The sequence below is a fragment of the Rattus norvegicus genome, chromosome 1 (genome assembly GCF_036323735.1).
Source record: "Rattus norvegicus strain BN/NHsdMcwi chromosome 1, GRCr8, whole genome shotgun sequence".
Classification (NCBI taxonomy): domain Eukaryota; kingdom Metazoa; phylum Chordata; class Mammalia; order Rodentia; family Muridae; genus Rattus; species Rattus norvegicus.
The window spans coordinates 2,040,970-2,113,058 of record NC_086019.1 but is presented as its reverse complement, the minus strand read 5'-3'; the positions used below and the strand labels follow the sequence as shown (position 1 = coordinate 2,113,058).

The window sequence follows — 72,089 nt, the reverse complement described above, 5'->3', positions numbered from 1 at the left end:
GCTTCACCAGTTGTCCTAACTGATTGGTACTGTTGTCTCAGAACCATCAACTGAACAGCACTCAACTGAAGTTTAACAAAACAATTAGCCTATTTGCCACGCATGGGTCAAAAACTTAAACCAAGCAAATTATCAGTAACAGCCCAGCTAGAGCAGAGAGTAATGAGTGGCAGCTGTCCTAGGACTAATTACTGTTTGGTTACACAAATGCTTATGGGAGGCTGGTGGTGTTTTCAAACAGAGTTCTGATAGATGTCCTTCTACCTGTCAATCTGGACACTATCTGGACCTACACACCAAAGTCATGACTGTCTTTTAGAACCTTTAAACGTATACAGATTGTGATCCCTGAGGCACAGTCCCAAGAAGTGTTAGGAGTACCAACATATGTCCTACCCCCACACCTATGATTGGGGGACCTATTTTGATGGAATCCAGGGCAAACATGAGTTTCTTGTTTCTAAAGCACACTCTTTAATTGTGCATTATAGCAACCTCTCAGTCACGTCTCTGATGTATCTACTTATCTGATGTGCAAGTCTAGGTAGCTTTTTGAAGATCTGAGTGTCCCTCTAGGTCCCAGCTCTCAGCCCCAACAGCTAGTACTCGGCTGGTGAGGGCTGAGAATTGACGGCTGTCAGGGTGGTCAGCAGCACCAAGTACGGTCCTTGCCAGCGATGCTCAAGTGTCTGGGCTCGGTGTCATCATATGTAGCTGAGTTTCTGACCTGGAACTGATGAGATGTCTCAGGGGTCTCTGGGGCATAGGCTGCTGCCAGCTGTGACCAGATTTTTTCTCTATCACCTGTAGGTTTTTTAGCCTGGCATACAAATCATTATTACTATGACATGTTGGTTCAGTAACATCATCTAATACAGTCAGAGGAGCCGAGGCCCCATATAAGATCACAAAAGGGAGTAAGGCTGAATCTGCAAGGAATGTTTCTTGCTCTGAAGAGTGCAAGAGGGAAGGAGTGCCACACAGTCTGCGCCAGTCTCCATGGTCAGTTTGGTCAGGGTCTCTTTAGAGCTTTATTTGTTTTCTCTACCTGTCTTGAACTTTGAGGTCTGTGGATACAATGTAATTTCCAATCGACCTCTAAATACTTGGCCACGCCCTGGCTTACCTTGGCAACAAAAGTAGGGTCATTGTCTGACCAGATTACCTTGGGCACTCCAGATCGGGGGAAGATTTCTTCCAGTGTCTCCTTGATGACTACCGAGGCCCTCTCTTGCTTGGTGTGGAAAGCTTCTATCTATTCCTAAAAAGGTATCTGCAATCACTAGGAGATACTTGTAACCATATTTTTCTGGTTTTATCTCAGTGACGTTCACTTTGACTTTTCACTAAACTCTCTAGGTCTCTTTGCCCTGTTTGCTTGTTAAGCATTTACTTACTGGCATACCTTATACTTTTTTACTGCCTCTCTGGCTAAAATCTTAAAGGCTATTACATATGCCTTAACTACTTGGACAAGCTACTTATCTCACAAATGAGTCCATTTGTGTATTTGGCAAAGAGAGTCTTTGTTTGTTCTCTGGGGAGTATAGCTTTCCCCTCAAGTGTGCCATTGTCCTTTTTCTTTTAAGCAATTTGGGACTTTTCTTCTGTTGTACATTCTAAGTGAGGCCATCCTTTAGTCCGATCCCAGTTCCCAGTCTCTTGCAGGTCTGTAACCAGGATAGGTTTCTGCATAGCCATTTTTCGAGCCACTCAATCTACTTTGTTATTGCCCCATGCCACTGAATCTCTTCCCTCCTGATGTCCTGGGCAATGAATAATACTCACAGTTGCTGGCTTCATCAGGGCATCCAAGAGATTGCAAAGGCATCTGCGGCGCTGATTTGCTGGGGGGTAGAGGTTTGTCCATCCCAGATGACATTTGTTTGTCCATCATGGCAGTACCCACTCATCTCTGACCTTCATGAAGAGAACTGTTCCTGTCTGTAGAGAAGGTAGCCTCGACTTTCAGCAGGGGTCGATCAGTCAGTCACAGAGGTCTTTCCTCCACCCATGGGCTTCTGCCAGTGCTTGACACTCGTCCAGTGGTGGCTGCAGGTCAGGATTGGGCAGCAAGGTGACCAGATTGCCCCCAACCAGTGGAGAATCTAGTCCATGTCAGCTGACCAGTGGTCCCATCCTCTGGTATATTCCATTCAAAGGTAAAAACATCAGCCACTCTACCACAGTTTTAAGTCCTGGATTGGGTGATAATTGTTAGTGCCCGGCTGGCAGGAATGGTATGTTCCAGGCAGAACGGCACTAAGCCACACATCTCCCAGCATCAGGTACTGGTGCACTGAGAGAGGTCTTAAGCTCCACACACAGAGTCTATAGATATATACACATGCCCTCACTCAGCCATTTCAGCCCATGCAAGCCATTTTGGAGAGCAAATTTTTCATGAGCAAGGAATAGGGGCACTCAGGGATGACCATGAACTGGTGGGTTACCTGGCCTACGCAAAGATCCACTGTTCTTCAGGCAGTCCATAAGTGTTGTTTGTTGCCAGTAGCCCCCTGTACTCAAGGTCTTCTGCTGATCACTAGCCCATTTGGGCGTAGGAGCACAGAGTGTTGCCTCCCCCTGTATTCACAAAACAACTGGGTGGGCTTCCCCCCTATCCTGGGGCAGTCCCTGACCCACTGTCATTTTTCTTACAATAGGCATTCTGACCTTTAGCCAGGAATTCTCTTCTGTTGCCAGATACTGTATTCCTAGGTTCCCTAACTACTGTGGCCAGTATATGTTTCTCTCTTTTCTTTTATTTCGTTTTAGCTCTCTAGCTTCCTCTTCTTTTTGTCTCTTTTCTTCCCTAGCTTCTTGCTCTTTTTATCTTCTTTTTCCTTTCTCTTCCTCAGGCTCTTTGTTATATAACCTTACTTTTTCTGCAACTTACACTAACACTCTCAGCAACTTATCTTAACACCTCAAGTTTCTGTAACTTTTTCTTACCTAAGCCAAATTGGTGTGGCCTTTTCCAGCCCCTCAGAGACACACCATTGGAGTCTGGAGGTAGACCTGGCACTCCCTACCTTCAGGCATATTGAAGTCAACAGGCAGAAGTGAGGGCCTTCCATCCATGTGTGGAACATGTTTTCTGGCCTCTAGTAGGATTCTGTATTTCCTTGGTAGTAAAGAGGACTGGTAACAGCTACTAACAAGCATCTCAAGTGGGATGGTGAGAAAACAAGAAGAGAGTCCAGAAAATAGAGGTCCACTGAAGAGGACAAATAGCATTTAGTCACACAGCTAAACCAGGAGGCCTTTTTGGGACAAAGAGGCCATTGTAAAAATAAGCCCAAACTTTGTGCCTGTGAAACAGAAACGTGAGCAGAGAGTCAGCTGATCTATTAACAACTGTCTCTCTGGACTTAGATTTTTTTTCTTAATGAGTATCTCTCTTTAGTGTAAGTTTGGTGGCTTTACCTCTTAAGAGAACCAACCTCTAAATGACACTAGGCTTCTAGTAAGAACTAATAACAAAAGGATGAAGAGATGGTTAGGACCTGGGTGCTAGAAACCAAGTGGCTCAGGTAAGAATTGTAACCGGTTCACCTGGGACTTTCAGAATCTCATTAGCAGCCCTTCACCAAGCTGTCTCAATGGGTTAAAGGCCCATGGAAAGGAAAACATTAATCCTGACCTTGGCCACAGCCAAACCTGAATTCTAAATTTTGAGTGGCAAAACAAAGTTCTTCACAGTTTGTTGTTGATTCTTTTTGAACTATTTTAGGGACTTCCCTGCCCCCCAACCAGGGGCATTTAGACCACAGGGGCAGGAACTGGCTGCTGAGGGGAGCTTGCCACTCTGGGGGTTCCTCAATCTTGGGATAGTACTGAGGAGCAGAGGGCAGTTTCCAGGAAGGCGCTTCGGGCTGCACCTTCCCCAGCTTTTGCTCTGTTGTTCATTGAGAAAAGTGACGCTCTCAGAAGACAATGGAGGAGTGTCATGCCAGCATCCGAGGAGCCGACAGAAGAGCCTGAGTGCCAGCTGCTTGTGGTCCAGAGAAGAGGGTGTTATCAACATGAGAGATGAGTAGAAGAGTTAGTTGGCACCGAATGCACAGGAAGTGAGGGCTGCAGAAGCTCAGAGAGGAGGGACCAAGGTGGAGGTGGAAGGCAACATGAGCAGTGCAGGTGTCCCCTGAAGTTCTGTGCCATGACTAGCTTACGAACAGAAAAGCCCTCAGCACAGTTTTGTGCTGTCTTCCTCAGTTTCACACCTAAGATGTAAACCATTTCTTTGTCTGTATACACTCTGTATATATCACCCACTCATGTGTTGCTCCATCACCATCTCTGTCTCAAATCTACTGTCACTGCAGCTCTGTGTACAGATAACCCTTCTATAGAAGCCCATTGCTACCACAGTGCTTGTGTTTCCTCTCCAACTTTATCTTACTATGGAGTGGCATTGCCATCGCACATCATCACAGGAAGAACAGTTCACATAATATTTTAAGGGCAAAACAGCCGGTTTGTGTTACTTTTACTGTAGCATACAGTTAAACATGGCTGTTAACCTGTTATTGTGTTTAATTTATAGGCTAAAGTTTATCAACAACATTCATGTACAGAAAAACAGCATGTGTAAGGCTTGATGATATTCCACGGAAAGAACATGAATGCTAAATAAAGACTGTGGATTTGAACATTTAAAAAAAAGTGATTTACTCTCTCTTCTGCTCTTCCACTCTTCTACTCTCTCTCTCTCTCTCTCTCTCTCTCTCTCTCTCTCTCTCTCTCTCCCTTTCTCTCTCTCTCTCTTTCTTTCTCTCTTCCTCTCTTCCTCTCCTGGCCTGACACGAAAAAAAAAAGTGATTTGGCTCCTCTTTGACATCATGAACATCTTGTAACAAGCTGGCTCTGTTGTATTTTATAAGTACCACTAACTAGTGCTTGTAAAATACAGAATATGCTTTGGAAAACAAAATGCTTCTCTTTAATGCTTCCGACTCATAACATAATTCTAGGGAACACATAATTTGATTGTTCTATTAGTTCCTTATTGGGGAAGGTGTTCTTTGTAATGAAAAGGTATTTGTCTCATGCTAGTTTCTTAAATTTATTTTTCTTTTAAGTTCAGAATATATGGTTGAAGATAGAATGCTTTTTTAATTTAAATGAAAAATAGCTGACAGAAAATAGCAGTAAGAAAAATATAATTACAGAGAAATAGCATCTTCCACTTTATCAGGAAAGCTACTAGAAAGAATAGAGCTAGAAATAAGAAATTGGAGACAAGGGGTATTGCCTCACTTCTACAAGACCATGTGGGCATTGGTCTTTGCTCTCATAAAGCTGCCATCTACACATCATTATAGACTGCTGTGCAGATGGTGCATGGCACATGCATGTTTCCACCTCAGGAGCCCAACATAGATTGTCCGTCATTATAAAAAAAAAGTCACATAAATTTCCAGCACAGAAACACTGGTAATACTAAGTCAGGGTGCCAGGTTAGGTGTTTGCTGAGGTCCACAGATGTCCATTCCCAGACTACAATCTTCTTGCCGTGTTCCCAAGGCAGAAGGAACAGCAGAGCTCTCCGGTCTCTTTTCTGAGGACAGAACCACACTCATGAGTACTCCATGAGGGAAACATACCTGTGACTTGGTTATCTGCCAAAGGCTCATAATCACATCACATGTGGTCCCCGTTACCACACACATATTTCAGGATGACATAAACATTCACTCTAGAGCACAGATTATCTAGTATTCCTGTGGCTCAATCATTGAGAAAGAAATCTGAGTGTCTAGGTCTTTGGAGAAGGTTGGTTTAGGGGCTAATGATGACAATGTAGAAGCAGCAGATGGGTCCCTGGTCAAGCCTTAGGCTGGGCAGATTGTTCCATGTTTATTCCTAACAATATACTTCTAGAAAGCTATGTGAGGGCTTGCAACATGGCTCAGACACACACACACACACACACACACACACACACACACACACACACACACACAAAAGCACTTAGCACATAAACCTAAACCTGAGTCCAAGTCCCTGAGCTCATGCAAAGGTAAAAAGATCCAATTCCACAAAATTTTCCTGATCTTCACACATAGGCCATAATATGTATGTGCCCACCCATTCATCATACACTATACACACAATACAAATCAATAATTTTATCAAAAACATTAAAAATAAATGTGATATGAATACCATATTTTAGTACATTGGATCTTATACAAATTGCACTACAGATAACAAATATTAGTGTGGCAATCGCTTTGCATGTTATTTAGAGTAATGTACATATTGGCCAAAATGATGTGCGCAATATAATCCCTGTTGTTCATTGAGAAAAGTGACGATCTCAGAAGACAATGGAGGAGTGACATGACAGCATCCGAGGAGCCGACAGAAGAGCCTCAGTTCCAGCTGCTTGTGGTCCAGAGAAGAGGGGGTTATCAACATGAGACATGAGTAGAAGAGTTAGTTGGCACCCAATGCACAGGAAGTGAGGGCTGCAGAAGCTCAGAGAGGAGGGACCAAGGTGGAGGTGGAAGGCAACATGAGCAGTGCAGGTGTCCCCTGAAGTTCTGTGCCATGACTAGCTTAGGAACAGAAAAGCCCTCAGCACAGTTTTGTGCTGTCTTCCTCGGTTTCACACCTAAGATGTAAACCATTACTTTGTCTGTATACGGTCTGTGTATGTCACCAACCCATGTGCTGCTCCATCACTGTCTCTCCCAAATCTACTGTCACTTCAGATAACCGTTCCACAGAAGCCCATTGCTCCCACAGTGCTTGTGTTTTCTGTCCACCTTTATCTTACTATGGAGTGGCATTGCCATCGCACATCATCACAGGAAGAACAGTGCACATAATATTTTAAGGGCAAAACAGCCAGTTTGTGTTACTTTTACTGTAGCATACAGTTAAACATGGCTGTTAACCTGTTATTGTGTTTAATTTATAGGCTAAAGTTTATCAACAACATTCTTGTACAGAAAAACAGCATGTGTAAGGCTTGATGATATTCCACTGGAGTCTTGGCATGCATTTGCCATGGTTAAGGGACTACTACTACTACTACTGAAGGACAGAGAACAGTACATAAATACACACTGAATGGACTTGACAGGATTAATGCAAACACACAGTCCAAAAGGAGACTATGGAAGCCATCATTTAACCAAAGCCTTCTTAGTAAAAGTGTTTTCCACATATGTACAATTTTCAGCCAACTAAAGTTTAAGTACCAATATTTTTGGTTAAAGTTGTTTTATATGGGAATATTTCTACAATGAGATAATCCCTATAAAGCATGGAACATGAGTCCTGGCACACAGAGTTCAGTAAGTGTTAGTAATTTTTAATGTTAATTAAGTGTATTATGTAAGTGCTTGCCTTAGGATTCAGAATGAACAGAGTATACTTACTCTTCTTGATGGCCCAAGGGTATCTTAATAGATATTAAATACTTAATGAGGCTACGAGCACAAGGACATCTTGGAAGTTACCAGGAATTCTGGGGTTGTTGGTTCCTGCACAGCTCCAATGTGAGGTCTGGCTAATGGTGGGACTGGAGTCAGCTAGCTACCACTAACTCTATCAAGCTGTCAGTTCTCATGACTCTCAGAGAACCCACACTGGCTATTTCTCAAAGTTTCCTACCACTAAACATCTTTGAGCTGAGACATTGTGATGAGACATTAAATATTGTAAAACAATACAAACAAGGACTGGTCTATCTAACCTACCTGAACCCATTTCCTGATTGTTCAGAAACACTGAAGTTTCCAGAGTGGAGTCTGTGAGTCTATTCTGGTTCGATGCTGCATACTTACAATAACAGCAATCAAGAGAATGGGCAGGAGGACTGCAAGCTTGAGGCCAGCCTGAGGTACATAGTGATACTCTGTCTTAAAAAATTAAATAAGGAACAGGTAAGAGGCCCACTTGCCCTGAGAATTTTCCTAAGCCCTCAGTTGGGATCCCAGGAAAACCTAACTAAGAAGGTCCCCCAAATCAAATGGGTAGTGTCTTATTAGGGGTTTCTTCTGTTGTGAAGAGACACCATGGCCATAGGAACTCTTATAAAAGAAAACAATTTGTTAGGGCTGGCTTACAGTTCACAGGTTTAGTCCATTTTTATCATGGTGGGAAGCACATGGCATGCAGGCAGTCATGGTGTTGGAGAGGTAGCTGAGATTTCTACATCTGGATTAGCAAACATCAAGAAGAGAAAGGGAGCAACTAGTCCTGGCTTGAGCATCTAAAAATTCAAAGCCCACCCAACAGTGACAAACTTCCTCCAAAAAGGCCATATCTCCTAATATTGCCATTCCTTAAAAGCCTATGAGGGCCATTTTCACTCGGACTGTCACAGGTAGAAAGAAACCGCACAGCTTTAAAATGTGTATGTGATCATTAGCCACTGTCTAGGTAGGGGAGGTGGAGGGAGGCACGGTGAGGAGAATATACAGAATGAATGTTTCTGGGAAGCATGACTTTAAGACTAGAAATACTTTCTTACGTAAATAGTTTTCTCAAATGCCCACATGTCTCTTCCTTTTTCCCTAACCTTTATTATGCAGAGTTGACATTTTATAAAGATTCTAGGGAAATTAAAGCCCCCATACTGCTGTGCTGGACTTGTGGTAGATGCTTTTCTAGCCTATTCTTTTTCTCTTATTCTTTCAACAACAACCTTTAATCCCATCTTCTGAGAAAAGACTGAGGTGTTTGATTCTTCTGATACCACACAGGAGCACACACGAAGGTGGAAGGGCCATGGTGGCTGCCAGTGGAGAACAGGCATGTTATTAACTACAGGAGTTGTGGGACTTGGTAATTTCTGTTGCTTCTGAGGATGATATTTTAAGGAAAACTCTTCCTCATGACTGAAGGAGATTTTCACACATAAGACATAGACCAGCAGCCGGTGTATCAGTGACATGTCATGGCGTCACTCTGCACATAGGTATAAGGGAGTTACAGATTGTGGATGTGGAGAAGGGACTGTTAGTAGGTAGTAGTCATGAGAATCACAGTCTCTTGTTTCCACCAGGATCTCTATTTCTATTTTTCTTCCACAGCACTGAACGTCTACTCACCCGCACTGTCATTTCCTTTGCTGAAGTTCATGTTTTTCCCTGTTGAACTAGTCTAATAGGGTGCAGCATTCCTAGAGACATCAATTTTCTAGTGTCACCTTGTGTCCAGGACACCTTAAGTATTACACAACTGGAGGGTGCCCCCTGGTGGCTTCTACTGAACCAATCTCATATAACGAGTTGATAAAAGTTGAGAAAGTTGCTATACTGTGTACAGTGAATTTCCTTTAAATAAATGTTCATGTGTGATGCTTATTTTATTAGAAAAAATTTATAATAGTTTTCATAAACAATTAGTTACATTACCTATATGAATACATTTAAAAATAAAAGATTTAAAGTAAAAATTAAATTTAAAAAAATTTTCAGGTTTTTTTAGTTTTAAAAGAAAAATTGTTTCTGGGTGAGTGAATCTTTGAAGCACACTTCGGGAGCCTATTTCCAATGTGATCAGAACTCTACTGGAGGACAGGATGTGCAAAATTGCTCAACTACATGCATTTTACATGACTGTCCCACACAAAAGGGAATATTCTGATCTGTATTTTAGGTCCTAATTAAAGCATCTAGTTAACACACCCTCTTCTTCAAATAGGCCATAGAGCCCTTTGCCATCTCAAATAAATTTCACCCACCTCCTTAAGGAGGGGAGACAAAAATTCTTCTCCCTTTTTTGGCAAGGGTTTTGTATTTTTATTCTTAATATAATTTCCCTGTATCACTATATCCATAATTTAGTTAAGTAGTTAAATTTAATTTTCCGATAATGAACAAATTTATAGTAGGTCAAGAGGACTAGATAGAAGAAATCTGCATCACACTTCACAACAGTTTTCAAAAGCAGACTCTATTAATTGTAAATGTGTGCATCTGAAAGCTGCTCTCCTACTTTGGTTATACAAAATTAATTGCTGAGCATACTCCAGAGAAATGACAGTTTTTATAAAAAAAGATTTATTTCATGTATCCAAGTACACAATAGCTATCTTCAGCCACACCAGAACAGGGCATCAGATCTCACTACAGATGTTTGTGAGCCACCATGTGGTTGCTGGGATTTCAACTCAGAACCTCCAAAACAGCAGTCAGTGCTCTGAACCACCAAGCCATCTCTCCAGCCCTGAGAAAGGACACTTTTTGATTTAATGTTTGCCAGTGCAAATTTCATGATATAACAGTATAATATGCTTCCTGTGGGTTAGATTGTCAAGAAGCAGTACTGAGCAACCACAACAACACTGTTGAGTTAAACTATGCTCGATGCATATAAAATTGTATAGAAATAGCATAGAACCCAGACACGTCTTCCTTACACTGTAAATCAGCTTAGATGTTTTACAATACTCAATAAAATATTGATTCTAAGAAAATATATTCAATTAGTAGGGAATGATCTCTGCATGCACATCAAAGACCAGAATTCATCACCTGTTCATCAGACAACATTACCAAAGAAAAGCGGCATGAGACTTCAGAGACCAATCCCAGTTCATGCTTCACATGATGTAAAGGAACACAGGAGGGAAAGCTTTAAGGGAAACCCCTAGGACTTTTCTTTCCCTGCCCATCACTAACAGAGCCATAGGCACTTGTGTATTCTTCCAATGAACCTTTCAAATTCTGAATAGCTTGGAATTAAACATTTTGAAAACTAATAGTCACATAACAGGGATCTCTCTGGAACTGCTTAAAAGTGTCAGCAGCAGATCCCATGTTCTGATGCTCTGTTAAATGGTAAGGAGGTGGACATGGAGGATGGTTTAGAAAGACTGCCATGTGAATCTTAAGATACTCATCTCTACCCTGTCCAATATGTGTCTTCGTTTAAATAAATACTAGTGTTTAAAGAAAATAAACACTGTGAGAAGCCAGAAGGAAGCACCTTGGAACCCACTCTTACACCTTTTCCTCTCTGGCCAGGAATCATTGAATCTGTTAGAGCATCTCCTGGAGTCCTTGTCTGACTTGAGAGGGCATTTATGGTGCTTTAAGATCTAGTCCCTCAGGGCCTGGGGATTTAGCTCAGTGGTAGAGCGCTTACCTAGGAAGCGCAAGGCCCTGGGTTCGGTCCCCAGCTCCGAAAAAAAAAAAAAAGAACCAAAAAAAAAAATGATCTAGTCCCTCTTGGTCATTTTGGTGCTTCTTATTGTCTCAAGTGAAATAGACTGCTTTAGAACCAATGCCTAGGGGCTGGGGATTTAGCTCAGTGGAGGAGCGCTTGCATAGCAAACTCAACACCCTGGGTTCAGTCCCCAGCTCCGGGGGAAAAAAAAAAAAAAAAGAACCAGTGCCTAGGCTTATTCTATAATCCTACAGTAATGTGCTTCCAGGAGCTAACAGAAGTGGAGGCATGGCTGTATTCTCTGAGTATACTCCTCAATATTGTCATCACCTTAGCAATTTCTCAAAGAGTAGACAGTTAATTTGTAGCTCAGGGTTCCACATCCATGGATTTCTGCTCGAAAAACTTAGGCACGACATACACACCTATAACTCAACCTTCAAGTGTTAGAGGTAAGAGGATTTTCAATTCAAGACCACCCTGAGCTACATGTGAGTTTGTATCTTAATACATCACTGTCCTCATGAGGAATAAAGAAATGGAAAGGAAAAGTAGATGTAGAAGGATATCAATGAAGACAAATAAAAGGAGAGAGGAGAAGGAAGAAGGGACTATTTAAAAGATGTTGTTTCTGTACCAAACACAAGGGATCTATCTGCTTGTTACAATTTCCTAATAATTCAAGATGTTTTCTTAGAAGCTACATTGTATTGAATATTGTAAAATATCTAAATTGATTTATGGTGTAAGGAGGGGGTGTCTGGGTCTTATGCTATTACTACACAATTTTACATAGGAGACCTGGCCATTCCTAGATGTAATATTGATGAGTTGACCTGGAATAAAAATCCTAAGCATACAGAGAACTGACTGTATGCTGACTGTAACTACACCTTATGGAAATTGTTGAGGTGATAATCAGAATCTAAGGGGAGAGTCATTAATACAGACGAGTCTGGGCCATGTATGTTTAGACAGGTTCAGTTGAGGGAGATGGCATGGAGTCAAACAGTGATAACCAAGAGCCTTCCCGTCTTGTCTCTTCAGTAGATTGCTCTATGACAAGAGTTGTCCAGAAAGAAAAAGAAGGCAGAAAACAGAATAATAACTTTCATTGCTCTCTGCTTTTTAACTTCACTCTGAACATATCTGTTGGGAGGCCACCTAGACCAAGTACATTAAAGACCATAAACCTGACTGATCTCCCCACTTCTATGCACAGCAAGTGCCCATTACTCACAGGCACAATAGCACATTTCAAAGGAAGACACAGGGAGAAAGGTGGGATCCACTTCTCAGTTTGTCATGGGCCAGCCTATTTGTGGTTTGATGAAGCAATATTTCTTCTTTTCAAAGCAATAAAAGATTTTTTGCTGTGTGCTAAGAAGCAGAACTTTTGCTCACTGTCTTCATTAACTTGAGTTTAGATACGACCACGAATAGAATCCCCATGATGGCACAGTGGCTGTATAAGGACAAGTAGAGAAACCTCATTATCACATCTGCCCTTTCTCACTAGTGATGCCCTCATCATGTTATGATGTAGCAAGAAGGCCCTAATCAGACACTGTTGCTGTGTTCTTTAAACTCCCAGTCTCCACAGTCAAGAGCTCAACAAATCTATTTTCTTTAAAAAAAATTTGACCAGGCTGTGGCCAGAAAATAAACTAAGATAGTAGTATCTTTTGTTTTGTTTTCTTGTCAACTTGAGTACGGAAACTTTAAGGGATGTAAATAGAGATTTAAAGAATTTATTTAGAGCCAGTGAGATGTCTCCGTGGAATGATGATCTGAGTTTTAGCCCCAGAATAGATATGGAGGAAGCAGAGAACTAACTTCTGAACGTTGTCCTCTTGTCTCTACATGTGCACTGTGGCACTCCCATGTGTGCAAGTAGGTACATACACCCACACAAGTCAGTAAATATTTTGAAGTTATTTTATTTTGCAATATTTAATTCAAAAATATTAATAAATATATTTATTGATTTAGCTACACGGTATCAAAAGCACATGTAATACTGTATTCATTGAGTAATATTAAATTTTCTACTTCACTTTCCAGTTTTGTATTAACTTTTCATGTGACTATTGGCTATACATAATTTTATAATTCCTACCGTCAATGTTGAGCCTCTTACAAGCATTCTAAAGTACATGGCTTTTGGTTCTGACCTATTAGAGGCTGTGCCTATATCAACTAGAAAACAAGTTCAAACCACAAGCTTCCATTGACTGGGAAATGAGTCAAATCATAAGCTTCTCCCTTATGATTGACTAAGAAAGATGTTTTTTCATTGATCCTATCATAACCTTCAGAATTTGCACAATTACCACTATCTTAATTGATGTTTAAAGTCAGTGTGCACTGACTTTCACCAGTTCCAACGTATGGTCCTTACACTGAATTATTAACCCTTTCTTAAGTGGATTTCCTTGTTTTGGTTTAAAATGATTTCTCAAGTGGCCTGGTTCTGTTAGCACCCTAAACTGACATTATTGAAGGTGTTTCCAGAAAGACCTAGTCTCAAAGCTATTTGGTGTCTACTAATGGACTTAGTGCAGTTCTTTCTGTTTAGAAACACTGTACCCCTGATCTTAAAGAAAACAAAAACAAAAACAAAAACAAACCTGCATTAAAACTTTGCCATTGGTAAGCCACTGAGCTGATTTGCAGCAGGGCAGGGCAGAATATGATAGGGGTGAATGGAATTTCCCCTCTGCCCTCTGAAGATATGCTGGAATAAAATGATTAAAATAAATTACATGGGAGAAGTGTTAATGCATTACTGTCCTTAAGTACAGCACAACATGGTTCAGAAGCTTTGGGCCACATTCTTTCTAGGGGAACTGAAATACAGAAAATATCAGGAAACAGCATGCTGGGGTTTTCTCTTGTTGTTGTTGAGCTTTTTTGTTTTTTAGAACAAATAGTAAAAATCATTTATGGAAAGTTGCAGGTTTGAAAACTATACAATAGTTTGGGATAACATGTATTTACTCTGCAAACTTGGTAGGAAATAAATATTGTGTCCAATCTTTGAGAACCTCCCACCTGAGGCTCCAATACTACATCTGATGCAAATCTGTCAGAGGCTGAGGTCAGTTAGAGGGACACCGGTTGGACTGTGCATGTCTTCTAGCTCTTAATTGCTAAATCACAACCTGTATTTTTTTTAAACAGCATCTGTTGTTTGTGATAGTCCTTACTAGGTAATGTGATACAATTTTAAAACATGTGTTCCTTTCTTCAAGAGAAGCATTTTTGGGGCTGGGAAGAAGGCTCAGTGGTTAAGGGCACAGACTACCATTGAAGAGGACCAAGGCCTGGTTCCCAGCATCCACATTGGAAGGTTCACAGCTGCTTCTAACTCCAGCTCTAGGGGACCAGACACTTCTAGTCTCTGAGGGTGCCTCGCACTCCCACACATACTAAAAATAAATATTAAAAAAAGAAAAAGCGGGCTGGAGAGATGGCTCAGTGGTTAAGGGCACCTGACTACTCTTCCAGAGATCCTGAGTTCAATTCCCAGCAACCACATGGTGGCTCACAACCATCTGTAAAGAGATCCGATGCTCTCTTCTGGTGTATCTGAAGACAGCTACAGTGTACTTATATATAATAAAATGAATAAATCTTTAAAAATAATTTAAAAACAAAAAGAAAAGGAAAAGCAGTTGTCAGCTTGCCTTAATAGTCCATTTTATGTATTTTTGTTTTTAAAAACAGATAAAAAGGTGGGTTGGATATTAGCAATGTTCAGAGATAGCAAGACCAAGTGAAAAAGGAGTCATTGAAATAACCCAAAATGTTAACTGCTAGAGTTGTCTTAGTCTCAATCTCTCATCATTCCTAATGATGTGTGTGTGTGTTGGGGGGGGGGGATCGTGTTTACCAGTGCACACTTAGTGTTGTCCCCTATCCTGTATAGGCTCTCTAATAACACTAACACCAGTGACAGAAATAGTAACTAATGTTTATTTGGTGTCCATTAGGTGACAGGGCCTGCACAGTCTTACACACTTCACCCCTAGTTTTACAGTAATCCCGAATGGTATGTGCTATTTAGTCAGTTTCACAGTTGAAGGTTCTAAGATGCTGTCTAGCACTCCATTGGTCTGGGACTCAGAGCTAGAATCTGTGTCGCTCAATCTTGAATGCTAAGTGTTGTGTTGTTTACTGCTTATTCTGTCTCGAGGAGGCTCGCCATCCTAGGAGTAATAAAGTGATATTTGTTACACAAAACTTTACTCTAAATATCTAAAGAGGCATTGAGTATATATTCTTATGCCAGCATGAATTTAAATATCCCTCGACAGCCAAAGATGACACAAACATTTAGTTAAGAAAAAAAATCCTAGCATGTTGCAGGCCACCACCACTGCAGCCTGGAGTGGGGTCGGGTGTTCATGAAACATGTACCCTAGCCTCAGTGACATACCTTAAAAAAAAAGACATTTGAGGACAAAGGACGCATCTAATGCTGACTTCTTGTGAAAGTACATGTGGTTAATCAACCAGATAGGCATACAATTTCATTCTGTAAAGTTTTATAAAGGAAAGTAAACTAAGTACTGCCTGGGAGTTAGTGCTATGCAGAACACTCAGGCTTCTCTGATTCTGCCTTCTCAGCACCTCACAGCCAACAGCTGCCTCCATTAAACCAAGTCACTCAAAGGAATTTCCTTTGAGATTTCAAGATACCTCAGAAAAAAACCTTGGTAGACATTTTAATGTTATTTTTTTTCAAGGTACAGGTCTCTAAATGCAATGAAACCTTTAGGAAACTCACCAAAGTAGATTACCATTGCTGTTACCGAGTTGCAGCTATACAGGGCCCAAACTCCTTATCACTTTATGGCGATGGAGGACTTTTATTATTCTTGTAAAATATACATAATATGAAAGCTATCATTTTTATCTAAGTTGATTAAGTTGATACTTGATTGGCATGAAGTACATTCACTGTATTGTGGGATTATGATTCCCATGCATCACAATTCTTTTACCATTTCAAACTGAAATTCTATATTCAATAAATACCAGCTCTTCAGTTCTCCCTCTCACAGCGCTTGGCAACCACCATGCTGCTTTCCATTGCTTCCAATTTGTTGTCTCTAGGCTCCTTGCACAAATAACATCATATAGTATTTGTCTCTTGGCAACTGGGTTATTTCTATTTGTGTAAATTCCTTGGGGCATCTATGTTCTGGTATGTGCCACAGCTTTTAGTCTGAATTATGTTCCATTTGTATATAGTTTTCATATATGTTTGCATGCATTTCTTGGACAATTGTTGACCTCGTTTTTGAAGATGGGTCTCTCACTTGAGATCAGTAATTTAGGCTAAGCTGTCTTGACAATGAATCCCAGGCACCAGCTCACCAGAGCTGGGTTTACTGGCAGAACATAATATGTCTGACTGGTATTTTGCAGTTTTGTCATATGCATGTGTGTGACTGTGTTCGTAAAACCAGCTTGGATCTAAAGCTTTCAAAAATGTCTTAATACTTGTTATACAGAATAATGGGATTATAGGGTTTTTATGCATTATATAATGTATTTTGACAATAATCCCCCTTAATTTCTCTTGGGATTGCATTGAATCTGTAGATTGATTTTGGAAGTATGGCCATCCCACGAGCATGCAAGGTCTTTCCATCTTCTAGTGTCCTCTTTAATTTTATTCAGTATCTATAAAGTTTTCATTATAGAGGTCTTTCACATCCTTGGTCAGGTTTAACTCAAGAGATTTTAGGGGTGGGGCGCTCGGATTTTTACGTTGTTTTGAATGGCATTATTTCCCAGATTTCTTTCTCACTACATTTTCACTGGTTGATAACGCTACTGCTTGACATATATATTATTATGGTGAGATGTGTTTCTTATATTCTGAGTTTCTATGGGATATTTGACATGATTGAAATGTTATGATTTCTATTCTATCAAAAAACAAAAGATTACCCAGACCCGGTGAGAGAGAGACCCAACCGCCTGGTCAGGTGGGCACTCCTGAGGCTGCAGAGCGGAAGAGACCACCAACACTGCTCACCCCTGCCCACATCCCTGGCCCAAGAGGAAACTGTATAAGGCCTCTGGGCTCCCGTGGGGGAGGGCCCAGGAGTGGCAGGACACCTGCCTGAGACACCGCCGGAACCTGAAAGAAACAGACCGGATAAACAGTTCTCTGCACCCAAATCCCATGGGAGGGAGAGCTAAACCTTCAGAGAGGCAGACAAGCCTGGGAAACCAGAAGAGACTGCTCCCTGCACACACATCTCAGACGCCAGAGGAAAAAGCCAAAGACCATCTGGAACCCTGGTGCACTGAAGCTCCCGGAAGGGGCGGCACAGGTCTTCCTGGTTGCTGCCGCTGCAGAGAGCCCCTGGGCAGCACCCCACGAGCGAACCTGAGCCTCGGGACCACAGGTAAGACCAAATTTTCTGCTGCAAGAAAGCTGCCTGGTGAGCTTGGGACACACGGAAGCAGAATTTCTCTAGGACCGGGCACGTTCTGTGTTTACCGGAAGTCCCACACCTGCGGATCCCCGCCCGCAGCAGCTCTCTGCTCCCAGACCCACACCCGTGGATCCCGGCCCGCAGCAGCTCTCTGCTCCCAGACCCGGTGAGAGAGAGACCCAACCGCCTGGTCAGGTGGGCACTCCTGAGGCTGCAGAGCGGAAGAGACCACCAACACTGCTCACCCCTGCCCACATCCCTGGCCCAAGAGGAAACTGTATAAGGCCTCTGGGCTCCCGTGGGGGAGGGCCCAGGAGCGGCAGGACACCTGCCTGAGACACCGCCGGAACCTGAAAGAAACAGACCGGATAAACAGTTCTCTGCACCCAAATCCCGTGGGAGGGAGAGCTAAACCTTCAGAGAGGCAGACAAGCCTGGGAAACCAGAAGAGACTGCTCCCTGCACACACATCTCGGACGCCAGAGGAAAAAGCCAAAGACCATCTGGAACCCTGGTGCACTGAAGCTCCCAGAAGGGGCGGCACAGGTCTTCCTGGTTGCTGCCGCTGCAGAGAGCCCCTGGGCAGCACCCCACGAGCGAACCTGAGTCTCGGGACCACAGGTAAGACCAAATTTTCTGCTGCAAGAAAGCTGCCTGGTGAACTCAAGACACAGGCCCACAAGAACAGCTGAAGACCTGTAGAGAGGAAAAACTACACGCCCGAAAGCAGAACACACTGTCCCCATAACTGACTGAAAGAGAGGAAAACAGGTCTACAGCACTCCTGACACACAGGCTTATAGGTCAGTCTAGCCACTGTCAGAAATAGCAGAACAAAGTAACACTAGAGATAATCTGATGGCGAGAGGCAAGCGCAGGAACCCAAGCAACAGAAACCAAGACTGCATGCCATCATCGGAGCCCAATTCTCCCACCAAAACAAACATGGAATATCCAAACACACCAGAAAAGCAAGATCTAGTTTCAAAATCATATTTGATCATGATGCTGGAGGACATCAAGAAAGACATGAACACACTTAGGGAAACACAGGAAATCATTAATAAACAAGTAGAAGCCTACAGAGAGGAATCGCAAAAATCCCTGAAAGAATTCCAGGAAAACACAATCAAACAGTTGAAGGAATTAAAAATGGAAATAGAAGCAATCAAAAAAGAACACATGGAAACAACCCTGGATATAGAAAACCAAAATAAGAGACAAGGAGCTGTAGATACAAGCTTCAGCAACAGAATACAAGAGATGGAAGAGAGAATCTCAGGAGCAGAAGATTCCATAGAAATCATTGACTCAACTGTCAAAGATAATGTAAAGCGGAAAAAGCTACTGGTCCAAAACATACAGGAAATCCAGGACTCCATGAGAAGATCAAACCTAAGGATAATAGGTATAGAAGAGAGTGAAGACTCCCAGCTCAAAGGACCAGTAAATATCTTCAACAAAATCATAGAAGAAAACTTCCCTAACCTAAAAAAAGAGATACCCATAGGCATACAAGAAGCCTACAGAACTCCAAATAGATTGGACCAGAAAAGAAACACCTCCCGTCACATAATTGTCAAAACACCAAACGCACAAAATAAAGAAAGAATATTAAAAGCAGTAAGGGAAAAAGGTCAAGTAACATATAAAGGGAGACCTATCAGAATCACACCAGACTTCTCGCCAGAAACTATGAAGGCCAGAAGATCCTGGACTGATGTCATACAGACCCTAAGAGAACACAAATGCCAGCCCAGGTTACTGTATCCAGCAAAACTCTCAATTAACATTGATGGAGAAACCAAGATATTCCATGACAAAACCAAATTTACACAATATCTTTCTACAAATCCAGCACTACAAAGGATAATAAATGGTAAAGCCCAACATAAGGAGGCAAGCTATACCCTAGAAGAAGCAAGAAACTAATCGTCTTGGCAACAAAACAAAGAGAATGAAAGCACACAAACATAACCTCACATCCAAATATGAATATAAAGGGAAACAATAATCACTATTCCTTAATATCTCTCAATATCAATGGCCTCAACTCCCCAATAAAAAGACATAGATTAACAAACTGGATACGCAACGAGGACCCTGCATTCTGCTGCCTACAGGAAACACACCTCAGAGACAAAGACAGACACTACCTCAGAGTGAAAGGCTGGAACACAACTTTCCAAGCAAATGGTCAGAAGAAGCAAGCTGGAGTAGCCATTCTAATATCAAATAAAATCAATTTCTAACTAAAAGTCATCAAAAAAGATAAGGAAGGACACTTCATATTCATCAAAGGAAAAATCCACCAAGATGAACTCTCAATCCTAAATATCTATGCCCCAAATACAAGGGCACCTACATACGTAAAAGAAACCTTACTAAATCTCAAAACATACATTGCACCACACACAATAATAGTGGGAGATTTTAACACCCCACTCTCATCAATGGACAGATCATGGAAACAGAAATTAAACAGTGATGTCGACAGACTAAGAGAAGTCATGAGCCAAATGGACTTAACGGATATTTATAGAACATTCTATCCTAAAGCAAAAGGATATACCTTCTCCTCAGCTCCTCATGGTACTTTCTCCAAAACTGACCATATAATTGGTCAAAAAACGGGCCTCAACAGGTACAAAAAGATAGAAATAATCCCATGCGTGCTATCGGACCAACACGGCCTAAAACTGGTCTTCAATAACAATAAGGGAAGAATGCCCACATATACGTGGAAATTGAACAATGCTCTACTCAATGATAACCTGGTCAAGGAAGAAATAAAGAAAGAAATTAAAAACTTTTTAGAATTTAATGAAAATGAAGATACAACATACTCAAACTTATGGGACACAATGAAAGCTGTGCTAAGAGGAAAACTCATAGCGCTGAGTGCCTGCAGAAAGAAACAGGAAAGAGCATATGTCAGCAGCTTGACAGCACACCTAAAAGCTCTAGAACAAAAAGAAGCAAATACACCCAGGAGGAGTAGAAGGCAGGAAATAATCAAACTCAGAGCTGAAATCAACCAAGTAGAAACAAAAAGGACCATAGAAAGAATCAACAGGACCAAAAGTTGGTTCTTTGAGAAAATCAACAAGATAGATAAACCCTTAGCCAGACTAACGAGAGGACACAGAGAGTGCGTCCAAATTAACAAAATCAGAAATGAAAAGGGAGACATAACTACAGATTCAGAGGAAACTCAAAAAATCATCAGATCTTATTATAAAAACCTATATTCAACAAAATTTGAAAATCTTCAGGAAATGGACAATTTCCTAGACAGATACCAGGTATCGAAGTTAAATCAGGAACAGATAAACCAGTTAAACAACCCCATAACTCCTAAGGAAATAGAAGCAGTCTTTAAAGGTCTCCCAACCAAAAAGAGCCCAGGTCCAGACGGGTTTAGTGCAGAATTCTATCAGACCTTCATAGAAGACCTCATACCAATATTATCCAAACTATTCCACAAAATTGAAACAGATGGAGCCCTACCGAATTCCTTCTACGAAGCTACAATTACTCTTATACCTAAACCACACAAAGACACAACAAAGAAAGAGAACTTCAGACCAATTTCCCTTATGAATATCGACGCAAAAATACTCAATAAAATTCTGGCAAACCGAATTCAAGAGCACATCAAAACAATCATCCACCATGATCAAGTAGGCTTCATCCCAGGCATGCAGGGATGGTTTAATATACGGAAAACCATCAACATGATCCGTTATATAAACAAACTGAAAGAACAGAACCACATGATCATTTCATTAGATGCTGAGAAAGCATTTGACAAAATTCAACACCCCTTCATGATAAAAGTCCTGGAAAGAATAGGAATTCAAGGCCCATACCTGAACATAGTAAAAGCCATATACAGCAAACCAGTTGCTAACATTAAACTAAATGGAGAGAAACTTGAAGCAATCCCACTAAAATCAGGGACTAGACAAGGCTGCCCACTCTCTCCCTACTTATTCAATATAGTTCTTGAAGTTCTAGCCAGAGCAATCAGACAACAAAAGGAGATCAAGGGGATACAGATTGGAAAAGAAGAGGTCAAAATATCACTATTTGCAGATGACATGATAGTATATTTAAGTGATCCCAAAAGTTCCACCAGAGAACTACTAAAGCTGATAAACAACTTCAGCAAAGTGGCTGGGTATAAAATTAACTCAAATAAATCAGTTGCCTTCCTCTATACAAAAGAGAAACAAGCCGAGAAAGAAATTAGGGAAACGGCACCCTTCATAATAGACCCAAATAATATAAAGTACCTCGGTGTGACTTTAACCAAGCAAGTAAAAGATCTGTACAATAAGAACTTCAAGACACTGAGGAAAGAAATAGAAGAAGACCTCCGAAGATGGAAAGATCTCCCATGCTCATGGATTGGCAGGATTAATATAGTAAAAATGGCCATTTTACCAAAAGCAATCTACAGATTCAATGCAATCCCCATCAAAATACCAATCCAATTCTTCAAAGAGTTAGACAGAACAATTTGCAAATTCATCTGGAATAACAAAAAACCCAGGATAGCTAAAGCTATCCTCAACAATAAAAGAACTTCAGGGGGAATCACTATCCCTGAACTCAAGCAGTATTACAGAGCAATAGTGATAAAAACTGCATGGTATTGGTACAGAGACAGACAGATAGACCAATGGAATAGAATTGAAGACCCAGAAATGAACCCACACACCTATGGTCACTTGATTTTTGACAAAGGAGCCAAAACCATCCAATGGAAAAAAGATAGCATTTTCAGCAAATGGTGCTGGTTCAACCGGAGGTCAACATGTAGAAGAATGCAGATCGATCCATGCTTATCACCCTGTACAAAGCTTAAGTCCAAGTGGATCAAGGACCTCCACATCAAACCAGACACACTCAAACTAATAGAAGAAAAACTAGGGAAGCATCTGGAACACATGGGCACTGGAGAAAATTTCCTGAACAAAACACCAATGGCTTATGCTCTAAGATCAAGAATCGACAAATGGGATCTCATAAAACTGCAAAGCTTCTGTAAGGCAAAGGACACTGTGGTTAGGACAAAACGGCAACCAACAGATTGGGATAAGATCTTTACCAATCCTACAACAGATAGAGGCCTTATATCCAAAATATACAAAGAACTCAAGAAGTTAGACCGCAGGGAAACAAATAACCCTATTAAAAAATGGGGTTCAGAGCTAAACAAAGAATTCACAGCTGAGGAATGCCGAATGGCTGAGAAACACCTAAAGAAATGTTCAACATCTTTAGTCATAAGGGAAATGCAAATCAAAACAACCCTGAGATTTCACCTCACACCAGTGCGATTGGCTAAGATCAAAAACTCAGGTGACAGCAGATGCTGCCGAGGATGTGGAGAAAGAGGAACACTCCTCCATTGTTGGTGGGATTGCAGACTGGTAAAACCATTCTGGAAATCAGTCTGGAGGTTCCTCAGAAAATTGGACATTGAACTGCCTGAGGATCCAGCTATACCTCTCTTGGGCATATACCCAAAAGATGCCTCAACATATAAAAGAGACACGTGCTCCACTATGTTCATCGCAGCCTTATTTATAATAGCCAGAAAATGGAAAGAACCCAGATGCCCTTCAACAGAGGAATGGATACAGAAAATGTGGTACATCTACACAATGGAATATTACTCAGCTATCAAAAACAACGAGTTTATGAAATTCGTAGGCAAATGGTTGGAACTGGAAAATATCATCCTGAGTGAGCTAACCCAATCACAGAAAGACATACATGGTATGCACTCATTGATAAGTGGCTATTAGCCCAAATGCTTGAATTACCCTAGATCCCTAGAACAAACGAAACTCAAGACGGATGATCAAAATGTGAATGCTTCACTCCTTCTTTAAATGAGGAAAAAGAATACCCTTGGCAGGGAAGGGAGAGGCAAAGATTAAAACAGAGACTGAAGGAACACCCATTCAGAGCCTGTCCCACATTTGGCCCATACATATACAGCCACCCAATTAGACAAGATGGATGAAGCAAAGAAGTGCAGACCGACAGGAGCCGGATGTAGATCGCTCCTGAGAGACACAGCCAGAATACAGCAAATACAGAGGCGAATGCCAGCAGCAAACCACTGAACTGAGAATAGGTCCCCTATTGAAGGAATCAGAGAAAGAACTGGAAGAGCTTGAAGAGGCTCGAGACCCCAAAAGTACAACAATGCCAAGCAACCAGAGCTTCCAGGGACTAAGCCACTACCTAAAGACTATACATGGACTGACCCTGGACTCTGACCCCATAGGTAGCAATGAATATCCTAGTAAGAGCACCAGTGGAAGGGGAAGCCCTGGGTCCTGCTAAGACTGAACCCCCAGTGAACTAGTCTATGGGGGGAGGGTGGCAATGGTGGGAGTGTTGGGAGGGGAACACCCATAAGGAAGGGGAGGGGGGAGGGGGATGTTTGCCCGGAAACCGGGAAAGGGAATAACACTCGAAATGTATATAAGAAATACTCAAGTTAATAAAAAAAAAAAAAAAGAAATATCCAATTTAATAAAGATGGGAAAAAAAGAAAACAAAAAAGTCAGCAAATGTTGAGATTGTAGAATCAATTAATATTATTAAAAATAATGGTTAATGTAAAAAAAAAACAAAAGATTAGAGAAATGTATAAAATATATTGACATATTGAGCCAGCACTACATCTCTGGAATAAACCAGTTTGACCATGGTAATTTTTTGATTTATTTTTGAATAGTTTGAAGGTATTTTTAAAGAAATTCTGCATATAAATTGCACCATAAAAGGTGGAGATTGGTCTGTGTTTATCTGGTTTCAGTATTAGGCTAATAGTAACTTCATACAGAGTTTGGTAGTGTAACCTTCCTTTGCCATTTAATAGCATAGTTTGAGAAGGACTTGTGTTAGTATTTCATTGAAGGTCTGGTAATTTTATTTGGTAAATATTTGACCACAACTTCACATGTACTGCTTTCTACGAAGCTCCTCAATTATTTTTTTCAATTTTTTTTTTTTTTTAGATCTTCACGATTTACTTTTGGTAGGTTATATACATCCAGAAATCTATGTGCTTTATTTTAGAGTTTTCCACTTTATTGGAATAAATGATTTCTAAGACAAGACCTAATGATTTTTCTGAATTTCATTAATGTATGTAGTAACAACTCTCCTTACCCCTCAAACTATTTACATCGAAGCTTTTCAACTTGATTGTTTTTGTATTTGAGGATTTTATGAATACTATATATCATTTTCATCCTTCCCTGTACCATAGCCAACCTCCTCCCATTTCCTTCCCCAATTTCACACTTTTCCCTAACCCCCTAAAACTAAACGCCAACCTAACCCTACCCGTCTTGTCCCCAACCTTAACCCACACTGCCCCGCAACGGTTTAACCCTAACCCCTAACTTTCTAGCACTAACTGCACACCCAACCACACTATTCATAACCCCTACCCTTCTAACTCAGCTTGTTTCCAATAGACTCCTGGCATTTACTTTGACCATGTTTTTGAATTGTTAGGTATTTATGCAGATTTCACAAAGACTTTACCACACTGAGCCCATTCATAAGGCTTTTCTCAAGAATGTCATTTTCTGCATTCACAGGGTTTTAGTGAATGGAAGTATGAATACTTTTGTTATAGTGAGAACTATTGAAATGTGCAAAGGCTTCACCATATTCAGTACATTCATAGTTTCTCTCTAATGTGGTATCTTTTATGCTGTTTGTGTTAATTTGGGTTTTAATGCTGTGAAAAGATACCATGACCAAGGCAACTCTTAGAAAGGACATTTAATTGGGGGGAGGGGAGGTATACAGATTCAGAGGTTCAGTCTATTATCAAGGTGGAAGGAATGTCAGTGTCCAAGCAGACATGGTGCTGGAGGAGAGAGTTCTACATCTTGATCAGAAGGCAGCCAGAAGACTCTTCTGCCCTGGGTAGAGTTTAAGCATGGGGACTCAAAGCCCACCCTCCCCCACAGTGACATACATCCTCAAAGGCCACATCTACTCCAAAAAGGCCATACCTCCTAACACTGCCACTTGCCATGGGCCAAGTATATTTAAACCACCATACCTTTGAAGATCACAGTAAAGGCTTTACTACATTGGTTACATTCATAAGGTTACTCTTTAGCATGTTTGTGTTCTTTTATGTAGTTGGAGGTGGCTTGATTGTGAAAAGGCTTTACCACATTGACTACATTTGTAAGGTTGCTCTCCAGTATGAATTCTTTCATATTGTCAAAGTTGATCATGAGAGGCAAAGAACTTACTAAATTGCTTACAATCATAAGGTTTCACTCTAGTATGTGTTGCTTTATGTTTTCGGAGACTAGCATTACATACAAAGGCTTTAATTCATTCATTACATTCGTAAGGTTTCTCTCCAGTATGAACTCTTTCATGCCTTTTAAGGTTATTCTGACCTACAAAGGCTTTACCACATTGCTTACATTCCTAAGGTTTCACTCCAGTATGTACTGCTTTATGTTTTCGGAGACTAGAATCAAATACAAAGGCTTTACCACATTCATTACATTCGTAAAGTTTCTCTCCAGTATGAATTCTTTCATGCTTTTTAAGGTAATTCTGACCTACAAAGGCTTTACCACAGTCCTTACATTTGAAAGGTTTCACTCCAGTATGTATTGCTTTATGTGTTCGGAGACTAGTGTTACATGCAAAGGCTTTACCACATTCATTACATTTGTAAGGTTTCTCTCCACTATGTATTACTTTATGTGTTCGGAGACTACCATTCCATACAAAGGCTTTACCACATTCATTACATTTGTAAGGTTTCTCGCCAGTATGTGTTCTTTTATGTCTTTTAAGATCACTCTGAACTACAAAATCTTTACCACACTGATCACATACATAGGGCTTCTCTCCAGTATGTATTCTTTTATGTACTTGGAGATGACTATGAGATGCAAAGGCTTTACCACATTGATCACACTTGTAAGGTTTCTCTCCAGTATGTGTTATTCCATGAACTTGGAGATGACTGAGTTGTGCAAAGGCTTTACCACATTGGTCACATACATAGGGCTTCTCTCCAGTATGTATTCTTTTATGTACTTGGAGATAACTATGAGATGCAAAGGCTTTACCACACTGATCACACTTGTAAGGTTTCTCTCCAGTATGTGTTATTCCATGAAATTGGAGATGACTGAGATGTGCAAAGTCTTTACCACATTGGTCACATACATAGGGCTTTTCTCCAGTATGTATTCTTTTATGTACTTGGAGATACCTATGAGATGCAAAGGCTTTACCACATTGATCACATTCATAGGGCTTCTCTCCAGTATGTATTCTTTTATGTACTTGGAGATAACTATGAGATGCAAAGGCTTTACCACATTGATCACACTTGTAAGGTTTCTCTCCAGTATGTGTTATTCCATGAACTTGGAGATGACTGAGATGTGCAAAGGCTTTACCACATTGGTCACATACATAGGGCTTCTCTCCAGTATGTATTCTTTTATGTACTTGGAGATAACTATGAGATGCAAAGGCTTTACCACATTGATCACACTTGTAAGGTTTCTCTCCAGTATGTGTTATTCTATGAACTTGGAGATGACTATGAGATGCAAAGGCTTTACCACATTGATCACATTCATAGGGCTTCTCTCCAGTATGTATTCTTTTATGTACTTGGAGATACCTATGAGATGCAAAGGCTTTACCACATTGATCACATTTGTAAGGTTTCTCTCCAGTATGTGTTATTCCATGCGTTTTGAGATGGCTGTGTCGTGCAAAGGCTTTACCACACTGATTGCATTTGTAGGATTTTCTTTCAGTATGTATTAGTTTATGCCTTTCAAGATTACAACGACGTTCAAAGGCTTTACCACATTGATTAGATTTGTAGGGTTTTTCTCCACTATGAATCCTTTCAAGAGTTTGAAGCTGAGAATCGTATGTAAAGGCTTTATCACGTGGCTTACATTCATAGAGTTTCTCTCCAGTATGTGTGCTCTTATGTCTTTGGAGATGACTATGTTGTGCAAAGGCTTTACCACACTGAGTATTTTCAGATGGTTTCTCTCCAGTATGACATCTTTCATGCCTGCAAAGATAGATAGATGGCACATGGGAAAGCTTTACCACATTCACTAAACTAATGAATCTTTTTACCTGTGGAAATTAATTTTATAATTTGGTCTAATTGTAAAGAAGAATCACATCTTAAGGTTGTATCACTTCGTTTACACTCATGGTTTCCCATTCACTATGGGTTGGTAAAAGTGTTATTACATGGCTCACATTTGTACCATCCTCTATCTCTATGAGATTTCTCATATATTTGAAGAGAAAAGGAAGAGCTCAGAACTTTACCACATTGAGTACATTCATATGTTGTCATTTATTGTCAAATACACTACATTAGCATATCACATCGGCCAAGTGAACCAGGACAAACAGAAAGGGATTTCCACAATCCTAGTATTCATAGGGATTTTCTGCTATGTGACTTTATGGATATAATCCCAATGAACTTGGGAAACCATCTAATTATAAACTTGTATCACACTGAGAGAGTCTGCTCAAATGTGGACTGCTACATATATCTTAATTGTTCTGGGGGTGGGGGGGACATTGCTCCTTTCACTATCCTTGTGCTCACATGGCTTGTATCCATTGTGACACAGGATATAGCTGTTAAAATAACAAATGAAATGTTTCCACATTGCATTCACACAGTTTGACTTTTTGTTCATCATAGACATATGGTATAAGAATCAAGGTTTCTCTTCAACAACATTCTTGACTCTCATAAACTGTCCCTCTCATTAAAACTTAACAATGTTACTCTATGAGTAATCAGCTTTACTATGATATATTTGCCTATTAGAAAAATAAAATTTTCACCTACTCTGTGTGTGTGTGTGTTATGAGACTAAACAGATTGGCAGGTATACAGAGTAGCTGTAATATGGCTATGATTCAAATGGTAAGGCTAAGACATTGTTTCTTTGTCTTCTTTCTTAGAGGAAGGCCTTGCAAAAAACAAATCAGACACCTGACATTGAGGTACATGGATTTGTGAGAATTAATACTACACTTAAAGAAGTGCTTTTTTTTTTTACACTGTTGCTTTTCTTTAAAAGTTCCAGGACATACTAACATTTCTTCAGAGGCATATTCATAGCAACGTACACATGAAAATTACCTTCCATGTCTTCTGAAACTTTGACAATGTTCTTCAATACTATGGTCTTCCCAATTGTAACCTAAAATACAGTACCAGAAAATGTATGATATATTATTGGAAATTAGGCAACATTTAAGTTACTATCTTCAGTGAACCTGATTTTTTCACCTCATTCTTCTTTATTCTCAATTGAAATTACAGAAAAGCAACAGTAACAAAGGAACATTTGTTTTCTTATTTTAAAAACTGAAAGAAAATTCACTCTCTTACCTATAGCAGTGAGGTTCCTGTAGGTCTCCTGCATCACATCTTTGTAGAGACTCTTCTGTGAAGGATCCAGCAAAGCCCATTCTTCTCGAGTGAAGTTCACATGTACATCATCATAGGTCAATGCATCCTGAAACATCCCATACATTAGTACAACAGAAACCATGATACCGATATCACTGTAAATGTATGCTTCTGGTACTTCCCCCACTTCTTTCTTTCTCTCTTTTTTTTTTCCCACTTATTTCTTGACCCAGATGTTCTAAAGTAATTACCAAATCATCTTAGAAGAAAACTGAGTAATAAGGTTCACCTCTGTCATTTCTTTGCTCTTTGAGTAGGATATAGCCTTGCAGAGGGGGCGGGGGAGAGGCAGGCAAACAGTACTGAGCACACATCAGAAACATTGTATGAACAATTACTAACTGCAAAATATATCAATTGAGTATATAGGCTCATGTCTTTAATCCAAGCACTCAGGAGGTAGAGGCAGGTATATCTGAGGTCTATCCAGGACAGCCAGAGGTACATATTAAGACCCCGTCTCCCCTATGAAATATCAATCAAACAAACAAGAAAGATAGAAAGGGGGTTGGGCATTTAGATCAGTGGTAGAGCACTTGCCTAGCAAACGCAAGGCCCTGGGTTCAGTCCCCAGCTCCTAAAAATAAAAAAAGAAAAAAGAAAACAACAAAAAAAAGAAAGATAGAAAGGACTCAGAGGTTTTTACTAGAGTTCCTACAAAGAATTACATTCACTGCAGTTCTGTATTCTTCTTCCAGAATCTTGAGGTGGCCCAGTTTAAACTGTAACAGTAATGAGATCTTACTAAAAGGGGATGAATGTTTAAACAGATACAAACAGATAGCTGAAAATATTGGCAATGTAAATGTTGATCCTAAACAAGCAACATAGGACTGGAGCTGGCTCAGCAATGAAGAGCTCTTGCTGGTCTTAAAAATAATTGGCCTCAATTGCCAGTAGTTAGAAGGGAGCTTCACAACTATTGATTACTCCAAGTTCAGGAATTCTGAAGCCATTTTCTGACTACTATGGGGATTAGGAATACATGATGTGCATATTCATGAATACAGGCAAAAATATTCATATTCATTTAAAAAAATCAACACAAACGCAACAGGTAGGAAAAATGTCATATACCTGCAATCCAATGACTCAGAAAGCTCAGGCAATATAGCCAGGCAGTATGAATGTCATGAATACATGCCATCCTGAGAAACAGAATATGCTCTCTGTCAAATTTCAAAATTCATAACGTAGATGAAGATCAACACAGCAGCATATGCTTGTCATGTGCCAAAACCCACAGTCCAACCCATCAGCCAATAATATAAAAACGAACAAACAAACAAGAAACAAACAAAGAGAAAGCTGGGCATGTTGGCCCACATTTAATCCTGGGACTCTGGAGCCAGAGGCAGGTGGACCATTTACATCTGAGGCTGCATGTTCTAAACAGCTACTTTCAGGACAGCCAGGGCTACATAGAGAAACTTTGTCCTCAAAAACAAAAAAATTAAAATTATAAAAAACACCAGGCTTGCAAAATACCTTAGCACTGAATAGCAATTGCTTCAACTGCATCTTATGTGATTTAGGGTTAGAGTCTATACTGCTGAAGGCAAGACAACATAAGAAGGAAGGTGACTAATCAGGTACACAATACACACACACACACACACACACACACACACACACACACACACACACACACCCCACACAGCAAATGGGTTGAGTCTATAGACACTCAAATGTCATCCCCAATAACTAATCATCTGGAAAGGTTCCTCCTACAACAGCTTCTATTTAGAGAACTGAGTTGGCCAGAGCAAGGCTGACTCCTCCACGACAGGTTGTAAACTGACAGTGAAAGGAGAATTATACGAATTCTAGGTTTAGAGATACAAAATTAAAAGAATAAACCCCAAAAGGCCACAGACCCAGGGCTAAGCCCTGCAGCCAGGACTAGCAGGCCATAAAGATAAAGGAGCACAGGAAACACTGTCCAGGCAAGACTGGCAAGCCATAAAGATAAGGAACAGGAATACAGGAACCAGCCTGAGTTAATGGGACTGATTCATGGGACGTCTGGCAGGAAGACATCTCCCCCCAGCTCACTCAAGGCCATATTTCAACTAGGTGTCCTCCAGACCCTGATAAGCCCCTGACTTCTAACACGTACTCTTTCTTTCTGCTTTGTTCTCACTGCTATGTTTGAATGAGCCAATTATATGTAACCATGCCAAAACCCCCTAGCTTTCTCTATATAACCCTCTGACTTTTGAGTTTCGTGGTCGACACCTCTGTCTCCTGCATGAGAAATGTGTCGGCCCTGAGATCTCTGTAACAGGTCTCCGTAATAAACCTCACCTTTGCTCATTACATCCAAAATGGTCTCTCTGTGTCTGGGGTCCGCGATTTCCCAAGACTTGAGTAAGAGTCCTCTGCGTGGGATCTTTCAACAGGTTGGGAAACTAGGCCTAAGTTTCTGTTTCCCAGAGCTGGAAAAGTCCAAACAAGTCAATTATGGGAAAACCATCCCTCACAGGCAGCTAATCAGGAGCTTCCAATGACCCTAATAGCCTGCAACCCATACACTCTTCAAATGCCCCAAATCACTTCTGACACTCTTGATTGCCACATCTTGTAAAATCAGAAAGCAAGTTATATCTTTCCAACATACAAAGGCATAGAATACCCCTTCCCATTCCAGTAGAGAGGAATGTGTACATAGTGAGGGAAGATTGGAACAAAGCAAGAAACCCAGCAGGACAAACATCAAATCCTGAAGCTCTGTCTCAGACACAAGGAGCCTCCATTTCAAAAGGCTTAGAGAGTGGGCTGGGGATTTAGCTCAGTGGTAGAGCGCTTACCTAGGAAGCGCAAGGCCCTGGGTTCGGTCCCCAGCTCCGGAAAAAAAAAAAAAAAAAAAAGAACCAAAAGGCTTAGAGGGCCCTATCCCTGCAACTTCTCATACATCTCTCAGTTTAGATCCTTGAACTCCCTATATGCAGCTCTCCATGACAGGTGTCTCATAACGTGGGTATCTCTATATCTTGTGGTCTCAAATGCAACTCAGGCTTCATCCTCAGATTCATCCCATGCACTCTCACAGTGTCCTCCCTCACTGGGGCTCTGACTCTGCCAAACATAGATGGCTGGAACAGTGCTGAACTGAAACCACGGGGGAAGAAGCCATAACCCTATTTTTCCATATTTCTTATTTCCAGAACTTGGGTGCCACATTGGACCAGTTGTACCAGGTTTTATATGAAGTTCCTTCCTGGGTCTAGGAATGACTTTGCCAACTCCCCCTTCCATTAACTGAAGGCTTAGCAGGAGGGACTTTTTCCCTTAATTCACCTTCATAGGCTTCCAATCCTGAGCAAAGATCTTCTCTTTAATAGTGATAATCTCTTTGAAAATTCATGCTTCTGTCTCAGCATTTGGCTGCCATGTGTAACTTCCCAGGGCTGCTTTTCTCTACAAACCACAGACTTTGCCTTTATTTCTGCTCAACTTGTTGTTTTTTTCTTGTAGTACAAAATGAGTTACTAGTAATAATCATCTAACAGACTCAATTTTTCACCTAAGAAATATAGCTAATTATTTTTTAATTCCGCCTTACTCAATTTCTCAGAGCATGGGTGGAAGAAGAAAGATTTGGAGTCAAAATACCACATAAATGACCTCTAGCTAAATTTTTCATGGAGTCTATTTTCCACTGAAATCCTATGACCTCAACTTTGACTGCATTACTTGCATGACTCCAGTCTTCAGGTGCTACAACAACAGCCGATTAAGCTCTGAATACAGCTTTCTATGCTGTTTGCCATCTCAAGCCCTGATATTTACCACCTTCCTCCAAAGGAGTACATTTCTAGTTTCTCTAGTTTCTGTCCAGCAACAAAATAACCTTTTTTTTTGTTCTAACTTGCTACTCTCCTACTTTGATTCAATTCTCTAACCTAAAGCATCTCAGGAAATAAACAGGTTCACTTGTTTGGTCCAGTCACATGACAGCCATCAGTTTGGGAGCTTAGGATAGAAACCCAAGCTTCAAGAAAAGGCAAAAACCATGAACAAATATTGTTTCTTGCTTGGTCACTGTCTCATACTTACCTAGCTCTCTTACCCAGCCCAGGCCCACTTGCTCAGGGATCCTGCCACCCTCAGTGTAGAGCCTTTCAACATCAATCATCACAACACAATCTCTCACTGATACAGCATCCAGACATTTCGATGAGGGCATGCCCTCAAGTGAGAGCCCCTCAGATGATTGTAGGCTCTAAAATGTTCACAACTGAAGCTATCTAGGACAAAAAGGCAATAATATATCAGAAATTTTAAAAAACCTAAAATCAAATGTATTAACGACATCAATCATTCACGTAGCAAAAACAAACAAACAAACAAACCACACACACACACATACACACACACACACACACACACACACACACACACACACACACACACACACACAGACACCCAAACAAAACCCAGAAATTGATGATTGCAAGAACTGGAAAACACAGATTTGCCAAGAAATGAGGAGAGGCAAGCCTTCAGAAGAGGACACTAAAACTGTTTCCCAAACTATCAAAACCTCAAGAAACTCATAACATAGTAAATTTTCAGAAGAGAAAATTGTAGGTGAAGGTCTTTCATTTCCCAGAGAAACAATATAATTAGATTGTAATGAATAGAATCACACAGCGTAAGTGGTACCAAAAATAAAAGGAGATAGAAAGACAGACAGAAAGTGTTTTAAACATGAACTACAAGATTGTAATAACAATTTTAAGAAATTACAGGCCGGGGTTGGGGATTTAGCTCAGTGGTAGAGCGCTTGCCTAGGAAGCGCAAGGCCCTGGGTTCGGTCCCCAGCTCCGAAAAAAAGAACCAAAAAAAAAAAAAAAAAAAAAAAAAAAAAGAAATTACAGGCCAATTCTCATCCTGTGTATTCTGTTTCTCATCTTTGCCAATAAATAAAAAAAATTAACATATAGAGGAGATTAGAAGTGGCAAAATCCCAGTCAATTGGACATAGTGGCAGCCTAAGGAATGGGAAAATAGTTTTTTAAACAAATCCATATCTTATAGAGGCCTAATATATAAAATACATAAAGACCTCAAGAAAATAGACTTTCTAAAGCAAAAAATTCAAGTAAAAAATGGGGTGTAGGGGCTGGAGAGATGGCTCAGCGGTTAAGAGCACTGACTGCTCTTCCAGAGGCCCTGAGTTCAATTCCCAGCAACCACATGGTCGTTCACAACCATCTGTAATGGGATCTGATGTCCTCTTTTGGCCTGTCTGAAGACAGGTACAGTGAATTCACTCACATTAAATAAATCTTTAAAAAAAAAGGGGGGAGTATAAATCTAAACAGAAAATTCTCAACAGAGGAATCTCAAAAAGCTGAGAAATACTTAAAGAAATCATTATCATCTCAACCATCAAGGAAATGCAAATCAAAACTACTTTGAGAATCTATCTTGCACCTGTCAGAATGGCTAAGATCAATACAAGTGACAAGTCATGTTGGTAATGATATGGAGAATGGGTAACAACTCTCCATGCTTGTAGGGTGCAAACTAATACTGCCACTATGGAAATGAGCATTTCCTCAGAGTCCTGGTGCCTCAGAATCCTGAGAATCCATCTATCTCAAATCACAGCTATAAAGCTCTTGGCATCTATCCAAAAGGTGCTCCACCCTACCACAAGGCCATTTGCTCAACTATGTTCATAGCATATTTATTCACACTTGCCAGAACCTAGAAACAACCTAAAAGTACCTCAACTGAAGAATGGGTTGAAGGACACTAGTTCTTACTGAAGCCTAAGAGCTATCAGGAGGCTTGGCCTGGTGGAAAGTAGATAGGTTATGGGGACCCTAAGGGCTTTTGCCAGCTTTACATCAACTGCCTCTGGTGAAGATTAGGGCAGGACCCAGCTTCACGCCTCGGGCCAAGGCTAGGACAAGTTCCATTCTCCACCCACAGTTCTTGGGAGAAGCAGGGACATACTTGAAAATCCTGCAGAATGTACTGATAGTAGCCTGACCCTCTGGTCCCAGATAAGCGCTCAAAGGCATGCCATATAAGTGTGAAATGTAAACCTGCTAATGTAACCTGTAACTCTGAAAGTATAAAAACTGCTTGTCACAGCCATTGTGGTCACCTTCCAGTCACTCACTAGGAGGGGCCGATTGAAGATTGACCCTGACACACCCCACCCTCCACCCCCAACACCCACACACACCTACAATTGGTCCTTCCTAAGATGTGCTGGGGCATGATGGTAACAAACTTGTTTGAGTGGCCAACCAATGTTTGGTTTAACTTGAGGCCCTTGACATGAGAGGGAACCCATGACTAACACTGACTGGATTTCTAGGAACCTTACAGAAACCTAAATGGCAAGCATAGAGACAGCATGGGTCTATGCCAGGTCCTCTGCTGATACGTTATGGCTGTTAGCTTAGTGTCTTTGTGTGACTCCTAACAGTGGAAGCAGGTTTAACTCTGATTCTTTGGCTTGATCTTGAGATTTTTCCTATCAGGTTGCCTTGTCCAATATGAAGGCTTTCACCTTGTCTTTTTCTATCTTGATTTGTCTGTTAGGTCTGCTACTTTTTGAAGAGGAAATGGGTGTGTGTGTGGGGGGGGTGGATCTTGGGGAAAGGATAGAAGTGGGGGTAGTTGGGAGTGTAGGGTGGGGAAACAGTGAAGGATTAAAAATTAATAATAAGCCGCCTAGCTACCCAAAAAGAAGAAGTAGGGTCTGTGAGAACATGAACTTTTCACCCCTCCCTTGCTGTACAATGGTTCCCGGAACATTCTTGTATGAAAAGTTTCCTGGAACAGCCACAATGACCCATAGCCTCCGGCCACAATGGTCCAATGGCCCTGTAAAATGTCACTACCCCTAATCACAATGTCACAAAGTCCTGGGTGTGTTGCCTAGTGTTACACATGACTAGCATATGACCTAAATGTATGGGCAGTTTATGGTTTTGGAATTCCCCTCCTCCCTCCCTCTTGATCCCCCTGGTTTGTGGTTTTTTCCTTTATAAGCTCTGTGAAAATTCAGGTCGGGGTCGAACTCCTCTACTCCCTGTGTGGTGTATGAGTCTCGACCCCAGCATGCTGGCCTGAGCTCTCGTTTCATCTCGCTTACAATAAATCTTCCTCGTGTGGTTACAGCAGGTCGGTGTCTGTGTCCTACTGGGTGCGCGTCTCTCCCGAGACTTGAGCGGGGGGCTCCCTTCGGGGGTCTTTCAACAGTGGTCAGGATATATTATATGAGAATCTACCCTCATTTAAAAACTTAATTCAATATTGCCTAAATGAAAATGCAATGAAGGGAAGCTATAGTGAACAAAGAAAAGCAAAATCGGAAAGATAGGGGCAGCAAGATTGTGATACATACAGTTCTGGTTCTATTTTTGTAGACAGTGACTATCACATAGGAATGTAAAAATGCCTTGAAGAGGGGGTTGGGGATTTAGCTCAGTGGTAGAGTGCTTGCATAGCAAGCACAAGGCCCTGGCTTCGGTCCCCAGCTCCTGAAAACAAAGAAAGAAAAGTCAAAAATGCCTTGAAGGCTTACTTCCTCCTTCTGATAATCTAGGCCTAGTCAAGGAAGCTTACAGCTTCTGTACAGTCTTATCTAGGTCTAGAATGTCTGGGCGTAGGCCTGGTGGATTTAACAAAAGACACAGACTGGGGTCATTTGTGCAAAGAAAATGCCAAAGCTTTACTGAGGTTCACAGAATATACACCCAAGTTCACTGGTTGGAGAATTCCGGGAAGCACAGTGGAAAAATAGGTTATGCCCTCAGAAGAAAAACTGGAACAAAAAACAGGAACTGGGTGTTACTGCCCAGGTGCCAAACAGAAAGATCAAGATACTCCTTAGTTAGGAACAAAAGCTTCCATGCATCAGCAAGGCTCAGCAGGGGGCAAACATTGAGGTGGCTAAGGAGGGTTAGGCACTTGAGTGTTTTGGGCATCTGAGACTTAACTGTTGAATAAAATCACCCTTTCTTTTTCTTTTTGAACTCTGTCTGGTCAACTCTGCTCTCCTAGCTGAAACTCTTTATGCTACCCAATTCAAATTGCATCTTTCACTTCTGACTGAATTGCTGTGCTTGGCCTCAAGGGAACTCTAGTAAACTGCTCTCTTCTCATTCTCTTGCTCATTTTCTCTTTTTCTGTCTTTAGCCTGCCTGTCTCTGTAAAATTCTCCAGGTAAAACTGCCTCCTCCTCTTACCTTCTGTGCTGCTTCCTCTTTACTTTTCCTTCTTTCTTTTCTCTGCCCCCCAACCCCCAGGGGCTGGGGACCAAACCCAGGGCCTTTTGATTGCTAGGCAAGTTATCTACCACTGAGCTAAATCCCCAACCCCGCTGCTTCCTCTTATATTGCCTCTTTTCCCTCTTCTCTTGAGAGTTGGTCATATCCTATTCTGTCAGATCTTTCCCTGATCCATCATTTTTCACCCACTCAATTATACATTACTTACGAACATGAGTGCTTCCTTCTAAAACTATGTTTACCTTCATGGTTTGATAGCAAAGGTGTGTAGTAATGGCTGAGCCCTACCAGTTAGAAACAGCTCCCCTCCCCCCACACCCACTAGTAAATTGGACAGTCTCTGGGTTCACAATGTGATCAAATACTAAGCAACACAGGAGTTCATGAAAAGCTCATCATGGGCCCAGTCTACATCTGTGAAATCAGAAGTTTTGTTCTCAGCAATGTGAAATATATATCATGCAGGAAACAAAAGCAGTCACTTTCTTGTGTTAGCTTTCACTGGTTTGGAATGTGGAATTACAATGTTTTTCATTTTATTCCAAAGGAATACTCATAATTGTTTTTAAGAAAAACTGATGTTTGAATAACTATTCAAATAGAAATAAATGAGATGTTGCACAAAATCGCTACATTAACTATATTATGCATTAAGCCTAAATAAACCAATGTATAAAAATATTAAATGTTTAAACGCTTTCTCCAAGGCAAAAATGAAAGTGTTACATCTAAAATAAGATACTGAAGGCAGAGAAAACAAAGAGCCGAGTCAGTTATCTTAGACTTTTACATGTTTGCTCAACTGTAATTTATCGTTACTATTTAAATTCAAACAAAACAGTCAATCTGTTTCTTTTATCTTTTTTTTTTTCTTTTCATTTTTTCGGAGCTGGGGACCGAACCCAGGGCCTTGCGCTTGCTAGGCAAGTGCTCTACCATTGAGCTAAATCCCCTACCCCTTCAATCTGTTTCTTAACCTCATTTTTACTTCTTCATGCACTATGACTCATTGGCAGAAAGCTCTCATGCCATCCAAATAAAGCCACTTTCTGCATTTTTACAGCATACTATAATAACACATTTGCTTCTCATCTACAACAACTCTTGCTACAGAAAGCTTGATATTTCCTTTCTCTTCTCCACATAATGTTCTAAATAAACATTAGGAAAAAAACGCTTTGAAGAAGATTGCTTCAGCTGGATTCTCTGTTTTCTGCCCTTCTATAGGAATTTGGCAGGAATTTGACCTTGGACTAGGACTTAGGAAGCAGGTTCAGGTAAGAATATTTACATTTGGACTAGTAACATTCCTTTTCTCTTGTCAAACTAATGAGCCCTTAGAAACAATGATCACAGGTCTTTGTGCCTTGTTTGTTCCTTGACCTAGAGTTGACCTTATTATTTGCTTGTACTAAAAATGGTAGAAAACCAGACTGGGAAAATAAACCCGCTTCGGCCTCAGCACTGGCTAGAATCATGCTATATATTGTCTAATTGTCTTTTTCTTTTCACTCCTCACTCTCTCCCTTGAGACCCTGTTGACTGACTGAGTTGACTTGGTCACCCTTCATTTTCGAATGCTACCTACAATGTTGACAACATGGTTCAAGCTCTCATATCCATCTGATAATAAGAGTGCATTAAAGGTTAAAATTATATGGGAGAAAGAAATGGGTTGATAATGCTTAAGCTATAATTACATGCTGTTTTATGACCAATAAAGCACTGACTGTGAGAGTCTTTACCAGTGCATAATCCTTTATCCACTCCTTTAACCCAAGGCACCCTAGGTCACCTAGAGGCACCTAGCTGGTCCTCAACAAATGAGCATTGATGTTATTTTCATATTTAGGCTAGCATGAATACAACTGCAAGGAACATGAGAATTCTGGTACAATTTAAAACTAATTTCAAGTGCATGGAAACTATACTGAGAAGACTGCTGGGATCCATGGCAATTCTGTCATTTTTATGAGAACTTAGTGTTGGTATGAGGAACCGGCTTTATGGTTGCAGGTTGTCTCCAAACCCAGCAAAGGCAGTGACATCACCCACAGGTGACAGGGACTTGTGCATCTGTTGTCATATATTTCCAGTGTCCTCCTAGCCCATCTCCTACCCTTACCTGCAAGAAGTTATGTCCCTACCCAAATAAAAAGCCAACCCCTCCTGACCTTCTCCCCTTCTTTCTCTTTTCCTCCTTTGTCTCCTCCCCTCCTTTGTGCATCCCCCACCACCAACAACAATGAAAGTCTCTCAAGTGGAACCGTACTGGCCAGGTGTGGTCTGTCTGGGCACGAGCCTCGATTCCCATACAACACTCCATTGAATGGTGTTGCTTGGGTGTAGGTATTACGTACACATGTATCAGAATACATATATTAAATATGCACAATTTTACATCAACTATAGGAACATAGTCTTAACTAGTTTTAGTAGGTATCTATGGAAAATCCCAACCTACTGCTATCAGAGTTTACTGCTAAGACACAAGCCTGTGTCACATCCAGATTCATTGTCCAGTTCTGTACCATGCTTCATTTTCACTCTTTTTGTTTTCCCAATTAAGTCATACTGATGAAGATCTTGTCTACGTGACAATAAGGATGTATTCTGTGTCACTAAAGTCTACACTGAAGTCCTCTTTCTATGGCTTTGTACATTATTTCACATCAGTTTCAGTTTCACACACGTACTATATAGCTTGCTAAATGAATTATTATGTAGAATATCTTTTACCAATTTATATAACTGTAAACAACACCATTATAGTGATGTTAAAAAAGGAATGTTGGGTATGTTCAATTTGCAGCAAAAGTTCAAGACAATCTAAAGAAAACGTCTAATAATATATAACAGGACAGCTGATTTCAAAGCTATTTGCCATGTGAAACAACATCAGAATCATCAACAGGATTATGAAGAAATAGTACACATTTTGGCACAATGGAGATTCCGTCTGTACTTAACAAAGAGCTACAATGATCAAAAGTTTTAGCACATTTGTGAAAAAAATGAGATGTAGAGAAAAAAAGGCAAGAACATAAGCCCCAAATTATAGTCAAGTTTTAATCAAAAGACCTAAGGAAACTCAGCCAGGAAATGTGTGACCTTGACCAATATTACCTATGATTGCATGTGTATTCAAATGGAAAAAAAACACAGACTTCCCAACTCCAACAAAAATGACTCAAACTGACCCCTAAACTGCTATATTTCTGACCCTCCAGCCACTACTGACACCACACTCTAGAGCTCTCTGTGTGGAGGTGGTAAGAAAGGTTGGTTATGGCTCTGCGGCTCCCAATGCCCCCGTGTGATCTCACACAAACCCAGCCCCCCTGAACCCACACACAAACGAAGGTTGAAGAATAACTTAATGTCTTCTTCCACATGATGCCATGTGGATTTTAGTAATGATGTAGAATTTGCCCTACCCACCTACACCCCACCCTGCACACCTGAGAAACCTCTGCATCTCAGAAACTCCTTTTGGACTCTGGAACTGAATTTCCCTGAATCACTCCATTCACTGTGACTGCTGATAGTGGAAAGGTAAAAGGATTTTAACCAAGTATTGCCAAAGCATGATTCTCATAACCTCATCCCTACCAGTTTCTAAACTATTTGTAAAATTTATCACACAAAATAAATTTGCAATACAATCTTCAGAACTTCTAGAAACTGGATTTTCAGTTTTGAAATCTGTCTTCTGCACACCAAGAGCAATGCTTGTCTGCACACTGGGCAGTGATATTATAATCAACACACCTTATAACCAGATGCAGAGCCTCCTTCCCAGGGAACCCACACTCAGAGAGGCTCAGAGGACAAGGTCCTCTGCCCAGGACAGCACATGTACCAACAGCACCACAGTCTGGTTCACAGTCCACATCAGTCCAGTGAGATTGGACTCTGATAGCTGAGCCAACCTGTTATTCCTGGTGGCTACCACATCTCCCTCACTGCTCTCTGATGAACTACATCAGAGAATATGGAAAGAATCTGCAAGCTACCTCCCCACTGGTGCTCCTCCTGATTGCTAGGCTCCCCAGAGAATGGTAGCAGCCCCTCTATTGGAGGATTAGAGATTGCATGAGGCATCACAAGCCTTCCCAGCTCTGCCCTTCCACCCCACCCTAGGGGCAGACAGAACCCTAGTATGGCAAATTTGTATTTTATTAGAACCTTCTACTCTCCCAGGTATGGAGAGCTCTCAGTACCACTTCTAGGAAAATGACAAGTATATTTGCTACTGGGCTAGGACAAGAAAATATGTTCAAAAAAAATACAGTTGAAAAATGTGGGGAGCCTACTTCCCTGAGACCCCAACATTTAGCAAATTAGGACAAAGGACATATGAAACTTCATCTAATGGACAACCTCAGTGGAAAAAAAAACAAACAAACTGTAGGGAGCAGCTAAAGACGGCGCCGAAATCCGGTGGTCGTTTGTGGTAAACACCTACAGCACATGTGTTGGCAGACCCCCAGCACCTACAAGGCCAGGGTGATATTCATGCTAAATAGGTATTTCATACTCCACCAATCCCCAGTGGACAAATTTACAGCCACAGTCTGTCTTGTATATAAGGCAAGTGCCTTTGTTCCTTGGGGTCCCCGTATCATCAATTGAGGTGTTCCTGCAATAAAGGCTGATTGAGAAGGATCCAACGGTGTTGCGTCTTCCTTGCCGGTCGAGGTGGGCGCGACAACTGGTGGCCCGTACGGGGACCCGAGAAAATCTTTTCTCGTCTGGATCCAGAACTTTTTCAGCCTCAGGATGGTTGACGTTGGTAAGTTCCCAGTAGGGGCAGTTAGTTGCCGGAATTGGGACAATAGAGTTCCTAGAAGTGGAACAGTAAAGTTCCTGAAATTGGGACGATAAAGCTGCGGGATAAGGGATTGTAAAACTTCCCTGGTAGGACAATAAAGTTCTCTGGAGAAGCAGAGACAATGATAGCCTTGGTTTAGAGGCAAAAAGGGGTTTGTAGAACACGGTAATGTTGTCTTTTCCATTTGATCCTTTGTGGGTTGGACTAGCACTTTTGCCTTATACTCTTTTTGTGTTGTGGTGTTGCTTCTGTCTGAATTGCCACCATCCAGGGCACGAATACATTTGTTGGGAAGAGTCCATGATGAGCCACAAGACCGTGTGTAAATAAACACGCCAGCTCGCCTTGCTCGTAAATCGATCGTAAATAAGGTCGTAAAAGCATGGGAAGCTCACACTCCACCCCGCTCCTGTCAGCTCTTCGGGAGCTTCTTGGTCAGCGTGGATTTAAAATTGATAAGAAAATTCTGTTGTGTTTTCTTGATGAGTGTAACCGTTGTGCCCCGTGGTTTATAGTCTCAGGGTCACTCACTTTGAGAGCATGGGAGAAGCTGGGAAAAGATCTGGATAAAGAGACTACAGTGGGCAAGCTTAAACCAGGGACAAAGCCACTTTGGCGTATGGTCCGTGCCTGCTTAGAAGATAAACGTTTTGAAGGAGCTTTTAGGACAGGTCAGAGAATCCTTACAGAGCAACAGGAGAGTATGTCAGAAGGAGAGAAAGTTTTGAAGGAAGGAAAGAAAGGAAAAGTAGAAAAAGAGATAAAAGAAAAGGCAGAAAAGATCAAGGAGAGGGCAGACAAAGGCGGGAAAAGTAATCAAGATCAAGGAATAAAGAAAATTTATCCTTCATTAAAGGCATTGACCTTGGAGATGTCTAGTGATTCAGAGTTTAGTGATAGTGACTTAGCTGACCTTGAGGAGGAGATAGTTCATTACGAGAAAGAGATTTATCATTCTGACTGGCCATACACTTACACGCTATGCAGAAACAAGTCAAGGACTTAAATAAGAAGGCAATTATGCCAACAGCACCTCCTGCACCACCGTATAACTTTCAAGGTAAAACAATGGTGAAGCCTGCAGGAAGTACTTCTTTTTGCAGAATATGGAAAGAGTTAGGATTGAGTTTTCCAGGTTTTCTGGATGCAAATGGGCAGCGACATCATGAACCTGTTGACTTTAAGATAATAAAACAATTAGCAGAGTCAGTCAAAACCTATGGAGTCAACTCAGCTTTTGTTATCGCTCAAATTGAGGCTCTTGGCAGATACTGTCTCACCCCTGGAGACTGGGGGAGTTTAACCAGAGCCTGCCTCTCTCCGGCTATGGAACAGGTGTAGTGAAAGGAAACTTAATTTTATGGACCCCGCTCTAGTGGCGGTGTGTTGGTTGATAGCCAACCTTAATTTTTGAAGCATAGTGTTTTATCTGTGCTTGTGCTCCCAGCCCACACAGTAGGGGGGAGTGAAACTAGCTGCAGAGCTGCTACAGTGAACATGGAGACTGCTCAGTCTCACCCAATTTTTCTGGCTCTTCAGGAGCTGTTTAAAAGAAAAAGGCTTAAGATAAAAAAAAGCACTATAGAGAGATTTCTTAGTGAGTGCGATTGCCATTGCACCTTGGCTCACTCTCTGAGAATCTTGCGGTGGACAGCTAAGAAAAGCTGGGAAAGATTTAAATTTTGCTTGGGAACAAGGAACCTTAAAGGGACAGGCTACAGTAGAAATGCTACAAGAGGAACGATTTGAAAAGGCTGTGAGCGAGGTGGGGGGGGGGGGGACTCTAAGGAAAACAAGAACAAGAAAGGAATTTATCCATCCCTCAAAGAACAAGGTCAAAAAATAAATAAATAAAATTCCAGTTGCTAACTTTAGTGGCCTGACCTTCAACATTTGCTTACAGAAAGAGAGTGCTCATTAAGAGAAGCTCTTTAAGGGAGCCTGCCTTATCTGTTGGTTTTATTCCAAGAGAGGAGTCAGTCTCCAGCATTAAGTTATTTTTCTCGTTAGTCAACATTATCATGGAGAGTGCCTTTGATCCTATCCCCACAGCAGCCAGTTCCTGCTCCTATGGTAAAAATGCTCCAAGGTTGGGGGACAGAGAAGCCCTTCGGACTACAAAACTGCCAACAGCCAAAGGTAAAAGTTAAAACAGAGAACATTCCAGGCCCAAGCCTAACCAGATGTGTTTCAAATACAGATGCTTCATCAACTCTGACTAACTTTTACTCCAACAGGACGAGATAAAAATAATAAGGACCTGAAGATCCGACCCTTCTCCTGATTTAGTAGCTCTGTTCCAAGAACCAGGGGCCATAAAACCTTTTGGCCCTTATCTCCTGGAGCCATAAAAACAGGGACATATTGGGGTAGGATGGGCTAGAAAAGGCCTCGATGATTTGGGCTAGCATGAGTAAAACTTGTAATAAGAAAGAGACAAGGTAATGGTAAAGTGTTTTTTGTGTATACATTCTTTTTGAGTTATGTTTTAGTCTTTGGACCCTGATTAGAGATAGTTTACACCCTACACATGAGAGAGAATGGGTTTGGGAAAAACAGTCCTCCCAGACTCTCCACAGATGCTTTGGAGAAAGAGAAAAACTTTCAGAGCTCTCCTGGGAACAGAAGAAAGGTAGGAGACGTCCTGCCTCTCTGCTGGCTCCTATTGGAGAAATGTTTATTTCTGGTTCTGGGTTCCATAGGTAGGATATCTGAGTCCTTTCTGTGGGACACCATCTAGTTTTTCCCCTCTATGTCTATTGTCTGTCCTTGGTGCACCAAGCTGTTCATGTCTGTCAGTTTATGTCTGTGGTTTTTGTTTCTCATTGTTTAAATGTTTTATGTTTCATGTTCAAAAGAAAAAATGGTAAAAACTTTATCTGCCGGTCATTCACACCTTGATTTGGTCTTAACTCGTTTCTGAAATGAGAACAAATGAATAAAAAGCAGTTTCAATCGGCCTTTGGAGCCCTGTACCTGCAACAAAGAGCCTAGGTCAGCTGGAGAAGCTGCCCGGGGGCGGAACATCTGCAGGAGCTGATCTTAAAGGCATCAACAGCTCCTCAGCTTCTTGGTATGGGAGCTGATGGCTGTTTCTCTTAGAAAAATCCCTGACTTGTTATTAGACTTAACAGGTGACAAGGTGTTTCTTTTAAAATCACAGCTAGAAAAACAAAAATGGTGCTTGGTCTAAATATTAAACACATGTGTTAACCACTTCAATTTTGTTTCTGACTGGTTTTAAATGTATAAATATGTTCTCCATGCCTTGGTCATAGATTATTGGCCTTTAAGTTATTGGATATGGTTGAAAAATTATAACATCTATAACAAGAAGTTGACATAAAACTGATAATTTAGATAGAGTCATTCTAGACAATATGTGACATGAGCCAACATAGAGAAACAGGTCTAAATTGAGATAATATTTTTATAGAACTCTTATCCTAGGAGCCAGGCACCCCCAAATTACAGAATTTAAAATTGTGTTGGAAGTTTTTAAAAGATTTCATGATTCTTTCAATTTAATTTCTGATTCTGCTTATGTAGTTAATGCTGTGCGCTCACTTGAAATCACAGGGCCAATTAGGTCGACTAGTACTGTATGTCAAATTCTTTTAGAATTACAAAAATTAATTTGGGCCAAGAAAAAATAAGTTTTTCATACAACATACTCGAGCTCATACTAATTTGCCTGGTCCCATGGCCAGTAATAACGCTTTGGTGGATGCTAATACTCACAGAGAATTTATTTTTCATACAGCTCCAGTTGATCTTGCTAGAGAATTTCATCAAAAGTTTCATGTTCCTGCTTTCACTCTTCAACAAAGATTTAAAATCTCTAGAGCTACAGCTCGTGATGTAGTATTACGTTGCCAGAATTGTGTTCAGTTTCACCACCCTCCTCAGGTGGGAGTTAACCCTCATGGTCTGATTCCATTAAAGCTCTGACAGATAGATGTCACACACATATCTCAATTTAAAAATTTAAAATATACACATGTTTCTGTTGATACCTGTTCTGACATTATACATGCCACTCTGATGACTGGTGAAAAGGCTCGTAATGCCATTAGTCATTGCTTAGAGGCGTGGACAGCCTGGGGAAAGCCTGACAGCCTCAAGACAGACAACGGACCTGCCTACACTACAAAGTCTTTTCAGACATTTTGCCAAACAATACAGGTGAAACATACTACAGGATTGCCATACAATCCCCAAGGTCAAGGAATTGTAGAAAGAACACATCGTAGTTTAAAAGAGCTCTTACAAAAACAAAAAGGGGGAATTGCCTATGGCAAAACACCAAGAGAACAGTTGTCTTTAGTTCTTTTTACTCTAAATTTCTTAATTTTGGATATGCATGGCCGCTCTGCTGCGGATCGCCATGCTGCTACTAAACCTATGACTAATCAAATACAGACGGCTGAGACTATCAATCAGATTGTGTAAAGAACCACAGTGGCATTGGAGATACAAGAAGAATTTAATGCCCACTTGGCATCTGGCTTTCTATTAGCTAACCAACGAATAGATCTGCTTCAAGAACAAATTGAGGCATTATATCATATGACGCAGCTGTCCTGTGTTTCCTCTCTTAGAGGCTTATGTGTTACTCCATTGCAAGCTAACTTTTCTCAGTATTCTCAACAGAGCAAAGAAATCTCAAATTATTTGAAAGGAAACTGGTCCATGGAAGCAGAACAATTATCGAGACAATTGCTGATGCAGATTGCTGTCCTTAACAACACCAGAATGGAACCCATCATGTTTGGGGATTTCACCTCGTGGATCACCAATGCTTTCTCATTTTTCAAAGAATGGGCTGGCATGTTTGCCTGGGGGGCTATTGTCCTCTTGGGATGTGGAGTATGTCTATGGCTTTTTTGCCGTTTACAACGAGAGCATGCCAGACACAAAGCGATTGTTTACCAGGCTATGGCGGCCATTGAAAGCAGTGCTTCTCCCAGTGTATGGCTGGCCTCTCTGATAGATTGAGAGTTCGCCCTAGATCATATTTTGTCACTGTCATGTGAAGTCATTGTATCCAGAGACGGGCAACTTTCCTCAGGCTCAGACCAACCTAAGCCAGGAGCCCGGTGGCGATAGGGTTAATTTCCAGTGACGGGTAAGGCCGAGTTTTTAGAGAGGAACGACCTAAGACAGGAGCAATGACGTGTATTGACATGACACCCAGATCTAGACCAGTCATGGACAGAGGTGGCCTTGCCCTGTTTGAACATTCGGGCTGGTCCTATGCCCCTCTGCTCTATTTCTCGCCTAATATTAAACACACACGTATAGCCCAGAACGGTGTGTTGTACATAAGTCATCTCTAGCCATTGGGGTGCAGTCCTAACTGCAAGAGTGGTTCGCCATGGCCGAGCTGGGCAATCTGTGAGGCATGTCTGACCTCTCTCAGACCACTACCTCCACCTAATGGGTTCATTTTTTAAAAAACAAAAAAGAGGGAGATGTAGGGAGCAGCTAAAGATGGTGCTGAAATCCGGTGGTCGTTTGTGGTAAACACTTACAGCACATGTGTTGGCAGACCCCCAGCACCTACAAGGCCAGGGTGATATTCATGCTAAATAGGTATTTCATACTCCACCAATCCCCAGTGGACAAATTTACAGCCACAGTCTGTCTTGTATATAAGGCAAGTGCCTTTGTTCCTTGGGGTCCCCGTATCATCAATTGAGGTGTTCCTGCAATAAAGGCTGATTGAGAAGGATCCAACTGTGTTGCGTCTTCCTTGCCGGTCGAGGTGGGCGCGACAACAAACCAGTATTCTGGCTAAGCTTACAGAAGGGTTGATACAAATCTGGTGGTCAGTGTTGCTTAAGCACTGGCTTGCCAAATGGAGGCTCCTGACCTTTGTGGGGGAGTCATCTTCCTACAGACCTAGGACAACATCCCACATGTGTGAGCCAACTTCTTCTTAGGCTAATACATCCAGGTCTCCCAGCCCCCTGAAGAGTTCCTCCGCCCCCAGCCTTGCTATAGTATATAACCAGAGCTTACAAAAATAAAATTGTCACCTTGATCAGACCCTTCTATTAGCATCCTTCTTCAAGTCTCTTGTCCCCCATTCTCTTCTCGGTACCCGCTGGACCCTCGTTGACTGTCCCGTTGGATGGGACAGAGTAATGTGTTCCTTGTATCTTGGTCATCTTGATAAACCCAATACAGTGACCTCGGGAACTTTGTTTACACCTTTTTTCTTCCTTGGCTGTCCCATCCTGCAACAGGATAGTTGGCTCATTCCTGTGGGATGTTGGCCTAGGTCTTGTAGAAAGTTGGGCTCTAGCAGAAGGTCACAATCTGTGGGTCTGGAGGAAATTGGCTCTCAGCAAAATGTCACAGCCCTGGGTCTGTAGGGGCCTACAGGAAGCTGGTTCTTTTGCAAAGGTCTGTATGGAGCTAGCTCCCAACAAAAGGTCAGGAGCCTACACTTGGCAAACCTGCTGGACCACCAGATTTGTGTCAGCGCTCCTGGCAAGCCTTGTTACTGAGCAATGCTGACCCCTAGATTGGTATCCGCACCTTAGCTAGAACCTTAGGTTTTTCCCACTGAGCTTGTCCATTAGGTGAGCTTTCATATGTTCTTTGTCTGTCCTAATTAGCTCAATGTTGGGGTCTCAGGCAAGTCGACTCCCCACACTTGGCTATTTTGTTTGTGCCTTACAACTGACCCTATTCTTTGTATGTACCCAGGCAGTCAAAGTGGGTCAGGGGCTGTAGGCAAATTTATCAGCCTGCTGAGGCATGGGATGATTGGAGGGGCTGAAAGTTCTATCAATCTTGGTGGAAGGAACAGGGAGCTGCCTCTGGATAAGAACCGATATTCTGTGCATATTTTGGAGAATTGTTTGTTAACTTGTGGCTTTGCTTTCTATGGCACTGTGGGGCAGAAAAATTATGAAAAACAAACTCGAGGCAGTTGTATTAACCAGCAGTCCCCCCAAATCTAACTCTTGGCTTTGCATCTTCACTGCCCCCAGCAGAGACTGTTCGACTCACACTGCTGGGTCGAGTACAAGGAACTAGATTCAAGGATCTTTTTATCCTCCATGCTTGTTTCTCTCTTATCTGGTGTTAGGGGGTGAAACGAGGGTTGGGGGAGGGGGGCTGAGGAGGGGATTAAAAGTGGGGAAAAAGAAACCACAAAGTAGCAAAGACCAGCACAGATCCAGTTAGCTGGGTCTAAAATGCTAAAAGAGAATCTAGCCTAGGTAAATTTTACATTCCATGTATGCTATCACCCTTAAGTTTGTTTTAGCTTCAGGTTCCAGGTTAAGTTTTTTTTTTTCTTTCTTAAGATTTATTTATTTTATTTATATGTTAGTACACTGTCGTTTTCTTCAGACACTTCAGAAGAGAGCATCCCATTACATATGGTTGTGAGCCACCATGTGGTTGCTGGGAATAGGATCTCTGGAAGAGCAGTCAGTGCTCTTAACTGCTGAGCCATCTCCCCAGCCCATTTTTTTTCCAGGTTAAGTTTTGAACAATTTATATATAAACTGGAGGCTACAAATCTGGCTACTTATATAGGCCATTTACACAGCAAACATTTCGAGGATGTTTCTTAAGTACACCAGTGCCCTAAAACAGTAGGTTAGTGACAGTGTCCTAAGTGGAAGGTCTCAGAGGAAGAAAAACATAGGAAAAGGAAAAGCTAGAAAGTATAAAAACTGGGGTGGGGGTGGAGTGGTCTTAAGCTAAATAAGCTTAAGAAGAATATCACCTTGCATATGGTTTAGAAAAGGGAAATGGAGCCAAACGGGAGACATCTATGAAGTCAGCAGAAAGATTAAACTACGAACTTAGCAGAAACATCATATAATGGGACACACTCAGGAAAAGTCTAATCAAAAGGTGCTGCACAAGGAACTCAGTGTATTTCAAAAATATTCCTTAACAAGCCTATAGTGGCCTTGGGAACCATAGCCCCATAAGGTGGAAAGTGATGTAAAAATGTAAAAATAAAGAGGTTATTGTTGGTCTTTTATCCCGCTAGGTCCAGCACAGCAGTGCCCCAAGATATCTGCTAGGTATCTTGGCAGAAACACATCCCAGCCGCACACTTTCCTACACTCACACCCCCACATAAAGAACACACAACACAATAATGTTAGATCCAATTGGTAAGATATAATTGCCGTCTTAAACATACAAAGCCCTGTACCAACCATCCCTTAGGAACATTGATAACAACCTGTATATACACAGAGCAGACTCTTAACATCACCTGCCATGGCTTCTCCCCCTCTCCTCTCTCCTGCCTCTTCCTTTCTGTCCTAGTCTCCTCCTCCTCTTTCAAACTTCTCTCCTGCCCATCATTCCTTCTCATCCATTGACAGGCCTCCTTCTATCCTGTACCTGCCCCTCACCTGTACTTTACAAATTCAATGGGGAGGTGGTTCTGGTGAAGTCACCTGAGTTCTGAGGAGGGGACTAGGCAGCTGTCCTTGGGGCAGGGGAATTAGCATCAAAATACAGGAAACTTCAGGGCAAACCACAACAAGCAAGTGTTGTTTTCTCAGAATCTTAAGCAGCCTCTCCCAAATGCCCTGGCCCCAAGCATATTCCTGGTTTAGGGGAGCTGTTTTATCTCTATACCCAGTGACCCAGGGAAAGCTCCCAAGGACTAGGCCCTAGATGCTCACTGGCTCTGCCAAGCATGTCCCTGAGTGTCAGAAGGAGCTCAAACATGGGGATCTCAGGAAAAGGAGGGATAGCTTAGCTTGATCAGGCCAGCACTCAATAAAACAGTGTTTTGTTGTTGTTTTAGCTTTTCTTCTCTTTTTTCTTTTTTTTTTCTTTTTTTTTTTTTTCTTGGAGCTGGGGATCGAACCCAGGGACTTGCGCTTGCTAGGCAAGCGCTCTACCACTGAGCTAAATCCCCAACCCCTTGTTTTACCTTTTCTAATGGTTGTCACCGGGTGTCATCTTGCCCATGTGGCAGAACTATGCTTTTCTCAAGAAGAAAACTAAACCTTTATTGCACACCAGGCCTTACTGTTGATTGTGATCCTGTAATGCCCCATTGATCAGCTTGTTAGAGGCCTGCTCTTTGATATGGAGAGGGGCCTAGTGGCTGGTTGCAAATCAGGTTCTGGTGCCATATTTCTGGATAATCCTGGTGAACAAACTTGTGTATCCTAGCATCCTAATCTCTAACAGGCCTGGTTAGCTTACTACTTACACGTGGGGTGTTTTGCAGGCAGTCCTCTCTCAGCTAAATTCTACTTGGTGTGCCTTGCTATCTCCTAAACTTTAGCAAATTCTTTACATCATCAATTCTACTCTTACACTACAGCTTGATATTGGATTGCTACCCAGCACATGAGATGCCTTCCACAACCTCCACAAAATAACTCCAAATGGATCTTACACCTTAATGTTAAATGCTATGAATAGAACTTGTAGAAACCGGGCTTCTGAGTTTGGGATCACGCCAAGGTTCTTTCCATACACAAGCCAAATGCTCTGCACAGTTGCACCCCTACAGGGAAGTTCTTCAGAAACTGCCTCTGGGTCCAGGGAGTGGCTAAGACCCCACAGGTAGTGGCCAATTCTCACTCAGCCCCGGAAAGACCCACCACACCAGCTCTCACTGCTCAGCCCCCCCGCCCCTGCCCCACCGCCTGGCCGGCCATCCATGTCTCCAGCCCCTTTTTGAACCCTGACAATGTGCTCACCATGTCGCAACTTTGAAGCTTGCCTGAGCATGCCTCACAGAATCCAACTGAGGGACACAGAGCACAGCAGCCAGGACCATTTAAGAAGGCTTGGCGACTAAGCGAATCCTGCAACAAGGCACCCGGAAATGCCCGCCTTCTCTTCTGATTGGCACGTCCAGTTAAGACTCTGATTGGCCAGTAGTCTTGAGTGACTTGAGCACCTCCGTAATGGTTAGAGTGAGCTGAAGATACAGTGAGGATACACAGCTCTCGGCCTAAGCGTCAAGCCCAGGGCCAGACCATTTCCAGATCTACCGGGATTTGCATTTCAGTAGCACTTGTGCCTGTCCTCCAATAGCGTTCTCATCTGTCTCCCCGCCCAGCCCTAGGAAGTACCCACCAGGCCACCTACCACCGCTCAGCCGCTTCCTCCTCCCTTTTGTGGGCGGTGACCCTGTGCTCACCAGGTCCTCACTTCAACCTGAACTCAGCTCACAACACTCAGTAGGCTCTTTCCCTTCCTTCTCCTGGTTCAAGGTATACAGCTTGCATAACCCCCATACTCAACTTGCAGTGGGGTCATTAATCTGTCCCACAAGTGGAAGGGTGACCAAGATATTAACAATTAAAGAGAGATTTGAGGAAACAAGAGTTTTGTTTTGTGGCTGTTGGGATTCAGACCTGACAATCAGCTGACCTTCATATATTTAACACACCAAAGCTGTCTGGTCCTCTAGGTTCTCCCAGCACTCCTCAGTTCCCACCTGTTACAGGGCGTATCTGGCATACCCCACCTTGTACCTTGAACTTTACAGCGCAGGGGCCAAGTTTTCCCTTCCCCAGAAGCTCTTCCTATATAATCCATAAATTTTGTACTCTTTGTCTTTCTGTTTCTCTGCCTCTCCCTCCCCCTCCCCTTTCCATCCTTCCCTCTCTTCCCTCCACTTTCCCTTTCATCACCCCCCATTACATCATTTTTCTCTCCCTGTTTGCCTTTTTGCTCTTTCTGTCTCCCAACCTCCGTTATCCTTACTCCCTATATTGACTTTTCTGACCTCTTTGGGACTAGTCAACTCTATCCTTGGGATCAAAGAGCCCACTAGAGAATTGCCCCCAATAAATCTGCAAACACTCTAATTTGGCATGGGTTGAATCCCTAACCCTAACCCTAACCCTAACCCTAACCCTAACCCTAACCCTAACCCTAACCAACCCTAACCCTAACCCTAACCCTAACCCTAACCCCAACCCTAACCAACCCTAACCCTAACCCTAACCCTAACCCTGCTCTGAATTGTCCCTGTGTGTTAAAATAAAATAAATACCTTTTAAAGAGTAAAGACAGAGCATAACCATAATTTTTGGAAGACAAAGACTAAGTTCTAATAACTGAAAACAATGTGATGCCTTCACAATTATTACCAAGTGGGTTACTATTACGTGACAAGATTTGGCTGTCAGCGCCACCAAGCAAGGTCCATTGTTTCTGCCTTTGTTTTTTCCGACCCATTACAGAGACGGCTGCCAGCCATGTGGCTGCCCTTAAGTCAGTGAAGCTATGACTCCCCCTTCTTTATCCCATAGTCAAGATGGCAAACGGCCCTGTGTCATTTAAATCATGCCCTGCCAGCCTGGGCATAGCTGTCCACCCAAGGTTTATGGCAAACCCAACTGGATTAATGTCTCAGCAGACACCTGACGGCATCTGGCAATCGAGGTTTAAACCCAAAAGTGTCCATTTTCTAGTCTTAGCTGGAACCCGAAGGCTTAGCTGCACATAAGCCTAGGGCTGTACAGTTGGGAATGAGGGTAGCCCGGGTCGAACATCCAATCATCTTGCCTCTGACTCATGAATGCTGGTATCACAGCCATGAAAACCACCAAGCACAGCTCAAAAATGGAGTCCTGAATTTACATTTGTGGGTTTGCACATTTTCTTCTGCTTTTTTGTTTGTTTGTTGTTTGTTGAGACAAGGTTCCTCTGTGTAGTCCTGGCTGTCCTGGAACTCTCTCTGTAGACCAGGCTGGAATTCACAGAGATCCTCCTGCCTCTACCTCCCAAGTGCTGAGATTAAAGGCGTGAGCCACCACCACCTGAACTCTTTTTGAGGCTTTATTCCACCTCCTTAGAAACTCTCACATTCCATGCATTTACTGTTTGGATTACTATATATTCCTAGTAATTAGCCTTTTCCTCCCAAGCAACATCATTCTTCATAATTTTATCTTCTGAGTTCTACTTGGTCCCACATTAGTATAGTGACTTCAGAATTCTATTGGTTAAGGTTTGCACCATAAACATTCTTGTAAACAGTACAAGGTTTAATTTGCTTTTCAACCAGTTCAATACTTGCTGTCTTTTAATTGGTGTGTTTAAACAATTCCTGATTAATGTATTTTTATGTGTTGGATATTAAAATCTGTGGCATTTCTAGTTATAAATTGGACATTTTTATTATTCACTTCATCATTACAGTTGGATTATTACTCATTCCTAGTTATTCTCTTTGAAAAGCATTTTGTTAACATTTAATAAATTTCTCTACATTAGACTTCAAGCTACCAAGAACCAGTGACTTAGGGTTTCACTGCTGTGAAGTGATCCATGACCTAGGCAATCTTACAAAGGTGAACATTTAACTGGGGCTGCCTTTAGTTTCAGATAATGTTCAGTCCATCATCATATTAGCAGGAAGGATGGCAGCCGCAGGCACACACGGTGCTGGAGAAAGAGCTGAGAGTTCTTGATCTGAAGGCATCTAGGAAGAGACTGTCTCCTGCACTGGGCAGAGCTTAAGCATAAGACGTCACAGCTCAGCTCTACAGTGACACGTCCTCCAACAAGGCCAGACCTACGTCCTGGGTCAGCTCTACTCTGACTTCGATAGAGGCTCCAGTGCTGTCCCTGCAGTAAAGGACCTCATGGTTCTAAAACCCCAGGTCTTCCTTATCCTGGAGGGCATGTTGTGTTCATATAAAAGAGCATCACGATTATGTTTAATACTTCTAGTTGTCCCAGTGTTTACAGTGTACGCTTTAATGAATCAGAGTCTACATTCAAATTATATGCACTATGAAGACCTTAGCACAATAAATTCTCAATGTTCCTTCCTAACTTTGTGGTGCTGTTATTAGCGTTAGCACATATTTTACCTCTGAGTGTTCTATAAACACATAGACTGTTGATACTATTTTTACCACTGCTAATTTTCTTTTAGAGAATGTTAAAATAGAAGTTATTTAAACTTTCATTTATGTGATTCTTAATATGTTTTCTGCACAGTATGGATCCTGGTTTCTCTCTGGTGTCATAGTCTTTCCTGCCTGGAAAACATTTTATCATGAAATTAATCCACTGATTGAATTGATTACACAGATGATGTGCACTCAGCATATGTCTGCCTGCACAAGTCTTCATTCTCTTTACTTTACTTTGTGTGTACAATTATGGATTCGTAGTTTCTTCCCGTAGGCCATGGTAAAGATACCTTCAAGCTACTACAAGTTCTGGTATGACAATGACTATAATTTTTATCTTCACTTTCTGCATTAATGTTGCTACTATTTCTCTGGTTGCCTTCAAAATCATTTCTTCTCAGAAATTCAAGTGTGACACAATGATGTGTATAGGTTTTTGACAGGCTTGTTGTTTCAGTTACAGATATAGCTGGTTGGATTACTGATTTATAAGGCTTTATACTTTTAATTTCCAGATCTATTTTTCTTTTTAATATTTTATGAATTTTTGAGTTATGTTGCTGGTATCAATCAATTTTTAAATTTTATCATCAATTGCTTCTTCAAATATTTCCTTTTTTATATTAAAGACGGGTTTATTGAGAAGATGCTTTCTGGTGGGCAAGTACACTGGCCCCAAGGACCAAAGCCAGGGAAGTTGCCAAGGGGAAAGGGTGAGTAGGAGAGAGGAAGGGGCACTGAGAGAGGAGAGGAGAAAAAGAGCTCTGTTTTTTTCAAATCTTTGTTCTGTTCCTTGTTTCTGGTCCTATTGTGACTTGTGTTATTTTAAAACATCTTCATCTAAACCAAAGACCTTACTGTGTGCTTTCAGCACCTATGGGGTGGTAATGAGCCGCCCCAGGTTAGTTCCTAACACCCTTTTAAGTGTGGCTTTTCCTGCCATTCATGTCTGTATGTGTGTATGTATGAATGTATGCATGTATATATGTGTGTATGTATGTATGTGTGTATGTATGCATGTATATATGTATGTATTATTTCTAAATTTTTATATAACCTATATTCTACAAGAATATAAACTGAAAACACACTTTTGATAAGTTAATTGACCAATCTCTCTCTCTATTTGGGGAGGATGAAGAAGGGACAGACAGACACTGGCCTCACCTCTGTATGCGGATCTGTGAGGAAGCAGCTCCACTCTCAGACAGGAGACTCGAGCAGCTTGTCACTCACTCTCATCACCATGAACTCCTCATGCCTGATTCTGTCTTTATAATATCCCAACACCATCTTAAGTCTTACACAGAGCCTTGCGTGTGCAACAACTCTTCAATGTAGACCAGGTCACCTGTACATTGGTGATAGGATAAACCTTACATTATGCATATTAAGCTGCCTCTAACTCTCAAAAACACTAATTTTATGTGGCCCAGTATAACACTAAACTGCTGAAAGATATTATAAATCCCTTCTTGAAAGACTCCCAGGCTAAGGTCAAAGAATACTGAATTAAAAAATGAAAAATTTAGTACCTGAGATTGGAAGTTAGGAAATCATACTTTCATTATCAGTTTATCTTCAGAATTTTTTTTGGTCAACATTCATGTTCTGGCTAGTTTTATGTCAATTTGACACAAACTGGAGTCATCTCAGAGGATAGAACCACAATTAAACAATGTTCTGTAAGACTGGGCTGCAGACAAACCTGTAAGGCATTTTCTTCATCAGCCATTGATTGGGAGGGCCCAGACCATTGTGGGGCCATCGCTGGGCTGGGGGTCCCTTGTGCTATAGAAAAGCAGGCTAAGCAGGCCACAGTGAACAAGGCAGTAAGCAGCACCCTTATATTATTATTATTATTATTATTATTATTATTATTATTATTATTATTATTATTATTATTATTATTATTATATTGCCATTTAGGAGACTTGGTCAGCTTCATTTTCTCTACCTACTAAATAATCAAAAGGCTGGGAAAATCTTGACAGCCTGCTGGTGGAAGAATGTGTTATGCAAAACCTTTGTTTTAAGCTGCCAGGTTTTTGTCTAAAGTCAACAAATTAGAGGGACAGAAGAGATGGTTCAGTGGTGAAATGACTTTTGTGCAAGCATGAGGACCTGAGTTCAAATGCCCAGAACCCACCTGCAAATTATGTGTGGTGCCGATGTGTCTGTAACCTCAGTATCGTGGAGTATGAGGGAGACAGACAGATCTTAGAGCTGACTGGACACCAGTCTCACAGAATCAATAAGGGGTATACAGGTGTGAGTGTGCAAGAGGTGTATGTGCTTGCCTCTCTGTTTCATGGGCACAAAGCTTGTGCTCCTTTTTGCACTGGCCTTTTTGTCCCAAGAAAGCTTCCTCATTTGTTTAGTTCTGTGACTGAATGCTATTTATCACCTGATCTGGTTGTTCCACCAGCTCTCAACGGGGCCACCCACTAACTTTCTTGCCTGGCCCCTTTCTCCTGTTCTTAAGAATTTTATCACCTAATACACTGTGTTGTTTGACTTATAATAGCTCTCGTCCCTCAAATATACATGTCCCAGATTCCCATTGTCGAGGTTCTAATTCTAAAACAAGAGAATGGTGCATCCCCCTAAATATTAAATTTACCTGCATGGTTTGAAACCAGGATTGGACACATGGATACACTTGGGGTCTTAGAATGTTTCAATCAGGTGCTGATACAGGGATTATATTTACCATCAAATTGTTAAAAGAGCCTGTACATTCCTACTCCCTGGCTTCTGGTCCTCTTCAAAACTTCAAAGCAGAAATACACAGGAAGGAGGTAAAAAACATGCCTCACTTTCACTAATCATGAGGCATATCATGATTTTGTGGATGGTGGGATTTCTTCTGGGATTGACCATCAATAGTTCAATGATGACCTTAAAAAGTAAATGGAAACATAAAAAGGAATGCTAATGTTTGTGGTGCTTGATAATCTGCAGTTTCACACCTGCAAAATATTTGCCTCAGAAAGGTGAGATCCTGGCCACCTTGAAGAACAGGAGGACCCCTAAACTCCAGATATCCACAGGGCAGCTCTCATGTTCCTGTGCTTGCTAAAATTCTGGGGCACTGTAAGGAAGTGTGTCCCAGAAATCTGCTAGCTTCTGCCCAGGCCAAAATCACACAGCTTGGCGTTCCTACTGCTGTCGATTAACAGCTTGCTGGTCTTTATGTCTCTGTGGAAAATGTGATGGTCATGGCAATACTGCACAGCATGTACTATCTCAGCAAACATCCTTTGAACTTTGCATAGAGACTTTCCTCTAAAGACCCCACCTTCAATGACTTGTTCTAGTGTCTCTCCATCCGAGGCATTATCCTTCAACTGGTAGGTGTTTTCTCTTGTCTGACCATGTGAAACAGGTTGATAAAGTTAGGATGGTCAAGTGATTTCACATTGCTGATTTTCCTGCAGAAAAGCAAGACATATATCTTGACGTTTTGGAAAATGTTTACAGCCACACAGATCAGTGTGGGGACATGGAAATCCAGTTAGACCTCTAAAAAGTTCCCTTCAACCAGGGTGGCCAACATCTTATAGTTAGTTGTGAAGTTCTCATCAATACAGGAGCAGGCCAGCTGGTCCTGCTCCATGATCACTCCATTCATGATATGACTGGAACCAAAATTGCAATGAGGAATTAAAAATGGGACATTTAAAATCATGCACAAGACAATGTTTATAGCCACAAATACTGCAAGAAGACAGGAGAAACAATTGAAAATACCTTAAATATGATATTTTGGAATCTTCATCTGACCATCCATAACAAATATTTTCATTTAATCATTACACACCATCATGGTTTGCAGTTAAAAATTGTGCTCCTTATGTTTCATGCCACTTACAGCCCCTTACCATGATACTGCAGCACACTGTAGCAGTATCAAGAGAAAACTTTCTTGGAAAGTGGGGTAGTTGTCACAGTCACGAATTAATAAATATAATAAAAAGTAAAAAAAAAATGTCAGACAACCTAGTCAAGCACATTTAATGCTTGGGAAGACAATGAAATACCTTCTAAAGCAGTAGATGCAAACTGTGAGTCAGATCATGTTGACAGGGATCAACTGCAAACAAAGGCTCACAGACAGTAAGAACTATTCATTGAAAAGGACAGCCTTCCTCTCCCCTGATCTCAGCATTCACTGTGAACCAACACACCAAGAAAATCAGGTTCAAGAGGAGTTGATGATACAACAGACACTTCAAAGCACACTGGGTCCAGGCTGAGGAGCTTGGAGTCCACAATGTCTATGATTTCTGCAGAGGACCTGCATTTGGTTCTTGGGATACAGGTCAGGTAGTCCACAAGTACCCTAAATCCAGTTCTAGAAGATCGTATACTTCTGGCCTATAGAGCATTCATACACAGCACAGTCACAGGCACAATACATCACTTTAAAAAGTTATACAAACCTCTTTATGTAATATTATTTATGACCTTTGAAGGTCAGTATAGGGCATCAGATTTTCTGGAAGTGCAACTACTGGTAGTTTTAATAAGAGTTTGGGTTTATTTAAAAACCCAATTATGGTAAGTGAACATGTTATTGTTTTAATTCCAGGTGTGGGATAGGAACTCACAACCATGTCCTACTCCAGTTCCAGAAAATCTGATTTCCTCTTCTGACCTCCACGGAAGACACCAGGGACATGGTGCTCAAACATACATAAAGGCAAAATACTTATACATATAAATGAAAATAAAATTCTCTAACTTATCAAACACAACTTAAAATTAAGAAAAAGTAGTGTGGAAGATAATAAAGAATATGGAAAATTTAAATGCATAAATCAAGACAGCAAATATGCAAATCACTATGAAAAGGATAAATCAAAGTCACCAAAGTGGAGATAAATGCACTATGACAATGTTTAACAGCTCCTGGAAGTTCCAGTAGAATCTCCCAGCAACATCGGACTCTAGTAGCTTTTCAACCAAATGCCAACTTCAGTACTGTAAGGACAGGAAACAGTCTCAGGCAGATCTGTAAGTGAACAGGTATCTATGATGTCCTACGATGCTTCATTGTGATGTCGGAGCAAATATGGACCAATGGTGGCTGGGCAGAGCCCACTGGTTCTTCTGGCTTTCTGTTTCCAAGATTCTTCCTCAGTGGGGCAGTAGAGGGTTGCTTACACTCAAATGTTTGTCTCCAATATTGTCCATTGACCCATTGTTTTTTTTCCTGCTAGGCCCACAGCCCAAGGCCCTTAACTTTCCTCAAAAAGTGAAACTGGGTGGGAACAACATTCAAACACTGGACACTCTGGGGGAACTTTGACACTGAAACTTTAATACAGACCCTTTCCATGTTAAACATCAAACTGGAAATCCTAAGAATGTCAATGAACTCCAGAGCTTTTTCTGTCCCTCATGTATGGGCTCTGGTATACACTAGCTAGTAGATGGAGAGTGTTTTGTTTTTCACTTGGAATCCAGCTTTTATAAGTTTTTAGTAACTCATGTCTATACTCAAAGTATTCAATTTATTATTTTTAAAATAAGATTAATGGATGGTAAAGGTTGTTATCTCCTTACTAAGTTGGGAGTTATGACAAAATATTGTTTTTTGTGGTACCCCAGGGTGTGAAACCATAATCTGTGGGGCTGCAAGGAAGAGGACACCATTCATCCCATGTCCTTATTAGGCCTGAGTCTTCTCACCAAAGCCCATGATCTATAGACAGGGGGCTGACCTGTTTAACATGACCAAGGAAATACCTGTCAGCCAGGACACTATAAACAACAGATGTGAAAGATGGAGCAATATCCTGGCAACATAGGCCCTTCTACTCTCAAAATATGCCTTAGTTTTGTCCTTACAAACAACAAAAATTGATTGCTTGTGCATCTTAATGTTGGCATGGCAAGAGCAAGATAACAGATTGCATAACAGAGTTGGTTTTTAATTGGCACTGTGGATGTATTCTAAGATAGTCTAGAAATAGCATGAAATCATTCTATAGATCCCTTTGCTAAAGGCCACATGTTCTGCACTGTAGCAAGTCTCTACTACTTGTGAGTTCCAAAATCTTACTATTGTTGCATTGAGGTTGAAGTTTGACAAATCAGTTGTCCTAACACAGACATGCATACAACACATCTAGACACGATCAACTTAGCTGTGCCCTGCCTGATCAGAGCCCTCCAAAGTCAGCTTACACACATTTTTTAAAGGGGAAAATCAATAGAATCTCATAAAGATGAGCCCATACTAATTATAAAATTTTTGAAAGTGGCAGCATGATGAGCAACATTCAAGCCAACTTTGGCTATATAGTGATGGTGAGGCCAGCATGTGCTCCAGAAGAGCCTGTACCATGAAACCTAGAAGAAAAGCAAACAAAAGAAAAGAAAGGAGTGGAGTGCTTTTGTTTTGTACATGATCTATGTTCCCAATACTTCAAAAATTATTGGTTGCTGTTACACATGGGCATAGCCACAGATGAGTGTCACATCAATGACTGAGGTGCAAGAGCTGTGGTCAACCTTTACCATGTACTTGAAGGTATGCTGCCATCAACTCCTATCACACGTCTTTAAATTAATACATTAATGGTACCTCAATGGACACACCCAGAACCAGCTACTAGATAGATGCCAAGTCACTGAACTGTAGTATATCAGAGTCCAAGAAGAACATTCTCTCTTAATAAAATGTTCACCGTCATTTAGATAGAGCATATGTTGGCAAATTCCACACTAAACACTAGGTAGAAATTCTAACAGGCAAAACCATTATACAATAAAAGGGAGACAGAGGTACTGTTCACCAATGAGCACCAAAGCCTTTCTTTCCTGTAGTCTAATCAGAAAGTCATACACGATAGAAACACCCTCTCTTCAACATCTTGGAGAACAGGAAGGAACCTGAAAAGGGATTTGCTGCTGTACCATGAAGTTTTTGCTCCCCACTGTCTCCCTTCTAACAGATGAAAAGCCTAAGATTCAAGGAAGAATTTTACTCAAGCCTAGGTTGTAAAGTCAGGGAGAATCATTGACATTATAATTTCCCTGTGTTCTTCCAAAGAGGCAGATGTGTGGAGGTGGATTCAGTGGAGTGCTAGGCAAATCATTCCAAAATTAGGCATTTTTTGTTCCTGGACATGTTCTTTGAGCTCCTTATCTAGTAGGAATCAAGAGCACAGGCATGATACCTTGCTTTAACAAAATCATTATTGCCTCTACCTCCTGTGCATAAAAACATAGTAGCTTTAGTGCAGCATTCACCCTCCTTAAGGCAGACTATTGTCTCTGGAATGATAGCTACAGACAGATGTACCCAGATAGATAGTGGGTCAGGTTATGGTGGAGCTCCAAGGAAAGTTCTTCCTGGAAATAAAAAAAAAAAGGCTCTTTTTAGATTTAACTTTCTTCTGTCCTTGGATTCTTTATAGATGCCCACTTCCATAATTAGCATCAAAATAATGGGATTTGAGCATTGCCTTTTCCCCTTACATGGAATCATGCCTTTTGCCTTTTTGATCCTAAAATAACCAGCTAGGGGAGGCATTCTTCTGAAGCATAGAGACACAGCGGTGACCTTGCTTAAGAGACCATCTAATAGTTCCTGTCAGTCTTCTGAGAAGGAAGACTTGGAGTAATTTGCATTGTACTTGGAAACTAAGTGAACAAAAAATGGAAACACTGAGGGAATTAGAAGATCTGGTCAAGAGCCAGTGTGATCAGGGATTGGAAGGTGGTCAAATTTCTTCATGTGCATGTATGAAAAAATCACTGCGAGATTGCTCATGTTGTGTAGTTAATATAAACTAATGTTCCTACAGTGAAAGAAATAAAATCAAGCAAAGTAAGACATTTTAAATGGAGTCAAATTCTAATTAACAAAGAAAATAAAAATGTCTATATTCATACTTTAAACTAAGAAAGGACAGGAAGAGAAAGATTGTTTAAATCCATAAACCAAAAACCTCCAAACTGAAACATAGAAATGTCAAGGAAACTCACTATGTTCAGACTCAACAATTCATGAAGAACCATATGCAGTGGCTCACGAGCCCAGAAATCCAAATACTCTCCAACCAACAGCAAAGGCATTCCCTGTAAGGACAGGAATTGTAAGTTGGAAGGTCAATGACCTCACAATGGTACTCTTTGAGGTTAGAGCTGAAATGGAACAATGATGGCTGGGTACAGCCCACAGGTTTTCTTTGCATTGAGTCCTAAAGATCTGAAAATATGTTCAGTGAAAAGGTAGAGACCTGAGCAAGATGGTTATACCTTGCTAGCAATCCCTAGATTCCCCTATGACCAATTTCTTTCTGCTAATCTATATTTCCCAGATTTCCTACAACTTGACCAAACAGGGCCACATGCTAAGGTTCAATCTTCAAATACATGACCCTTTCTTGGATAGTTGATAACCAAACTCCAATAAAGATTTCAACTTTAATAATACTACGTGGAATCATTTGAATTGCAACAAGCTGCAGACTATTATCCTTCATTGTATAGTCACACAGTATTGTGTGCTTTCTCTTGCTGGAATGTAAAACACCATGACTAAACAGAACTTGCTGAAGAAAGGGTTTATTTAGCTTAAATATCCCAACATATTCTACCATAAGTAGAATTCATGGAAGAGTCATGGCAGGACTCTTGAGGCAAGAAACAAGGCAGCCGCCATGGAATAAAGCTGCTTACATGCTTGCTGTCCTTGATGTTGCCTGTTTATGTATATATACATATATACAGCCATGACCTTGTACCTAGGGGTATCAATCAATCATGATGCTCCCCTAGAGACTATAAGCCAATTAAGATCCTTCTGCTTGGTCAGATTTCTGTAGTTTGTGTCAAGTTGCCAAAGCCTAAATGACACAAGATAACATACATATATTAGAGGATGGTTCACTTTCACTTGAACCCTAACATTGAGTTATACCTATTGGTTTATAGAACCTACTTCATCCATCCTCATAAAAATTGGTTTATTTTTTTATTAGATCCAGAGTAAAAAGAGTAAAACGGTAGCTTCTGACTGACACTGCGATGCTGTGACAAAACGTTCTGTTGCTTGGGACACTCCAGGGTAAGCGACTATCCTCTGTGGGCTGAGACAGAGAGACTTTGTCACATTTTCACCATAAATTCTTCATCCATTTATTCAGCGCACAGAAAGCTAGCATCCCAGAAGGCAGTGGATTTATATGTTTGAAAAGATAGAGAAAAAAATACATTGAACAATGTTCATTCTGGAATCTTCAACCTGGAAGGGAAAGTCACATATGATTTCTTCAATGAAACCTACTCTTCCCAGGCACATTTTGAGAAAGTAGGGCAAAGCAAAAAAACAAACAAAACAAAACAAACAAACAAACAAAAAACCCAAAACTCCTCAAACCAAACAGCAACCAAAACAATTGAGAATGTAAATGAAGATTTACTGTGTACTTATTGGCTACACAACTCCAAAATAGCTTCTCTGGTTATGTTTGGATAACTTTAGTTCTCAAAGCCCCTTTTATGATTTTTATCTCAATTTGTTTCTTCAGTAACCCTGGAATATAAATACTAAAATAGTTTTTCTTTTCTCATCCTAATCCCTTAAAATCATCATGTTACTACTTCAGAATTATTAGTCATTGCCTTCAGCATCGATGCCATCTCCCACTATTAGGGCTCTTTTGGTTGTAATTTCTAATCTCCAGCCTCTCACAGACACTCTTTACCTTATAATATTTCTTATGCTTGTTAGGCACTGTCATCTTATGACCAATCAACAAGATCCCTTGTCTATTTGAGGAAATTCTAGAGGATGATGTTTGATTCTGGTCAGTGATTTGTCCCTGACTATCTCTTAGTGGTGATCTGTCAGATAGAGAGCATTAGTGAATGAATGACTGTTCTGAGCCATACTCGTCTTAGAACAAGACACCTTTGACCTCACAGAAGGCTGGATTCACCCCAAAACCTGGTCAACTTTATGTGTGACCAGAAGGGGTTAAACTTAACAAGACTGGCCCCAATCTATCTAGGGTGGTACCACCATTGTATAGAGTTAGACCTTCTTCAAAACAATGCTCTTTATTGTGATAGCCAAGGGAAGGGTCACTTAAGGGGCTGAAGGAGGTGAGTGGTCTTTTCTAACTTAGGGTCTTTCTTAAGTTAGATTTTCTGAAGCTGTGGTAAACACCATACATAAAACTAAGTCAAGAAGAAAGAAGAAAGGGTTCATTTCCTCCAACACTTTCCATGTAAAGTGACTGTAAAATGGGGAGCCACAGCAAAAACCAAAGGTCAAGAACTGTAGCCAAGACCACAGGTGAAGGTTGGTTTTTGGCTTGCTCCCTCTGGCATTCTACCTTCTTTATACTAAGATACTAGGAGCCACTTGCCCAGGGATCACATTACCCATAGTAAAGAGGCAAGGCATTCCTACCCCAATTAATAGTTAGGAAAGTTCCCTATAGGCATGCATTCAGGCCACTCTTTTAGGCAACTTTTATTATTATTATTATTATTAATTATTACTATTATTAATTATTATTATTATTAGTAGTAGTAGTAATCATGCCTGCTGAGTCCTGGGAGCCTCATATTACCCTGGTGTCTGGGAGCCTCTGGTGGCTATCCCCAGTTCCTCATTCCTCCCCTGCTACACATTTTTTATTTGATTACTTGACCATCTGTAACTCTCGCATATCTCCTCAAGATCCTGATGCTGTGTAGCTTATTTCCCTCTCCATTCTCCCTCCCAGTTCCACTATCACTCCACCTCCCACAATCATCCTGCTACACACTCAGTGCAGGACTGAAGCATTTACACCCTGGTCTTCTCACATTTTATGCACGAAATGTTCTGTGGGTTGTATGTTGGACATTGTGGGCTTCTGGATTAACATTTACTTATTAGTGAGTACATACCATGAGTATTCTTTTGCATCTGGGTTACCTCACTCAGGACGATATTATCTTATTCCATTTATTAGCCTGTGAATTTCATGAAATCATTGTTTTTATTGCTGCATAGTACTCCAGTGTGTATATTTTCACATTTTCTGTATACATTATTTTGTTAAGGGACATTTGGGATGTGACCAGCTTCTGGTTATTATAAATAAGGCTGATATAAGCATAGTAGAACATGTGTCCTAGTTATATGTGGGAGCATATATTGAGTATAATCCAAGGAGTGGTATAGTTAGGTCCTCAGTTATACCTATTTCCAATTTTCTAAGGAACCACCAGACTGATTTCCAAAGTGATTTAACCAGCTTCGCGTCCCACCAGCAATGGAGGAGTGTTCTTGTTTCTATGCATCCTCTCTAACATCTGCTTTAAATGCATTTTTTAACTTAGCAATTCAGACTGGTGTGAGGTGGAAATTCAGGATCATTTTGATTTGCATGTCCCTAATAATTAAGATGTTGAACATTTCTGTAGGTTCTTCTCAGCCATTTGAGATTTCTTGGTTGAGAATTCTCTGAGTATGTACTCTACTCTATAATAGGATTATTTGGTTCTATGGAGTATACCTTCTTGAGTTCTTTGTTTATTGGATAATAGCCCTCTATCAGATGTAGGGCTGATACCCTGTGGGCTGCCATTTTGTCCTATTGACAGGCTTCTTTGCTTTACAGAAGTGTTTCAATTTTATGAGGTACATTTGTCGACGGTTGCTCTTAAAGCATAAGCCAGTAGTGTTCCATTCAGGAAGTTTTACCCTGTGCCCAAGTACTCAAGGCTGCTCATCACGTTGTCTTCTATTAGATTCAGCATATCTGGTTTTATGTGGAGGTCCTGGATCTGCCTTTACTTGAGCTTTGTATAAGGATTTAAAAATGGATAATTTGTATTCTTCTACTTGCAGACCACCAGTTGAACCATCACCATTTGTTGAGCATAATTTTCCCCCACTGGATAGATTTAGCTTCTCTGTGAAAGAATAAGTGACCATAAGTGTGTGGATTCATTTCTGGGTCTTCAGTTCTATTCCATTAATCTTCTTCCCTATATCTGTGCCAATTTCTTGCTGTTTTTTTTATCACTATTACTCTACAGTATAGCTTGAGGACAGGTTCTGGAGGTTCCCAGAAATTCTTTCATTGATGGGAATAGTTTTTGCTAAATTAGATTTTTCTTATTTCAAATAAATTTGAGAACTGTTTATTCTAACTTTGTGAAGAATTGAGTTGTGATTTTAATGGAGATTGCATTGAATCTGGAGATTACTTTAGGTAAGATGGCCATTTTTACTATATTAATCTTGCTAATCCATGAGCAGGAGATATCTTTTCATCTTCTGAAATCTTCTTTGATTTCTTTTTTCTGGGATTTGAAGTTCTCTTCCTGAAGAACTTTGATTTGCTTGGTTAGAGTCACAGCAAGATATTTTATATTATTTGTGACTATTTTGAAGACTGTTATTTCCTAATTTCTTTCTCACACCATTTATCCTTTGTGTAGAGGAAGGATACTCATTCGTTTGAGTTTCTTTTATACCAAGTCAAGTTGAAGTTGAAGTTGTTTATGAGCTGTAGGAACTCTTTGGTAGAACTTTTGGGGTTCCTTATGTATACTATAATATCCTCTGCAAATAGTAATATCTTCACTCCCTCCCTCCCAATTTGTGTCCCTTTGATCAATCTCTTTTTGTTGTCTAATTGCTTTGGCTAGAACTTTGAAGACTATATTGAATATGTTGGCAGATAATGGGCAGCCTTGTCTTGTTCCAGATTTTAATGGGATTGCTTTGAGTTTTTCTCCATACGGTTTGATTTTGGCTATAGGTTTGCTATATATTGTTTTCATTATATTTAGGTATGCACCTTGATTTCCTGATCTCTTCAATAATTTTGACAAGAATGGGTGTTGTATTTTGTCAAAGGCTCTTTTTAGCATCAGTGAAATATCATGTGTTTCTTTTTTCCTTTCAGTTTGTTTATATAGTGGATTATGTTGATGGGTTTCCACATGTAGTACCATTCCTGCATTCCTGGGATGAATCATACTTGATCACAATTGTCTTATTCAGGGTTTCTATTCCTGCACTCACATCATGAAAAAGAAGCGAGTTGAGGAGGAAAGGGTTTCGTCAGCTGACACTTCCACACTGCTCTTAATCACCAAAGGGAATCAGGAATGGAACCAAGCAGGTTTGGAAGCTGGAGCTGATGCAGAGGCCATGAAGTGATGTTATTTACTGGCTTGCTTACTTCCCCTGGCTTGCTCAGCTTGATTTCATATAGAACCCCAGACTATCAGCCCAGGAATTGCACCACCCACAGGAGGCACTCCTGCTTTGATCACTAATTGAGAAAATGCCTTATTGCTGAAACTTCTGGGAGGCGTTTCCTCAAGGGAAGCTCCTTTCTCTATGATAACTCCAGCTTGTGTCAAGGTGACTCATATAACAAACCAGGACATTGGGAGATGATCCTTTTGATATGTTCTTGGATTCAGTTTGCAAGAATTTTGTCGAATATGTTTGCATCAATATTTATCAGGGAAATTGGTCAGTAGTTCTCTCTCTTTTTTTTTTTGGTTCTTTTTTTTCGGAGCTGGGGACCGAACCCAGGGCCTTGCGCTTCCTAGGCAAGCCCTCTACCACTGAGCTAAATTCCCAACCACAGTAGTTCTCTTTTATTGATGGTTATTTTTGTGGTTTGGTTTGGTAACTGTGGCTTCATAGAAAGAATTGAGTAGTATTCCTTCTGTTTCTCTTTTTATGGAATAGTTTGAGGATTATTGGTATTAGAACTTCTTTGAAGGTATGATCGAATTCTGCACAGAAACAATCTGTTCCTAGGGCTTTTTTGGTTGAGAGATTTTTTTCTTTTCCTTTTTTCTTTTTTTCCGGAGCTGGGGACCGAACCCAGGGCCTTGCGCTTGCTAGGCAAGTGCTCTACCACTGAGCTAAATCCCCAACACTGCGGGACTTTTAATGATGACTTCTAATTCATTAGCAGTTATGAGAATGTTTAGATGGTTTGCTTGATCCCTGATTTAACTTTAGTACCTGGTATCTCTCTAGGAAATCATCCACTTCATTCAGGTTTTCCAACTTTCTTGACTATAGACTTTTTTAGTAGAATTTGATCATTTTGTTTTAATTTCCTCAGTTTCTGCTGCTATATCTCCCTTTTCATCACTGATTTTGTTAATTTGGATACTGTTTCTGTGCTTATCATGAATCTGGCTTAAGTTTTGTCTATCTTGTTGATTTCCTCACAGAACTAGCTCCTAGTTTTTGATTCTTTGTGCAGTTCTTTTTGTTTCTACCTTGTTGATTTCTGTCTCATTTTGATGATTTCCTGCCATCTACTTCTCTTGGGTGCATTTGTTCTAGAGTTTTCAGATGAGCTGTTGAGCTGCTAGTGCATGATCTTTCCAATTTCTTTATGGAGACCCATAAAAGAGTTATGAATTTTCTTTCTAGCAATGCTTCCATTGCGTGCCATAAGTTTCAGTATGGTGTGCCTTCATTTTCATTGATTTCAAAAGTCTTTATTTTTTTAATTTATTCTCTGACCAAGTTATCGTTGAGTGGATCATTGTTCAACTTACATGTATGTGTGGGCTTTTTGTCATTTTTGTTGTTATTGGAGATCAACCTTAGTCCATGTTGATCCCTTAGGATTCATGGGATTATTTCCATCATCTTTTATCTGTTGAGGCCTGGTTTGTGACCAATTACTTGGTCAATTTTGGAGAAGGTACCATTAGGTACTGAGAAGAAGTTATATTCTTTTGTTTTAGGATGGTATCTTCTATAGATATCAGTTAAATCCATTTAACTTATAATTTCTTTTAGTTTCACTGTATCTCTGTTTACTTTCTGTTTCCATGATCCATGTCTATTGGTAAGCGTGGGTATTGAAATCTCCTACTATTATTGTGTGAGTTTCAATGGGTGTTTGAGTTATAGTAATGTTTCTGTTACAAGTGTGAATGCCCTTGCATTTGGAGCATATATGTTCTGAATTCAGAGTTCATCTTGGTGGATTTTTCCTTTGATGAATATAAAGTTTCCTTTCCCTACTTTTTTGACAATTTTTGTTGAAATTCTATTTTTTTTGGATATTAAAATTTTTACTCCAGGGGGCTGGGGATTTAGCTCAGTGGTTAGAGCACTTACCTAGGAAGCGCAAGGCCCTGGGTTCGGTCCCCAGCTCCGAAAAAAAGAACCAAAAAAAAAAAAAAAATTTTTACTCCAGATTCTTTCTTAGGAATGACCATTTGCTTGAAAAAAGTTTGCCATCCTTTTACTATGGGGTAACAACTTTCTTGGGCTCTGAGGTGTGTTTCCTGTATGCAGTAGAATGCTGGATACTGTTTATATATTCAATCTGTAAGACTATGTCTTCTTACTGGGGAATTGAGTCCACTGATGTTGACATATTAGGGATCAATGATTGTTGCTTCCTGTCATTTTGGTTGTTACAGTTGGAATTATGCTTGTGTGTTTCTCTTTTTTTCGGGTTTTTTGTGAAAAGATTAATTTCTTGCTTTTTATTGGTGTAGGTTCACTCCCTGTCTTGGGTTTTCTTACACATACAAGATCTCAGGATCACAAGATCACAGGATCACAGAACCACAGATTCATAGGAAGAACAGTCTCTAGGTAGAAACTGGAAGGCCCTAACACCAAAGATAACCAGATGGTGAGAGGCAAGCATAAGAACCTAAGCAACAGAAACCAATTTGACTTGACAACATCAGAACCCAATTCTTCCACCACAGCAAGTGCTGGAAAGCCTAACACACTTATAAAGCAAGATTTAGATCGAAAATCTTATTTCATGAAGATGATAGAGGACTTTAAGAAGTACAAATATAACTCCCTTATAGAAGATCAGGAGAACTCAAGTAAATAAGTACAATCACATAACGAGGAACAAAAATCCCTTAAAGAAATACAGGAGAACATAATCAAATTGGTGAAAGAATTGAAAAAACCATCTAGGATCTAAAAAATGGAAGTAGAATCATTAAAGATAATTCAAAGTAGACAGCCGTGGAGGTGGAAAACCTTGGAAAGAGAAAGGAGTCACAAATGCAAGCATCATCAACAGAATGCAATAGATAGAAGAAAGAATCCAAGTGGCAAAAACAAGAATAGAGGACATTGACACAACAGTCAAGGGAAATGCAAAAAGCTAAAAGCTCCTATCTCAAACCATTCAAGAAATCCAGGACACAATGAAGAGATTGAACCTGCAAATAATAGGTATAGAAGAGAGTGAACATTCCCAACTCAAAGGGTCAGCAAATATCTTCAACAAAATTGCAGAAGAAAACTTTCCTAACCTAAAGAAAGAAATGTCCATAAACATACAAGAAGGCTTCAGAACACCAAACAGATAGCACAAGAAAAGAAATAATAATTAAAACACTAAACACACAGAACAATAAAAGAATATTTACAGTAGTAAGGGAAAACGTCAATTAATATATAAAGGCAGACCTATCAGAATTACACTAGACTTCTCAACAGAGACTCTAAAAGCCAGAAGATCCTGGACAGATGTCAAACAGACCCTATAAGGACAAAAATTTCATCCCAGGCTACTATACCCAGCAAAACTCACAATTACCATAGATGGATAAACCAAGGTTTTCCAAGAAAAAACAAAATTTAACAATATCTTTCCACAAAACCCAGCCCTAGTGAGAATAATAGAAGATAGGCAACTTTCTGTCTTAGGTTTTGAAGGTTTCTCTCTGGAGGAACTGACGTTAATATGGCAAAGTAATTTTTTTTTTTTTGAGAAAAGTTTTCTTGAAACCCAGGCTTTCCTCAAATTCAATATTTAACTCTTGTTTTAAAAATAATTTTACAACAAAATACCAATCACTCAAATTTACAATGTAAAGACTCTGCAATGTAAAGGATCTAGATGCTGTGATGAAAGCCTACCAGTTCATAGAGGAAGAGAAAACACCTACCTGACCTTCATC

The 72,089-nt window shown here is 40.8% G+C and overlaps 1 protein-coding gene, 1 long non-coding RNA gene and 1 pseudogene across 2 annotated transcripts; all 3 read right to left on the bottom strand.

The window, feature by feature from the left end:
* Window positions 1–26,899: 26,899 nt before the first annotated feature.
* LOC134484933 (zinc finger protein 844-like) lies at window positions 26,900–27,913 on the bottom strand (annotated as a pseudogene).
* An 891-nt stretch (window positions 27,914–28,804) lies between these two features.
* On the bottom strand, window positions 28,805–52,052 carry Zfp950l8 (zinc finger protein 950 like 8). Its single transcript, XM_039098315.2, has 3 exons — window positions 51,954–52,052; window positions 29,071–29,197; window positions 28,805–28,879 (listed from the first exon to the last, which is right to left on the bottom strand). The coding sequence occupies exons 1-3, from the start codon at window positions 51,954–51,956 to the stop codon at window positions 28,815–28,817; spliced, it is 195 nt and encodes a 64-aa protein (XP_038954243.2). The 5' UTR covers window positions 51,957–52,052; the 3' UTR covers window positions 28,805–28,814.
* Window positions 52,053–62,324: 10,272 nt separating this feature from the next.
* Window positions 62,325–63,241, bottom strand: LOC134484846 (uncharacterized). The gene is made up of 2 exons (XR_010062650.1): window positions 63,135–63,241; window positions 62,325–62,498 (listed from the first exon to the last, which is right to left on the bottom strand). It is a non-coding gene; the product is annotated as an uncharacterized LOC134484846 (long non-coding RNA).
* Window positions 63,242–72,089: the final 8,848 nt, after the last annotated feature.

Bases quoted from the DNA above. Each gene is read 5' to 3' on its own strand.
- Zfp950l8 (XM_039098315.2), bottom strand. The intron at 28,880-29,070 runs GTAAGAGAGTGA...ACTGTATTTTAG, and splicing joins CAGGAACCTCACTGCTATAG to GTTACAATTGGGAAGACCAT.